Below are 72,089 nucleotides of genomic sequence, written 5' to 3' on the forward strand. Positions count from 1 at the left end.
TCCTGCCATCCCTCGTCACTCGCATCAGCGTTATTGGACTCACCTGAAATCACTTGTTCACATGTTCATTTCCTCCCCTATATTTGTCTGTTCCCTTGCTCTGTTCCCTGCTTCTGCATTGATTGTTTTTGTCTTTACTGTTAGTTCTTGACGCTGTTCCTGTCTCGTGTTATTTCAGTTATTATTAAATGTTTACTCCCCGTACCTGCTTCGTCTCTCCAGCGTCATGCCGCGTAACACATGAGGGCCACTGGTCTTGTGTAGACTGTTCCCTACAGAGATCTCCGCAGCTCTCTGGGCCACCGACCCTTGTGCTAGGGTTTTTTCCCCTTTTGATGGGATTGTAGTATGGGTTAGTACTCACGGATGAGTCTAAAACCTATCTGCCAGCACTTGACTGTGGTGCCATCTCCGCCTCCTCATGGTGTTAGGGGCATAGGCAACTTGAGGCAGGGGTGTATCGCGCTTCCCCTCAAGACCAGGTTAGGGGTCACTAGGTCCAGTGGGCAATCCCAGTGGAGTGAGACAGAGGGCAGAGGATCCTGAGGCAAACTTGTGAAAGGTCAGCCGAAGGTCACTGGCTGCTCAGAGGGACAGGTTTTTTGTGCTGTTAGAGAAGTGATATCTTCTGAAAAGCTAGTAGCCTGGCAGTGTCTTAGGAGAGTCAATTCAGCATCTCTGTGAGAAGGCTTAGGAAGAATGGGATCCTGCAGTTTTGCCCCATGGAGGTCTTGGTAATTTGCCTCTACTAGCTTCTTCCAAGATGCATTACTCATCAGTGTCTGGGATATGGCTCTTTACCTCGTTGACAGTGAAGTTGCAGAAGGTAATGCCAGTTTCAAAACAATTGGCAACTCGGTACTCAGAAATCTCTGACTTCCGACTTCAGTGTGTTCAAGACAACTGGGAACTCGGAAGAAACGCACCATGGTAGATGTTGGGGGTCTGACTCTTGGACCTGGGGGTCTGCCTTTCTCTGCAGATGCTCTGCAATTGTTCATGATGGTAGCGCTGGACTAGCCTAGTTGAGAGTCTCAGTTGCTGAGCCTCTTCTTGCAGCCCTCCTGACAAATCCTGCACATTTTAGGGATTGAGGCTTGCTGAAACTCTATGAAACTGTCTCTGAGATACTTACCTGTCGACATGGGAAACCGCAGGTAGCAGGTAGCCTAGTGGTTAGAGCGTTGGGCCAATAACCGAAAGGTTGCTGGATAGAATCCCTGAGCTGACAAGGAAAACTCTGTCATTCTGCCCCTGAGCAAGGCAGTTAACCCACTGTTCCCCGGGCACTGAAGACGGGGAAGTCGATTAAGGCAGCCCCCTGCACCTCTCTGATTCAGAGGGTTTGGGTTAAATGCGGAAGACACATTTCAGTTGAAGTCATTCAGTTGTACAACTGACTAGGGATCCCGCTTTCCCTTCAACTCATATCCATTAGCACCTTCCAAGGATAGCAGCATGCTCACCAGCAGAATGACATGTAGATAGCAGCTCTGAAACCCCTGAAAGTCACAAACTTTCAATTCTGGGGCAGTGAGGATGGTGCCAATCTCACTGAGTGGCTGATGAGATTGGCCATACTGGAGCTGGAGTGCCTGATTCGTAGCTGTGTAGGGTGATGACGGCAGGACTGGTTCTTCATCTGTGCTTCAGGGAGTTTGAGATTTTCCAGTAGGACATGATACTTTCTCAGTCAGCTGTGTAAGTGAGTCAAGGAGATTGTCCAGTGGTAGTTTTAGGTGAGCGGTCCTTCTCAACGTCAGTGGTAAAATCAGGTAAGCTGGGTTCAGGGGGGTGACTTACATGGAAGGCTGAACCCATCTGCTGAGCGGGACACCAGGAGGGGGGTGGACCTTGCTTTGGGTAAGCTGGGTAGTCAGGCAGTGGAGCAGGGTATGGAACTTGCTTTGGGTCAACCAGTGAGCTCTCATTGGGTCTCTACCCAGCTCACCCTCAGAAAGTTCCATACCCTGCTCCAGAGCCAGAGTACCCTGCTTACCTGCACACTTTACATGTTGCATTTATATTTTTGTTCTGTGTATATAATCATACAATCAACTTGACTTTGTTTTTACCAATCTAACTGTAGAACAACATAATGGTAATCATTTATTTGAAAGGTAAATCTCTTGATAATATGGGTAAATCAAGTACCCTAGGTCTAGTCACATATTCAGTTAGGAGTGTGCTCATGCATTGAGTTATGGAGCTTGTTTTAGCTGATTTCAGGGCCTAGAGATGACAAACAATCACTTCCGTTAATTATTGGCAACTGCGAGGAGAAGATATCATTTCATTGTACTGATCAACAACATTTGCATAGAAGACGTTTTTTCTTTTATGAAAGTGTGTGCCATTTGCAAGGCATACTGTGGCTGTGGAATCTGACTTTGTGGCTATGGAATCTAGTGATAGGAGGCGAGGGAGATGAAGAAGTAAATTTGTTTTTGGTGGCGACGGAGACAAAGTGATTTCTTAACTTGGAACTTAGCTTGGAAATCAGCATATTTTGCGTTATGATTTAATATTATCACAAACAAAGTACTAGGGTAGTGAATTCAGCTGTAAGCTAGCAAGGAAAGTTAGCCTACAATTAAAGCTACAAGCTACCGGTATCGTCTTGCATTGTAAAAGTGTTGTATGACCATTATTTTAGCAAACAGTAACATTTCTACATGACGTGTTGCATTACTCAAGTGTGTTAACTTCCGTGCAGCGTGAGTGGGGAGCTAATGCAGCCTAGACAGCTCTAGCAATGAATGAGTAAGTGGAACAGGCACTTTGCTCTTCACCCTATAAAGGGGCTGCGCTGATAGACAGACTTGATCCTCTCAATCACGTGAGACACATTTGACAGAAGTATCGGACGTAACAAAAATTCTAGTACCAAACTATATACCGTGCAACACAAACGCTGTGTGATTGGTTCTTCCTGAAGTGAATCCACTTAAGGGACTTCCCATAACTGATACACATCTCACCTATATTATCAGAGAACTGAGGTTACAAAAGTAACCTTGAGTTTCCTCATGCCTCTGTGTGACGTGTTTGTGTGTGCACATCTGTCCACAGTGTATGTGCATGTTTGAGAAATGTCAAAACAAACAGTTGCTAAAGTAATGGTGGTTCTACAAAAGTTTTGATGTGATTGCCTCATTACAATTCTTGAGGAATCTTAAAGGTTGATCACATAAATATTAGCAGGAGGTGTTTTCTTCCTTCATCTTCATTTCCAGTGACATTTTTGGGGACACCTCTAAATTGTCAAACTCATATTGACAGATTCAACAGAAGAAAGATGACTAGAAAAGTCATGGGTTGTACGTAGTCTTCCCAACTCTAGTGGTGGTTGTAGTTGTATGGCGTGCAGCTCTCGGATTTACTTCATTCCAAATGGATGGGAGTTGAGACTGGGAGTGCGAGTGTCATTCTCCACAGCAGGCTGCGCAGTGGGCTACCTCCCTGCCTTCCTTCCTGTCTGATGGCAGCAAGGTCATTCATTCCTCCACTCAAGAAGATGAATTACGTCTTGACACAGCTTAGACATTGACAGTATGGGGAGGCAATGGCAACAGCATTGGAGTGCAGTGAAACATTTCCCTGTGGTCTTTCATTAGATTGAAGTGTGAGTGATTGGACTGTTGTGTAAGTGAGAATAGCAGGCTTTTGGGTGGAGTAAAGGTACAGTATATATTTCCACAGACGAGTGTATTTGTAAATAAGAGTCAGAGTGTTTAATGATTAGCGGCAGAGATGCAGTCTAAAGAGTTTAAAATCGTTTGATCTATTCAAGTAATAAGATAAGGCTACAGTTATTTCACAAGAACAGTATTGAGAGCATAGTCTCGTCCTTTGATGTATAGAATCAAAGATATTCAACTTCTACAGTCTGACACAGTTATATTGACTTATGTCATTAGCCTCAATCTAATCTTATACATACAATACATTCGGAAAGTACTCACTTTTTTTAACGTTGCAGCCTTATTCTAAAATGGATTAAATACTTTTTCTTCCTCATCAATATACGCACAATACCCCATAATGACAAAGCAAAAACAGGTTTTTAGAAATGTTTGCAAATGTATTAAAAATGAAAAACCAAAATACCTTAATTACATAAGTATTCAGACACTTTGCTTTGAGAATCGAAATTGAGCTCAGGTGCATCATGTTTCCATTTATCATGCTTGAGAAGTTTCTACCACTTGATTGGAATCCACCTGTGGTAAATTCAGTTGATTGGACATGATTTGGAAAGGCACACACCTGTCTATTTAAGGTCCCACAGCTGACAGTGCATGGTCAGAGCCAAAACCAAGCCATGATGTTGAGGAATTGTGTCGAGGCAGGATTGTGTTGAGGCACAGATCTGGGGAAGGGTACCAAAAATGTCTGAAGCATTGAAGGTCCCCAAAAACACAGTGGCCTCCATCATTCTTAAATGGAAGAAGTTTGGAACCACCAATATTCTTCCTAGAGCTGGCTGGCCGGCCAAACTGAGCAAGAACCCGACAACCACTCTGAAAGAGCTTCAGAGTTTCTCTGTGGAGATGGGAGAATCTTCCAGAAGGACAACCATCTTTGCAGCACTCCACCAATCAGGCCTTTATGGTAGAGTGGCCAGACAGAAGCCACTCCTCAGTAAAGGAACATGACAGCCCGAATAGAGTTCGTCAAAAGGCACCTAAAGGATCTCTGGTCTGGTCTGATGAAACCAAGATTGAACTCTTTGGCCTGAATGCCAAGTGTCACATCTGGAGGAAACCTGGCACCATCCCTACGGTGAATCATGGTGGTGACAACATCATGCTGTGGAGATGTTTTTCAGCGGCAGGGACTGTGAGACTAGTCAGGATAGAGGGAAAGATGAACGGAGTAAAGTACAGAGATCCTTGATGAAAACCTGCTCCAGAACGCTCAGGACTTCAGACTGGGGCGAAGGTTCATCTTCCAACAGGACAACAACCCTAAGCACACAGCCAAGAGAATGTAGGAGTGGCTTCGGGACAAGTTTCTGAATGTCCTTGAGTGGCCTTGAGAGGCTGTAATCACTGCCAAAGGTGCTTGAACAAAGTGCTGAGCAAAGGGTCTGAATACTTATGTAAATGTAATATTTCAGTTTTTTGTTTTTAATACATTTGCAAAAATGTCTACAAATCTGTTTTTCCTTTGTCATTATAGGATTTTGTGTGTAGATTGATGAGGGAAGAAAACCCAATTTAATCCATTTTAGAATAGGGCTGTAATTGAACAAAATGTGGAAAAAGTCAAGGGTTCTTAATACTTTCTGAATGCACTGTATGTTCTATTATATTATAGCAAACACTTGTCTATCTTTTTTTCAAATATGTAACAGCTAAGCACAACAAGGGCATGTTTTTCCCCATGCCATAGTGATAGGTATGGAACATTGTCTCATGTCACCCTATTCTCCCCTTTAATGTTATCCAACTCTCCATGTCTGAGTCAATGTGTAATATTGTTAGTTAATGGCCCCCATTATAATGTACTGTGTTTCATTTCTGTTATTGATTGACCAAATGTAAAGTACCTGCTGTACTCATTTGCCCTGAACAGGAAATAGAATAGGAGGAAAGGTTATATTTCCGCTGTTGAATGTGTAACTGTCTCCTAGAGATGGATACATGGTACGCGTCACATTCCATTACTCTCATCATCAGTGTTATTCTCTTATGTTCTTATTTTCTTATGTTGATTGGAGTCGATAGGCTGTTGGGAGCAGCAACATATTTGCCTTATTTTCCCTCTTAACCCTTAACCCTTAACTCCCCAAAAGGAAGCTGTAGATGATATATCTGAGTGAATAATCCTTTAGGGCCAAATTCTAATTTGTGATCTGCACACATAACTCAGATGTTTTGTTATCAATGGGAGATTTGTGTAAACATGTAATATAAGAACCTTGATTAGTCAAGGTGAGAAAGTCTATCCACAGCATTCTACATTCTACACCCCATCGGGCAATACAATAAATTACCAAACACATTAATCCATGTTGTATATTATTATTAGCAATTATGATGCCAATTTCATTTTACACAGTTGGTCATACTGTTAATGAGGTGTTTCCTAGAGATGATCATGGGGAGAGCTTTAAGTTTTAAGTGTCCATCAGTGCACATAGTGACGAATGTAATCTCGGTCTGCCAGTTAATTATTTACTATATGTGTCAGTAAATGTTACTGGCTCTAAGTGGTCACATACAGCATCACTCATAGAAGCTATCATCCAGGCAGCATCTGTATGAAGATAGTTATGTTTAGTGGAGGATGGAAGGCTGAAAATGGAGGTGCATTATGTCATTACTGTTTCAATACCAGGCGTGTGGATTGATTTAGTTTACGTTGATAAAAAATATTTTACTATACTATTACTATAGTACTACTACTACTGTACAGTATTTGGGGCTAACTACCAATGTCATTGGATTGGTTGCAGTGTTGGAGGAACAGAGAGAGTCCTCAGCTACTGTGTTGCATCGTTGATGCCTTTCCTATTCTCTTTTCACTGGTCCATGTTACAGTAACTTCCTTTACTCTCTGTCTCTGCCTCCTGCTATCTGATATTGAAGTCTGTCAGCACTGGTGCATCAATCACACAAGGCCAAGCAGAACACGGCTGGGGAACACAGTGATAGTTCACATCGGTCGCATTTCACATCACAATGCTTGGAGAGAGTGGCAAGAGGCTGTGGATGTATTCAGACTGATGTGGAGAAAAGCTAGGATAATAGATCACCGCTGACATGATGTGCCAATACGTTTTCTCAGCTTCAATACTTCTGGGTAGAGAATGTAGCAGGAAATGATAGCTGCCGTTTTAGGGGCTCCTGACCAATTCTGCTTTTTTGTGTATTTTTTTGCATTTTGCACTGACCATAACTTTTTTTGTACATAATGTTTCCACCATCGTTTCCTATGACCGAAAAGAGCTTCTGTACATCAGAACAGCGATCACTAACCTTGGATGAAGATTTCTACTTCAACAAGTCGGCGGTGCAGAACATACCGCTCACCCCGGACCAGGCCATGATCGCCGAGATTCAGAAAAGGAAAAGACGCCGTAAAGAGACTGATGTGCGAGCACCCCGACAAATCTACGCTGGCGAATAAATAATCCACCACTAACCTTTGTTCTAATAGCGAAGTACAATCACTGGAGAACAAACTGGACGAGCTCCGTTCGAGACTATTCTATCAACGGGACCGGAAGAACTGTAATATCATATATTTCTCAGAGTCCTGGCTGAACAAGGACATAGATAATACACTGTACCTCTTGCTGGTTTGTCTATGCATTGGCAGTATCAAACAGCAGCATTGGTTAAGCTTAAGGGGCAGGTGTGTGTCTCTTCGTTAACAACAGCTGGTGCTCGACCTCTAATATTTAGGAAGTCTCGAGGTTCTGCTCACCTGAGATAGAATAACTAATGATTAGCTGTAGACTATACTATTTCCCTAGAGAGTTTATCTATATTTTTGTAGCTGTCAATTTACCAAAAACTGGTTCCACCATTGGGGTGATAGGAAAGAGAAGAGCTTGGACTGGGCTGAGCTGAAGCTGCCCTCCTGTTGGGGTGGGAGGGCCAAGAGACCTGAGGTGGCAGAACGTAGTGCTCAGGTTGGGGTGTAGGGTTTGAGCATAGCCTGAAGGTAGGGAGGGGCAGTTCCTCTTGCTGTTCTGTAGGTAATCCCCATGGTCTTGTAGTGGATGTGAGTTTCGATTGGAAGCCAGTGGAGTGTGTGGAGGAGCGGGGCAACATGAGAGAACTTGGGAAGGTTGAAAACCAGGCCGGCTGCTGCGTTCTGCATAAGTTGATGGCACAAGTGAGAAGTCCAGCCAACAGCGAGTTGGAGTAGTCCAGACGAGAGAGGACAAGTGCCAGGATTAGGACCTGCACCGCTTCCTGTGAGAGGTGAGGTCATACTCTACAGATGAGCAGGTCACTGCTATGATGTTTGCAGAGAATGACAGGGTGTTGTCCAGGGTCATTCCAAGGTTCTTTGCACTCTGGGAGTGGGACACTGTTGAGTTGTCAACCAGGATGGAGAAGTCTTTGAGCAGGCAGGCCTTCCCCCGGAAGGAAGAGCAGTGCCGTCTTGTTGAGGTTGAGCTTGAGGTGGTGGGCTGACATTCAAGTTGAGATATCTGCCAGGCATGCAGAGATGTGTGACCCCACCTTGGTGTCAGAAGGAGAAGGAGAAATCAGTTGAGTGTCATCTGCATAGCAATGATAGGAGAGGCCATGTGAGGGTATGACAGAGCCGAGTGACTTGTTGTAAAGAAATCAAAGGAGAGGGCCTAGAACCAAGCCCCGTGAGACACCAGTAGTGCGAGTATGAGGCGCAGACACAGATCCTCTCCACGTCACCTGGTAGGAGCAGCCTGCCAGGTAGGATGCTATCCAAGAGTGTGCAGAGCCTGCGACGCCCAGCCCTCAGAGGGTGGAAAGGAGGATCTGATGGTTCACGGTGTCAAAGGCATCGGATAGATCTAGGAGGATGAGAACAGAGTCAGCTTTGGCAGTGCGGAGAGCCTCCGTAACACAGAGAAGAGCAGTCTCAGTTGAGTGACCCTTCCTAACTAGTTAGGGTTAAGAAGATCGTTCTGAGAGCGATAACAAGAAAGTTGATCAGAGACAGCACACTCAAGTGTTTTGGAAAGAAAATAAAGAAGGATACAGGTCTATAGTTTTTGACATCAGATGAGTTCAGTGTTGTTTTCCCCAGATACCTTGGACCCACTCCAATTCGCATACCGCCCCAACAGATCCACAGATGACACAATCTCTATTGGACTCCACACTGCCCACTCCCACTTGGACAAAAGGAACATCTATGTAAGAATGCTGTTCATTGACTAAGCTCATCATTGACTAAGCCATCCAAGCTCATCACTAACTAAGCACACTGGGACTGAACATCTCCCTCTGCAACTGTATCCTGGACTTCCTGACGGGCTGACCCCAGGTGGTGAGGGTAGGCAACAACACATCCGCCACATTGACCTTCAACATGGGAGCCGCTCAGAGTGTGTGCTTAGTCCCCTCCTTTTTTGGCATGGGCCCTCAGAGCCTCAAAAACCTCTACAGATGCACCATTAGAGCATCTTGACTGGCTGCAACACCGGTATGGTAGCTGCTTAGCATATGAACATAAGGCGCTACAGAGGGTAGTGCTTACGTCCCAGTACATCACTGGGGCCGAGCTCCCTGCCATCCAAGACCTCTATACCAGGCGGTGTCAGGAAGGCCCCAAAATTTGCCAAGGACTCCAGCCACCCGAGTCATAGATTGTTCTCTCTGCTACCACACGGCAAGCTGTACCGGAGCACCAAGTCTGGAACCAACAAGACCCTGAACAGCTTCTATCCCCAAGACATAAGATTGTTAAATAGTTAATTAAACAGTTAACTAACTTTTTGCTGCTGCTGCTATTGTTTATTATACTGAACAAAAATATAAACGCAACATGTAAAGTGTTGGTCCCATGTTTCATGAGATGTTTTGGAATGGGTGGCCAGTAATAAACTAGTCCTAAACATCTCTAAAACTAAGAGCATTGGATTTGGTACAAATAATTCCCTAAATTCTAGACCACAGCTGATTCTGGTAATGAATGGTGTGGCTGTTTAACAAGTTGAGGAGACTAAATTACTTGGTGTTACCTTAGATTGTAAACTGTCATGGTCAAAACAAAGATTAAATGGTTCTAAAGTTTGGGAGAGGCCTGTCCGTAATAAAGAGATGCTCTGCTTTTTCGACACCACACTCCAAAAAGCAATTCCTGCAGGCTCTAGTTTTGTCTTATCTTGTTTATTGTCAAGTCGTGTGGTCGAGTGCTGCAAGGAAAGCCCTAGTTAAGACCTAGTCTCTCTTTGTTAAGAGTTTTTTTTAAATGTATTTTACCTTTATTTAACCAGGCAAGACAGTTAAGAACAAATTCTTATTTTCAATGACAGCCTAGGAACAGTGGGTTAACTGCCTGTTCAGGGGCAGAACAACAGAATGACCTTGTCAGCTTGGGGGTTTGAACTTGCAGCCTTCCAACACCTGGCAGATATGCCACCTAGTCCAACACTCTAACCACTAGGCTACCCTGCCACCCCAGTTGAGGAGAGACTGACTGCATCACTTCTTCTTTTTATAAGAAACATTAATGTGTTGATAATTCCAAATTGTTTGCATAGTCAATTTACACACAGCTCTGACACACACACTTACCCCACCAGACATGCCACCTCGGGTCTTTTCACAGTCCCCAAATCCAGAACAAATTCAAGAAAGTGTACAGTATTATATAGAGCCATTATTGCTCCGTTCCATCTCATATTACTCATGTGAACAGCAAACCTGGTTTCAAAAAAACAGATAAAGCAACACCTCACGGCACAACGCCTCTCCACTATTTGACCTAGATAGTTTGTATTGATATTGTAGGCTACGTGGGCCTTTTGTAATAATTTTTTAAAATGTAGATCTGTCCTTGAGCTGTTGTCTATTAATATTCTGTATTATTTCATGTTTCACATTTTGTGTGGATCCCAGGAAGAGTAGCTGCTGCTTCTGCAACAGCTAATGGAGATCCTAATAAAATACCAAATACCAAATAACAGATCCCAGGAATGTTCAATAGGCACAAAAAGCTTATTTCTCTGAAATGTTGTGCACAAATTTGTTTACATCCCTGTTACTGAGCATTTCCCCATTGCCAAGATAATCCATCCACCTGACAGGTGTGGCATATCAAGAAGCTGATTAAGCAGCATTATCATTACACAGGTGCACCTTGTGCTAGGGACAATAAAAGGCACTCTAAAATGGGGTTACTGAGGAGCATTTCCTTTCTCTTTTGTTGTATTTTACCCCCCAATTCCGTGATAATCCATTGCGATCTTGTCTCCTTGCTGCAACTCCCCAACGGGGTCAGGAGAGGCGAAACATGACCCGCCTGACCACGCTCCTTAACACCCACCCGCTTAACCCAGAAGCACCAATGTGTCGGCGGAAACACAGTTCAACTGACAATCAAAGTCATCCTGCAGGTGGCCGGTCTGCCACAAGGAGTCACTACAGTGACCATCCTACCGATCCTCGACTTCGGTGATGTCATCTATAAAATAGCCTCCAACACTCTACTCAACAAACTGGATGCAGTCTATCACAGTGCCATCCGTTTTGTCACCAAAGCCCCATACAATACCCACCATTGCTACCTGTACACTCTCGTTGGTTGGCCCTCGCTTCATACTCGTCGCCAAACCCACTGGCCCCAGGTTATCTACAAGTCTCTGCTAGGTAAAGCCCCGCCTTAGCTCACTGGTCACCATAGCAGCACCCACTCGTAGCTCGCGCTCCAGCAGGTATATCTCACTGGTCACCCCCAAAGCCAATTCCTCCTTTGGTCGTCTTTCCTTCCAGTTCTCTGCTGCCCATGACTGGAACGAATTGCAAAAATCTCTGAAGCTGGAGACTCACATCTCCCTCAGTAGCTTTAAGCACTAGCTGTCACAGCAATTTACAGATCACTGCACCTGTACTTAGCCCATCTGTAAACAGCCCATCTATCTACCTACCTCATCCCCATACTGGTATTTATTTATTTATTTTGCTCCTTTGCACCCCAGTATCTCTACCTGCACATTCATCTTCTGCCGATCTACCATTCCAGTGTTTAATTGCTATATTGTAATTACTTCACCACCATGGCCTATTTATTTCCTTAACTTACCTCATTTGCACTCACTGTATATAGACTTTTTGTTTTCTTTTGTTCTACTGTATTATTGACTGTATGTTTTGTTTATTCCATGTGTAACTCTGTGTTGTTGTATGTGTCGAATTGCTATGCTTTATCTTGGCCAGGTCGCAGTTGCAAATGAGAACTTGTTCTCAACTAGCCTACCTGGTTAAATAAAGGTGAAAAAGAAAGCATGATGAGCCAAGGAAAGACCCTGTTCCAACTCTCCCCTAACCCGGAAGACACTGTGCGCCGTCCTATGGGACTAACATTCAAGGCTGGTTATGACACAGCCTGGGATCGAACCCGGGTCTGTAGTGATACCTCACCTTAGACCACTGTGCCACTCGGGAGGCCACTAAGGAGTTTTTCTGTCGGTAATAATTAGCTGGGCCTGGCTCCCCAGTGGGTGGGCCTGGCTCCCAAGTGCCCTGGGGCCTAATGAATGTATTTCAATTGATTGATTTCCTTATATGAACTGTAACTCTGCAAAATCTTTGAAATTGTTGCATGTTGCATTTATATTTTTGTTCAGTATATAAATCCTGTTACCTAGTCACTCTATTCCTAGTTATATGTACTTATCTACCGAAATTACCTTGTACCCCTGCACATCGACTCATTGTGTATTTATTTATTATTACGTGTTATTACTTCTCTTATTATTTCTCTATTTTCCTTCTCTGCATTGTTAGGGAGGGCTGGTATGTAATCATTTCACTGTTAGTCTACACCTGTGGTTTACAAAGCATACGACAACTTAGATTTAATTTGATTTCTCATTGTTAGACGGAGTGGAGTATTATTTATTTAACCTTTATTTAACAAGGCAAGTCAGTTAAGAACAAATTGTTATTTTCAATAACAGCCTACAAAAAATGTGTGGCTGTTTCCCTCTGCTTTATAGAGATTGATTCCATCAATTGGAGAGAGGACAGAGAAAGGGGAGAGCAGAGGAGAAGAGTGAATTGGAAGATACAGTACCAGACTAGTGCTTTTTCTGCCCTCAGAGCTCTTCTTTATTGAAAGGTTTACTTGTGGCGCCAGGTGGCTTCAAAGAGCATCCCCATCTAGCATCCACAAATAGCAAATTTAAAGGAGAATTTTAAATGTAAATTGATTAATATTTCACCTCGGTATTGATTCATGCTGGCACTGTAGACATTTTCATCTTCCAGTGAGTCACTTATGCAAAGAGGAGTGGTGACATTACTGCCTTCTTGATCTGCTGCATTTTCTTATTTCCACTGTGCATGAAAAATGTCATTTTTCAAAAAGCTAATTATTTCCCAATCAGGGTCGGACATGGACAAGAATTCATCCCTGGCATTTCATCCACTCCAGCCCACATCACTGCGCGCGTCGCCAACCCACCCCCTCTTTTTATACATTATAAAAGCCAAGCTAATGACTTAAGCTATATTGCAAATGAGTGCCTGTCATATGTCTTCTCCTGAATCAACACCTACCACAAGTTTTAATTACTGGTGCCACTAACTTTCACAGTTGGTTTCACCAGCCTATAATTATTTTCGGACCAAAATTATGTGTAATCATATTATGAAGTCATTCATAGTGCTTTATTAAGAAGTACACAAAAATGGGCTTCTGAAGTATTCAATAAATAAGTTGTTTTATATAACATGTCCAAGCAGGAATGCGTGATTCAATATATTTTTATGTGCAACCTGATCCAGTGAGGTCATGAATTTTGCGTTAACTTGGACAAAAAGGACAACAACCACCCGAGCCACTGCCTGTTCACCCCACTACCATCCAGAAGGCGAGGTCAGTACAGGTGCATCAAAGCTGAGACTGAGAGAGTGAAAAATAGCTTCTATCTCAAGGCCATCATTGTCACGAATCCCGCTTCCTGAGTTTGTGTTTGCCTGTGTTTCTGTCCTGGAGTGTGTTTCCGGTGTCCTGGAACGCACCCTGTCTGGTTGCCAGGCGAATTAGCTTGTTGGGAGATCGCTGTTCACCCGCACCTGTATCCCATCAGTAATCTGCACACCTGTCCTGATCATCACCTCTCCCCTTCAAAAGCTCTGACCTGACATCCATTCCCTGCCGGATCGTTAGCCATGAACAGTATGTTGTGCCCACGAACCAGCCTCCAGTTTATAGAGTTTGTTTTGGTTTATTGTTTTGTACGTTAACTTTAACTTACCGCTGTTTGTTTTGTCTCTTGATTTCCTTTACAGCCATTCACCCGGAACCCATACCCCATCCCTGTCTGCTCATCGCCAGTGTGTTGTTATCCATTGGATCTGCCTATCCACTCCCATCAACCCACCTCCGCTGCCCGCTCCTCCACCCGGAACTATCTACCTCCACGTTCTCATTGATTAATAAATACTCACCATCTTTATACTCACCTTGTCCTGGTCTGCTTCTGGGTCCAATTCTGGTAAACCCTGACAATCATACTGTTTAACAGCCATCACTAACACAGAGTGGCTGCTGCCTTCATACCGACTTGAAATAATTGGCCACTGTAACAAATGCTCATTAACATTTGAGAGAAATAAGCTTTTTGTGCATATGAAAAATGTCAGGCATCTTTTATTTCAGATCAGGAAACATGGGATCAACACTTTACATGTTGTGTTCATATTTTTGTTCAGTGTAGTTTGCAGCTATCACTGTCTAGTTGGCTAAGTTTAGGATATTTACTACCCCATACCAGTGCCAAATTTAGCTATGTTATCGACATGGCAGAACACAAAAACAATCTAGCTCACTTATTTTGCCAGCAAGAAAGAAACAGCCACAAATTCATTCAAATTATAGGGAGAGGATAGCTAGCTAGAACAATAGCTAACACTACCTGCTGCCTCTTCAAGCAGCATTGCAACCAACATTATTCAGCATTGCAAATACAGACATTTAACAATATAACAAAATTGCATTTTTTTATACAATGTTGAAATAACCAATTTAATAACTTTCTTACCTCAACTGAAATCACCTGGTTTTCCACTTTGAAGTTGATTGGCTGACAGGTGTGGTATATCAGACCGTATGACAAAACATTTATTTTGAATTGACTAATTACATTGGTAACCAGTTTATGATAGCAATTAGGCACCTCAGGGTTTGTGGTATATTGCCAATATACCACAGCCAATGGCTGTATCCAGGCACTCTGCGTTGCGTTGTGCTTAAGAAAAGCCATTAGTCATGGTATATTGGACATATACCACACCCCCTCGTGCCTTATTGCTTATTTAGACAACGGGTGGGTCTAATCCTAAATGCTGATGAGTTAAAACCGCATTCCAGCCAGTGTTTTTTCCACAAGTTACCACAGGCTAAATCTATGACGTTAAAATGCCTATTTACTCTGTTCCATCTGACTGCGCAATCCACTTTCTCATCAGCTTACCCAAGCAATTTATCATCTTGCTCTCCACTGTAAAAAGCATCTAGACATTATCTCACATTTCTTTTAGACTAACATTTTGTTTTTAACTAGAGATTTGTATAAACTTTGCTGTCTGTCTCTCCGACATTTCAACGCCGACACTGATTATTGGAGGACCAAAAAAAGCTGATACCGATTAATCGGCTGATTTTTTAAAAATGTTATTTGTAATAATGACAATTACAACAATACTGAATGAACACTTATTTTAACTTAATATAATACATCAATAAAATCAATTTAGCCTCAAATAAATAATGGAACATGTTCAATTTGGTTTAAATAAAGTGTTGGAGAAGAAAGTAAAAGTGCCATGTAAGAAAGCTAACGTTTAAGTTCCTTGCTCAGAACATGAGGACATATGAAAGCTGGTGAGTCTTCAATATTCCCAGGTAAGAAGTTTTAGGTTGTAGTTATTATAGATATTATTAGAGAGACTATTTCTCTCTATACGATTTGTATTTCATTTACCTTTGACTATTGGATGTTCTAATAGGCACTTTAGTATTGCCAGTGTAACAGTATAGCTTCCATCCCTCTCCTCGCTGCTACCTGGGCTCCAACCCGGGAACACATAGAGCCTAATGATTTGCATGATATTGATAAAGATTAAGCATGTTTTTTTGCAATATTGTAAAGTAGGCTTACTGTACTTTTATATTCGTATAAAAAGTACAGTAAGGGGTAAACGTTCATTTTTGGAAGGAATGCTTAGGAACGCTTTTTGGAAGGAATGCATTTTGGAATGCTTAGCCTCCTGGCTAGTGGATACTGTGTAGAGGTCGACATACAGTGCCTTGCGAAAGTATTCGGCCCCCTTGAACTTTGCGACCTTTTGCCACATTTCAGGCTTCAAACATAAAGATATAAAACTGTATTTTTGTGTGAAGAATCAACAACAAGTGGGACACAATCATGAAGTGGAACGACATTTATTGGATATTTCAAACTTTTTTAACAAATCAAAAACTGAAAAATTGGGCGTGCAAAATTATTCAGCCCCGTTAAGTTAATACTTTGTAGCACCACCTTTTGCTGCGATTACAGCTGTAAGTCGCTTGGGGTATGTCTCTATCAGTTTTGCACATCGAGAGACTGAAAATTTTTCCCATTCCTCCTTACAAAACAGCTCGAGCTCAGTGAGGTTGAATGGAGAGCATTTGTGAACAGCAGTTTTCAGTTCTTTCCACAGATTCTCGATTGGATTCAGGTCTGGACTTTGACTTGGCCATTCTAACACCTGGATATGTTTATTCTTGAACCATTCCATTGTAGATTTTGCTTTATGTTTTGGATCATTGTCTTGTTGGAAGACAAATCTCCGTCCCAGTCTCAGGTCTTTTGCAGACTCCATCAGGTTTTCTTCCAGAATGGTCCTGTATTTGGCTCCATCCATCTTCCCATCAATTTTAACCATCTTCCCTGTCCCCGCTGAAGAAAAGCAGGCCCAAACCATGATGCTGCCACCACCATGTTTGACAGTGGAGATGGTGTGTTCAGGGTGATGAGCTGTGTTGCTTTTATGCCAAACATAACGTTTTGCATTGTTGCCAAAAAGTTCAATTTTGGTTTCATCTGACCAGAGCACCTTCTTCCACATGTTTGGTGTGTCTCGCAGGTGGCTTGTGGCAAACTTTAAACAACACTTTTTATGGATATCTTTAAGAAATGGCTTTCTTCTTGCCACTCTTCCATAAACGCCAGATTTGAGCAATATACGACTGATTGTTGTCCTATGGACAGAGTCTCCCACCTCAGCTGTAGATCTCTGCAGTTCATCCAGAGTGATCATGGGCCTCTTGGCTGCATCTCTGATCAGTCTTCTCCTTGTATGAGCTGAAAGTTTAGAGGGACGGCCAGGTCTTGGTAGATTTGCAGTGGTCTGATACTCCTTCCATTTCAATATTATCGCTTGCACAGTGCTCCTTGGCATGTTTAAAGCTTGGGAAATCTTTTTGTATCCAAATCCAGCTTTAAACTTCTTCACAACAGTATCTCGGACCTGCCTGGTGTGTTCCTTGTTCTTCATGATGCTCTCTGCGCTTTTAACGGACCTCTGAGACTATCACAGTGCAGGTGCATTTATACGGAGACTTGATTACACACAGGTGGATTGTATTTATCATCATTAGTCATTTAGGTCAACATTGGATCATTCAGAGATCCTCACTGAACTTCTGGAGAGAGTTTGCTGCACTGAAAGTAAAGGGGCTGAATAATTTTGCACGCCCAATTTTTCAGTTTTTGATTTGTTAAAAAAGTTTGCAATATCCAATAAATGTCGTTCCACTTCATGATTGTGTCCCACTTGTTGTTGATTCTTCACAAAAAAATACAGTTTTATATCTTTATGTTTGAAGCCTGAAATGTGGCAAAAGGTCGCAAAGTTCAAGGGGGCCGAATACTTTCGCAAGGCACTGTATACCCTGTTGCATATACCCTGACTCTGCGTGCAATGAAAGCAAGAGAAGTGACACAATTTCACCTGGTTAATATTGCCTGCTAACCTTTCGTTTAGCTAAATATGCAGGTTTAAAGATAGATAGTCCTTTTTCGCAAATGCGCACCGTATCGATTATATGCAACGCAGGACACGCTAGATAAACTAGTAATATCATCAACCATGTGTAGTTCACTAGTCATTATGATTGATTGATTGTTTTTTATAAGATAAGTTTAATGCTAGCTAGCAACTTACCTTGGCTTCTTACTGCATTCACGTAACAGGCAGGCTCCTTGTGGAGTGCAATGAGAGGCAGGTGGTTAGAGTGTTGGAATAGTTAACCGTAAGGTTGCAAGATTGAATCCCTGAGCTGACAAGGTAAAAATATGTCGTTCTGCCCCTGAACAACCGTTCCTAGGCAGTCATTGAAAATAAGAATGTGTTCTTAACTGACTTGCCTCATTAAATAAAGTGGTAAAAATCGGCGTCCAAAAACACCGATTTCCGATTGTTATGAAAACTTGAAATCGGCCATAATTAATCGGGTATTCCGATTAATCGGTCGACCTCTACACAGTATCCACTAGCCAAGCAGTGGATAGTGCATTCCTTCCAAAAAGCGTTCCTAAGCATTCCTTCCAAAAATGAACGTTTACCCCTTACTGTACTTTTTATACGAATATAAAAGTACAGTAAGCCTACTTTACAATATTGCAAAAAAACATGCTTAATCTTTATCAATATCATGCAAATCATTAGGCTGTATGTGGTAAAACAACCTGGACTCAGGGGTAGATGTAACAAAGTAAATGAAAATTTGGGACACCCAACTTAGTTTATGTTACGTTTGGTATGGTATGTATTCATTTGTGGACATTATCCATTTCGTATGATATGTTGTGAATTACAATTTGTAAGATATGTTAAGAATCGCAATTCATACAATATGTTACAAATTTCTAAATGTATAATATGTCACAAATTCCAATTTGTTGTGGCTAACTTTAGCTAGTTAGCTAATGCTAATGTTAGCTAGGTTTCTAACATTAGCTAGGCTAGGGGTTAGGGTTATTATTAGGTGATGGCTTAGCTAAAATGCAAAGTTGCAAAGTAGCTAAAAAAGTAGTAAGTAGTTTTCAAAGTTGCTAATTGGCTAAGATGCTAAAGTTGTTTGTGATGAAATTCAAACACTCAACCTTTTTAGTTGCTAGATGTTTGTGTTTATATGCCCGCCTGCCAACCAACCAACCATCCACCCTCCTTTAGTTTTTAGCCTTAAGTAAACTTTGGTCTTATGTAACCATACCAAATGTAACACATCGTACTAATTTTAGCATCCTTGATTTTAGTTTACTATGTTACGTCTACTCTATGAGACCAGACTGGGTAAAAGCAAATTGAGTCTGAAAATGTGGGCATAATTAACCTGGGAGTTGAGATGTTGAGCTGTTTTATATGGATTTCCATAGACGGGTTAGCTGACAACATCACGATAAAGATGCACACGCTTCAATGGTGCAGAAGTCGGCGTGTTGTGTGACTCTGGATGGCCAGATAGCTAGCAACAAGAACAAGAAGCTGCCATGTGGGGAATCATAGGTGGCTCGTTTCAGCTAGTTTTGTTCTTGACACAATGTCTTGTTTTGAGGTGTTTTGACTGATGCTAATATGGCTAAAATTTGCTAGCTAGCTAACCAACAACCGTAATGATGTATTTGAGAGACAAGAAGTGCTCATAGGGCATATGTATTTATGTTTTCAATTAACATTGTGCTCAAAATATAGTTTACATGTTGTCAACAATCTAAGCCAACCCAGTCTGTTTTGCCCCATAGTTGTGCACACGTTGATTTTGTTGCTAAACAACCAATCTGTCTATTCCCGCCACCCAAAAATAAAATACATATAGATCATACATATAGGTTATGTTTCTTAATTTGTAGCATTGTGTGGCAATTTCCAACTATCCACGTTGGAGAGATCAGCATAGCAAGGCTGCTGGCAAATGTGTTGCTAGCTGGAATTTGCCCCAGCACTTTTGATTTGGTTTAATACAAAATATTGACATGAAAGTGTTTAAAAGAGTGACAAAGTACTGTTGTTTAGACTGATTCACTGCATTATTTGTTTGACAGGATTTTAATGTTTTCATCCTCGCTAGGGCTTCCATAGTTTTATGTGACTCAGCGCATTCAGCACAGACTGTTACTGCAATTTCAGATAAAAACTCAATATGTATATTTTTTTAAGTCTAAAATATAAGGTAAATGTCTATACATTTCAGCTGTACCATTTATGCTGTAGGAGTGTTGAACTCAACAAGACAAATTATACCCTGCTCGTAGGGGGGCAACTGTCAGGCGAGTGTCGTGCGTGACCTCCGGAGGTAGCACTCGAGACGTGATAATTTAGATTAGGACTTCAGAATCGATACCTCTCGAGAGACTCTCGAAAATGTACCTTTGCTATGGTCACTGTGAAAACAGTCATAGAATGTTCACCTTAAATGGTGTGAAGAGGAAGCATTTTTTTATTTTAAGCCAGTAAGGCTTATTGGTTTTAACTCATCCCTGACCACTGGCTGCTCTTCAAAATGGCCCGAGTTGCTCCCCTCCTCAAGAAACCAACACTCGACTCATCTGACATCAAAGAATATAGACCTTTATCCTTTATTTTCTTTCCAAAACACTTGAGCGTGCTGTCTCTGATCAACGTTCTCTAACGATCTTCTTTACCCTAACCAGTCAGGCTTCAAGACGGGTCACTCAATCCGAGACTGCTCTTCTCTGTGTCAACGTTGACTATCTCTTCTGTTCTCATCCTCCTAGGTCTATCCTCTGCCTTCGACACCATGAACCATCAGATCCTCCTCCCCAACCTCTCAGGGCTGGGAGTCTCAGGCTCTGCACACTCTTGGATTGCATCCTACCTAGCAGGCCACTCTTTTCAGGGGACATGGAGAAGACTTGTGTCTGTACCACGTACTTTCACTACTGGTGTCCTCAATGGCTCGGTTCTAGGCCCTCTCCTCTTCTCTATACACCTAGTCACTTGGCTCCGTCATATCCTCACGTTGTCGTCTATCATTGTGATGGGGAAGACACTCAACTACTTTTCTCCTTCCCCCTTTTGATAAACAAGGTGGGGTCACGCATCTCTGCGTACCTGGCAGATATCTCAACTTGGATGTCGGCCCACCACCTCAAGCTCAACCTCGACAAGATGGAACTGCTCTTCCTCCCGGAGAAGGCCTGCTCGCTCAAAGACTTCTCCATCCTGGTTGACAACTCCACAGTGTTGCCCTCCCAGAGTGCAAATAACCTTTGCGTAACCCTGGACAGCACCCTGTCATTCTCTGCAAACATCATAGCAGTGACCTGCTCCTGCATGTTCATGCTCTACAACATCCGTAGAGTACGGCCTTACCTCACACAGGAAGCGGTGCAGGTCTTAATCCAGGCACTTGTCATCTCCCGTCTGGACTATTGCAACTCGCTGTTGGCTGGGCTCCCTGCTTATGCCATCAAACGCTGCAATTTATCCAGAACGCTGCAGTCCGCATGGTTTTCAACCTTCCCAAATTCTATCATGGCACCCTGCTCCTCCGCACTGGCTTCCAGTCGAAGCTCGCATCCACTACAAGATGGTGCTTACTTACGGAACAGCAAGAGGAACTGCCACTCTCTACCTTCTGGCTATACTCAAACCCTACACCCCAACCTGAGCACTCTGTTCTGCCACCTCAGGTCTCTTGGCCCTCCCACCCCTATGGGAAGGCAGCTCCTGCTCTGCTCAGCCCAGTCCAAGCTATTCTGTGTCCTGTCACACGAATGGTGGAACCAGCTTCCCCCTGAAGCAAGGACAGCAGAGTTCCTGGTCGTTTTCGGAAAACATCTAAAACTTGTGATGCACCGATTTGACAATTTTGGTCGATACCGATACCCGATAATTACAATTTTAGTGGCCTTTTAAGCATTCTAGTACAGTTAAATAGTTAACACACACATATGGACACCGCGGTCTAAGGCACTGCATCTCAGTGCAAGAGGCGTCACTACAGTTCCTGGTTTGAATACAGGCTGTATCACATCCGGCCGTGATTGGGAGTCCCATAGTGCGGCGCATCGGGGTGTTGAAACTAGACATTGGCCAATACCGATGTTGGCATTTTTAGCTAATATCGTCCAATTCTGATATGTTCACCGATATACCGTGCATCCCAATCTGAAACCCTACCTTTTGATACAGTATCTTAAATAATCCTCCTTCTCACCTGGACCCCCTCCTGTCTTCAGCTGTAGACAGTGCTTAGGAACAAACTAGTAGATTTTAAGGCAGGAAGGAGCTGTACAGACTAGATCTTTGCCCTCAGGATCATCATTGAGCAATGTAGTGTGTGGCAACGGCAGCTATACATCAACTTTATTAACTTCTAGAAGGCTTTCGACAGCATCTACTGCAAAAACCTATGGAAACTCTTAAGAATTCATAGAATCCCCACCCATGTTGTTAACACCAAGAAACAGTTTTACAGCAACTTTTCATGCACTCTGAGAACAAACAACACACACTTTGCTGTGAAGTCTGGAGTTCATCAAGGTTGTGTGATGTCAGCCTTACTCTTCAACCTGGCAATAGACTGGGTCATGCAGTGAACAACAGAAGATCAGGCAAGAGGAATACGATGGACCTTGTATTCTATTCCAGAAAACCTTGACTTCTTTTATTACACACACACACACCATCATCTAAAAGACAAAACTGACAGACTCCAGTCCTTTGGCCAGCAAGTCGGCTGGTAATCAACTGCAGCAAAACAAAGATCATGCCCATCTACATCAACAGCAAAAGCAGTCAAAATCAAGGAACAAGACCTGGGCCTGGTTACATAAAAACTCAAAAGAATAATTATCCCTTACCTAAGGGAATTGTTTATTAAGGGTGTTGCATATAGCCCCTTAAACATTTCCGTAGGTAAGGGAATAATTTATTGGTATTACGGTAGTCTGAGGGTATGTATGGCAGAAATAGTCACTGGCTAATATGGAGATGACCTGATTCACTGAATGAACGTCTCGTCAAAGAGATCCCATTTATTTTGCGAGTTCGCAAAATAAAACATCTACATTGAAGACAGGAGAATTGTTTTTGATTCAGAAGATAATAAAACATGTTTATTCTACATAGAAACAAGTTGAGAAAAAGTAACTATTACTTTCCAGCACATCAATATAATTTACATAGTAGGTAGCTAGCTTGCCAGCAAGCTTTATAGCCATGGATTGTGCACTTTCCATTGTTTATCTAAGTAGCTAACTAGCTAGCTAGTGGATGTTTTTCTTTTGAAAAAAGGGCAAAACCAGGGTTTTTTGCAACTGGGTTCCTGGAGTTGGCCTGCACCAAATGCCATGATTGAGGCACCAGAAAATCTGCACCAGAATCAATAAAGCAAGATCAACCTTTACGAAGTTCAATAAAATCTGGAAATACGGAAAATATAGCACAAACACAAAACCAGCACTCTGTCCTGGCAGCTCTCCTTTATGGTTCGGAATGCTGGAAAAAGACCTGAAAAACGATCTTCCTTCCACAAAACTTGTCTCCGGAGAATAATACACATCTTCTGGCCTAACACAATATCAAACAACAACTTCCTCAGACTGACGAAAGAGGCATTTCTGGATGCCATACTCAAGAGACGTCGCTGGAGCTGGATTGGACACAACCTGAGAAAGAGCACAGACACCATCCCAACAGTGGTGGGCTGTCAGGGCCAGCAAGGCCTTCTCTGCTGGCCTAAACATCATCAGAATATATATATTTTTTAAATATATTTTCCCACAAATATGTATTAAATTATTCCCCACAGTAAGAGTTACACTTCATTTCATAGCTTTCCTCTTGGTTGCACTGCTTCCAGCCCCAGGTTGAGATTTGGAGGGCTGGTCTTTATGTTAGATATTTTATCCAATCATAATCATCCATCATGTGTTGCCAGGGGTCTAAAATCATCTGCCCTCAGGCCTTTAGAATCAACAGTGCGGGCGCTTGTAGCTTAAAGTGAATGGAAATTAAAATTTAGTGTCAACCAATCAGCTTTAGAGTTGGCTATTGTACGCCTGCTGGCTGGCTCCAGTGTTACACAGGAGCCAGCTAGCAGGCGTAGTGCCTGCACGTCTTTTGATTGGATTACCAACTACGAAACTAGGAAACTGAAATTGATCAACGATTGATCAACAAATTAATTTGCGTACTACTAAACTGTTTTCAACCCACAATGGCGGGAAGGAGAAGATATCGATTTGGTCGAGGATATAATTATAACGCCATTCTCAAGACAAACTTTTCAAGAAAAGTTAGACATTGTCAGGAGAGGAAGACGCCGACGCTACAAAGACAGGCTCAAAGAAGTACTGCAAACTGTACTGCTGGGAATGCCTATTATTTGCAAGTGATCGATTTGGTGTTTGGAGCCACACTGGCTTTGCAAACCTGAGTTGTCTAACCAAGGCAGCAACGAGACACCAAAGTACGGCTGGGCACTTACAAACAATGGTGCTTTTGAAAACTATTGGGGACACCCGAGTGGATCTACAGCTCAACGAACAAGCACGCAGGGCAACGAAGCTGCACAATGAAAAGGTATTGTATTCTTCCCCTGCAATTCTCTGAATAAAAATGTCAATTTCAAGGTGACGCAACGCCTGGTTATACTGCGTTTCTGTCTAAATGTATAGTGTCTAGAGCCATGGCATCATAATGATGGTAATAAGAGGTGGATTAATTCGGGTGGGACTGTGTAGGACTTCACTGAAGGCCCAGGTCCCAGAACCACGGCACGCTACTGCATCCCAAGAATAGCTGTCCATTGGAATCCAGAGGGCAAACGTAAGAGGGGGAGGCCCTAGACAATGTGTCAAAGAACACTCGAGACAGAGCTCCAACAACATCAGCAGAGCTGGGGCACGGCGGAGAAGATTGCCAGAGACAGACAGAAATAGAGAGCCATTGTAACAGTAATCTGTAACGTTACCAGAAAACATTTTGTAATTTAATTTCAGATACTTTTGAAAACTAGATCATTGCTTTTAGGATTACTCTTTAAATTCAGAAAGGATGTTTGCGAAAAAAAATGTTGGGCACTTTTCTGTTTTTTCAATGACATTCAAATCAGCATTGAAAAAAGGCACAATTTTAATTTTTTTCCCACCAGAGCGAGTCTGACCGCAGGTCAGAGACCAATCACTATGCTGATACACCAAATGCGTTTGATGGATCCCGGGTAAAGAGCCAGAATAGGCTTTTGTAGGCAACAGTCCAAGCTATGTCTTCCAATGGAGCGAAGGCTGTCAGCATCCAAAGATTATCCAACTTGAATCAACACATGGTGGAAAGGACGACAGCAGTGGGGTAGCCAATGGGTGATACGGATATCACTTATTATTGATATCTACATAGTGTATTGATGTGTATCACACTGCTGCTATCTCATTTAGCTACAGTATTTGCAGCTTACTGATTGTGGTTGTTGTGGCTGGCTGTTCACAAATGTATATGTGTATTTTAACCCAATAATGGTTCAATTGAAGAATTTTAAGCTGCCTGGTGGCAAAAAAATCTTTGTTTTTGCAACCAGTGTTCTGCCAGTGACAAATACACTCTTGCAACTGCTGCATTTTGCGTTTTCGGCCTATGGAATAAAAGTTTTTGGGATTTCCTCCCAACTCCTCCATAGTATTGTTCTCCATACTGGCCAAAACTAATTTAATTTAAGAAAAACACAAGTGGGGGTTTTATTGCTCAATCTAATTTGTGCTAATTAATTGTTTTTCATGGGCCTAATGGACACATGCTCAAGCTCGTGCACTTTTGATAAAGTTAAACAGCAGGAAATTATCGAGATATCAAAGTGTCAACAATAAATAAATAAATAAATAAATGCATTATATAGCAGTAATTTTTCACATGCAAATAGCACTTTTTAGTTGGTAGTCCTTAAAGCATGCCATTCCATGAGAGCAGCATTTATTTTTCAAATCTGAGCAATGAGCCCAATCAGTCCTCCATGACAACAAAATAATAAACAACAGAGTAGGCTCCTGAGTTTTTGGGTTATGCTCAGGAAAAATTATTTATTCATACCCAATGATTTATTCCACATTTTGTTGTGTTACTGCCTGAATTCAAAATTGATTAAATATATTTTTTCTACACACAATACCCCATAATGGCAAAGTTGAAACATGTTTTTAAAAATGTTAGCAAATTTATTGATGATGAAATAAAGAAATATCTAGTTTACATACATATTCAAACCTCTGAGTAAATACGTGTTAGAATCACCTTTGGCAGTGTTTACAGCTGTGAGTCTTTCTGGGTAAATCTCCAAGAGCGTTGCACAGCTGGATTGTACAGCATTTGCACATTTTTCTTTTTAACATTCTTAAAGCCATGTCAAGTTGGTTGCTGATAATTTCTAGACTTCCATTTTCAAATTTTGCCATAGATTTTCAAGCCGATTTAAGTCAAAACTATAACTAAGTGACATATGAACATTCAATGTTGTCTTGGTAAGCAACTCCAGTGTATATTTGATTGTGGACTTCAGGAAACAGCAGAGGGAACACCCCCCTATCCACATCGATGGAACAGTAGTGGAGAGGGTAGTAAGTTTTAAGTTCCTCGGCATACACATCACAGACAAACTGAATTGGTCCACCCACACAGACAGCATCGTGAAGAAGGCGCAGCAGCGCCTCTTCAACCTCAGGAGGCTGAAGAAATTTGGCTTGTCACCAAAAGCACTCAAAAACTTCTACAGATGCACAATCGAGAGCATCCTGGCTGGCTGTATCACCGCCTGGTACGACAACTGCTCCGCCCACAACCGTAAGGCTCTCCAGAGGGTACTGAGGACTGGACAACGCATCACCGGGGGAAACTACCTGCTCTCCAGGACACCTACACCACCCGATGTTACAGGAAGGCCATAATGATCATCAAGGACAACAACCACCGAGCCACTGCCTGTTCACCCCGCTACCATCCAGAAGGCGAGGTCAGTACAGGTGCATCAAAGCTGGGACCGAGAGACTGAAAAACAGCTTCTATCTCAAGGCCATCAGACTGTTAAACAGCAACCACTAACATTGAGTGGCTGCTGCCAACACACTGACTCAACTCCAGCCACTTTTATTAATGGGAATTGATGGGAAATGATGGGAAATATATCACTAGCCACTTTAAACAATGCTACCTAATATAATGTTTACATACCCTACATTATTCATCTCATATGTATACGTATATACTGTACTCTATAACATCTACTGCATCTTTATGTAATACATGTATCACTAGCCACTTTGTTTACATACTCATCTCATATGTATATACTGTACTCAATACCATCTACTGTATCTAGCCTATGCTGCTCTGTACCATCATTCATTCATATATCTTTATGTACATATTCTTTATCCCCTTACACTTGTGTGTATAAGACAGTAGTTTTGGAATTGTTAGTTAGATTACTTGTTGGTTATTACTGCATTGTCGGAACTAGAAGCACAAGCATTTCACTACACTCGCATTAACATCTGCTAACCATGTGTATGTGACAAATAAAATTTGATTTGATTTGATATTTGGTCTTGTGTTTTAGGTTATTGTCCCGCTGAAATATTAATTTGTCTCCCAGTGTCTGTTGGAAAGCAGACAACCAAGTTTTCCTCCATGATTTTGACTGTGTTTAGCTATATTCCATTTCTTTTTATCCCAAAAACTTACAAGACCTTGCCGATGACAAGCATACCGATAACATGATGCAGCCACCACCATGCTTGAAAATATGTGACCGATTGGCTTTGGTCTTATGTAGCAAAATTGGAAATTGTGTTTTTTACGTTGGATAAAAGTAGTGACTCAGAGCTAGAAAATTATATATCATACACTACAGTTGAGGAACAATGGGAAAGGAATTGTGGTTTGAAAGTGAATAAACTGGTAACCTCACTTTTGAGAAAATGGCCCTTGAATGTTTGGGAAACCTACTGGAGAGCTCTTCTTTGTCTACACCCATTCAGCATTGTTCACACCCTCTTAAGCCGTAGCCCCACCCATCTCTTTAAAGATTCATATGTGAGGCCATGTACTAAACAACCAAAGATTTCAAGACTAAAGGCTGGTTTATACTACAGGTGTATTCGTAAATTCAATCTGGAGTGCCAGAGTGTGTTCTGGGTGTTCGTAAACTCATTGTCAGATTGTTCGGTTGTAAATTCCGAGTGTTTCACTTTTGGAGTGTTCAGAGCGCAGCTCTGGCTGAGCAGTAGGGTTGATCTGAGTGTTCTGCCCTAACAGCAGTCAAGCTCCCAAGCTAACTGGCTAATGTTGGCTAGCTTGCTAGCTACTTCCAGACACATAAGATAACAGCTCACTCTGACCATTTTACTCACTTTAGCAGAGCTGGTTATGCTGTTTTTATGTTTCCAGAGCATTGGTGACTGTAACTGTGCTGCTGGCAACAATTTAATTACCCTTTGTTGCCGACGTTTACTGACACCGGCCATATTCAACGGGTATTGAGTGTTCGTAAATTTGTCAGTTGTTTGGCGCTCTGGTACCCTCAGATGATAGTGCTCTTAAATCGGAGTAGAAAGTCAGAGCGAATTTGCCATCTACGTCTATTGACATTAGTCGCAGTGACATCATGAACATTCTATTGAAATGGTTACTTGCATAGTGGAGTCTTTTGTTTAGACTTGTAGCTAGATTGCTAAACAATAAACCACAATCCCAACTCATAACATTACTAAGCTAAATTAATCTGCAGGTAGCTAACCAACTAGGTTCAATATTAGCTAGCTGTCATTAGGTTATAACTAGCAATGCAAATGGCTCTGAGATATGAATAATATTACCACACATATCATACACGTAACGTTAGCTAGCAAGCCAGCCAGCTAACATTAGCCAGCTACTTAACAGTACGCTGTAACTTGAAATGAAAATTAGAAATGTGTAATGTCTGAAAATGTAGCTAGCTAGACTATCTTACCCGTATATGTATGGACACTTTTCCCTCTCTGTTTGAAGATGTAATCCAGACACTGGTGTTTTATACAGCCTTTTGTGTGTTCTCTTTTCGACTCTCTGCATATTTGTAATCAAATGCCAGAATTTCTCCATCCACTGATTTCAAAACTCGGTCCTCCAGAAAGTGGAGTGCAACACTTTGATATCTTTAAAAAAAGCCACGTTAGAATGGATTACATACAAATACTGATCAGCTCATGTTATAGACAGAAGCGCGCTAAATGGCAGACCAATCCGAACTCATCTCTCGGCATGTCCAGCCCATCCATTATCTCAGCCAATCATGGCTAGTGGGAAGGTTCCTAACCTTTTCCATGGCTAAACCAACTAGGCTCGTAATTTAACAATTGTATTCATATTTACAGATGGCAAACACATTTGTTATTAAGGCACATGAAAGTTCACATGTTCGAGAAGGCATTCCTGCCAAAAAAATGCATTTTGATCCCCCAAAAATGTTACATTCAAATGGCGCTCCTGTGAAGTAGTGACGTGCGACATACTCCTAGTTTCCTGAAACGAGCCACGTGAAGATTGTTACTCAGTGATGTGGTGTGTTGGATTTGCCCCAAACATAAAGCGTTGTATTCATTACATAAAGTTGATTTCTTTGCCACAATTTTGCAGTTTTATTTTAGTGCCTAATGGCAATCAGGATGCTTGTTTTGGAATATTTTTATTCTGTACAGGATTCCTTCTTTTCACTCTGTCATTTACCTTAGTATTGTGGAGTAACTGCAATGTTATTGATCCATCCTTACTTTTCTCATATCACAGCCAATAAACTCTGTAACTGTTTCAAATTGACCATTGGAGTCATGGTGAAATCCCTGAGCGGTTTCCTTCCTCTCCGGCAACTGAGTTAGGATGGACGCCTGTATTTTTTTACTGATACACCATCCAAAGTGTAATTAATAACTTCACCATGTTTAAAGGGATATTCAATGTCTGCCTCTTTTTCCCCCACCTATCAACCAATAGGTGCCTTAGCGAGGCATTGGAAAACCTTCCCTGGTATTTGTGGTTGAATCTGTGTTTGAAATTCATTGCTCAACTGAGGGACCTTACAGATTATTGTATGTGTAGGGTATAGAGATGAGGTAGTCATTCAAAAATCATGGTAAACACTATTACTGCACACATAGTGAGTCCATGCAACTTGTTCTGTGACTTGTTAAGCAACTGTTTACCCATGAACTTACAGTGCCTTGCGAAAGTATTCGGCCCCCTTGAACTTTGCGACCTTTTGCCACATTTCAGGCTTCAAACATAAAGATATAAAACTGTATTTTTTTGTGAAGAATCAACAACAAGTGGGACACAATCATGAAGTGGAACGACATTTATTGGATATTTCAAACTTTTTTAACAAATCAAAAACTGAAAAATTGGGCGTGCAAAATTATTCAGCCCCTTTACTTTCAGTGCAACAAACTCTCTCCAGAAGTTCAGTGAGGATCTCTGAATGATCCAATGTTGACCTAAATGACTAATGATGATAAATACAATCCACCTGTATGTAATCAAGTCTCCGTATAAATGCACCTGCACTGTGATAGTCTCAGAGGTCCGTTAAAAGCGCATAAAGCATCATGAAGAACAAGGAACACACCAGGCAGGTCCGAGATACTGTTGTGAAGAAGTTTAAAGCCGGATTTGGATACAAAAAGATTTCTCAAGCTTTAAACATCCCAAGGAGCACTGTGCAAGCGATAATATTGAAATGGAAGGAGTATCAGACCACTGCCAATCTACCAAGATCTGGCCGTCCCTCTAAACTTTCAGCTCATACAAGGAGAAGACTGATCAGAGATGCAGCCAAGAGGCCCATGATCACACTGGATGAACTGCAGAGATCTACAGCTGAGGTGGGAGATACTGTCCATAGGACAACAATCAGTCGTATATTGCACAAATCTGGCCTTTATGGAAGAGTGGCAAGAAGAAAGCCATTTCTTAAAGATATATATAAAAAGTGTTGTTTAAAGTTTGCCACAAGCCACCGGGGAGACACACCAAACATGTGGAAGAAGGTGTTCTGTTCAGATGAAACCAAAATTGAACTTTTTGGCAACAATGCAAAACGTTATGTTTGGCGTAAAAGCAACATACATCATTTACATTACATTTAAGTCATTTGGCAGACGCTCTTATCCAGAGCGACTTACAAATTGGTGAATTCACCTTATGACATCCAGTGGAACAGCCACTTTACAATAGTGCATCTAAATCATTTAAGGGGGGGGGTGAGAAGGATTACTTTATCCTATCCTAGGTATTCCTTAAAGAGGTGGGGTTTCAGGTGTCTCCGGAAGGTGGTGATTGACTCCGCTGTCCTGGCGTCATGAGGGAGTTTGTTCCACCATTGGGGGGCCAGAGCAGCGAACAGTTTTGACTGGGCTGGGCGGGAACTGTACTTCCTCAGTGGTAGGGAGGCGAGCAGGCCAGCCAGAGGTGGATGAACGCAGTGCCCTTGTTTGGGTGTAGGGCCTGATCAGAGCCTGGAGGTACTGCGGTGCAGCAACACAGCTCATCACCCTGAACACACCATTCCCACTGTCAAACATGGTGGTGGCAGCATCATGGTTTGGGCCTGCTTTTCTTCAGCAGGGACAGGGAAAATGCTTAAAATTGATGTGAAGATGGATGGAGCCAATTACAGGACCATTCTGAAAGAAAACCTGATGGAGTCTGCAAAAGACCTGAGACTGGGACGGAGATTTGTCTTCCAGCAAGACAATGATCCAAAACATAAAGCAAAATCTACAATGGAATGGTTCAAAAATAAACATATCCAGGTGTTAGAATGGCCAAGTCAAAGTCCAGACCTGAATCCAAGCGAGAATCTGTGGAAAGAACTGAAAACTGCTGTTCACAAATGCTCTCCATCCAACCTCACTGAGCTCGAGCTGTTTTGCAAGGAGGAATGGGAAAAATGTCAGTCTCTCGATGTGCAAAACTGATAGAGACATACCCCAAGGGACTTACAGCTGTAATCGCAGCAAAAGGTGGTGCTACAAAGTATTAACTTAAGGGGGCTGAATAATTTTCACGCCCAATTTTTCAGTTTTTGTTTGTTAAAAAAGTTAAAAATATCCAATAAATGTCGTTCCACTTCATGATTGTGTCCCACTTGTTGTTGATTCTTCACCAAAAAATACAGTTTTATATCTTTATGTTTGAAGCCTGAAATGTGGGGGTGTCATTTCTAATTAATTTGTAAAAATTCTGAAAAACATAACTCCACTTTGACATTAAGGGGTATTGTATGTAGGCTAGTGACACTCAATGTCAATTGAATCCATTTAAAATGCATGCTGGAACAACTAAATTAGGACAAAGTCAATGGGTGTGAATATTTTCTGAAAGCACTGCACTGTACATATCCCTATTTACAAGTCCTATTCTTGATGATCAAGGGGTATTGAATTAATTGGAATGATATAGATTTTTTACTTAAAGATATAGCCTAATCATACTATTATCTGTAGTAGAAAGTCAATGGGTTAGAAGAAGCCAACATAAGGGGAAAGTAATCCAAAAGATAGGTTACTGATGAAAATTTTGGACAGGTAACTAGTAACTGTAATCGATTACATTTAGAAAGGAACCTACCGGCCTCCCTAGTGGCGTCACTACAGACCTGGGTTCGATCCCAAGCTGTGTCACAACCGTCCGTGACCGGGAGTCCTATAGGGCGGCGCACAATTGGCCCAGCATCATCCGGGTTAGGGGAGGGTTTGGCCGAGGGGGCTTTGGCTCATCGCGCTCTAGCAACTCTTTGTGGCGGGCCGGCCGCCTGCAGGCTGAACCCAGTTGTCGGTTGAACGGTGTTTCCTCCGAACAAATTAGTGCAGCTGGCTTCTGGGTTGAGCGGGCGGGTGTTAAGAAACATGGTTTGGTGACTCAACCTTCGCCTCTCCCGAGCCCGTTGGGAAGTTGCAGCGATGAGACAAGATCGAAATTATGGAGAAAAATTTGGTAAAATACACAACAACAACAAATAAGTAAGAAGAAAGTAACTTACCCAACCCTGCATCTCACCACATCCTCCTGACCCCTGTCACATGCTATGAGTCACCTTCCTCTGACTGCCTGTTCCCTGTGTGTTACGTGAGCCTCTCTCTCAGCGCGAGGCTCCAAACGCTTAGGGCCCCTGTCCCTTTTAGGAACTCAGTCGTGATCTCAACTTACTGTTAGAGTTAGAATAGTAGAATACACTAGAGTTAGAATAGTAGAATACACAAGGTACACTTTCAATTTTATTTTGTGCATAAGTAGTTTTTCTCTTATTTTTTCAGTCACTGACAGTCACTCAATATAGCATGTCAGCTAACATTTTTTTGTTTGGTGAGTTCGTCTAGCCACATATCTAAACTTGTATTAATCATGCCCGACCGGGCACACGGGGCAGGTGCCCAGGGGCCCTGACCTCCATGGGACCCCCATTGATTTTGTTAGTCATTCTCACTCAATTATTATTAACATGGTATACGTCTTGGCAAAGTGTGTAGAATTGCAAGCAATTTGCTTTAAACTACACAATTTTAACTCTACCTCATGGCAAAAATCTGCAAAAATGTTTTCTCTCCCCCTCGGCAAAATGAGTGGAATTGCATGAAATCTGTTATAAAACCCAAAAGGCTAGGGCCGACCATACAATCACTGCTCTGCACTGAGCAGCGATACAGTACCCAGAGAGGATTAATTGTATCAGTGCCTCTAGACTGTACGAATCACAAAGGATATATTTTTAGATTCAGACTGCTACAATTGACTGGAGAAGGGCCCCAGATGTGTGCTTTGTCATCCACGTAGGAGTAAGGAAGCAAAGTTGCAGCTTTATGGAGGATAGAAGGTTTTGTAGTGCAATGCCAGTGAGGCTGCTCTCCCAGCACCATTAACATACACTGTATAGGGCAAGCCTGGCAGAACACTGACCCATGGGCTTTCATTTCCCTGGCCCCAATTCTCTCAGCTCACATTTGTACTGTACCCCTTTTCTGCTGAATTTTGAAATGAGCCTGACTCAGTTTTCAATCTGCTGAATCTATTGTGCCTGCATTGCCAGTTGTAGTCTACTTCAAGTTACAGTGTAAACATGCTGAATGTTTATGTAATAGCGGATTTTTGGCTGCAGTGTGGATCTTATAAGCATCACTGACCGGATCATACCCTTTCGGAAATAGCCGACAAAGACACATTTATTCTTTACTGCTCTAAACTACTGTCACCCAGGGGAGGATGGCCCATCCGCAACATTCAAGTTAAACATTAAAGCCTGAGCTTGGTGCAGGGATGAAGACACACTTCAGCAACCATCCCAGTGTAGAGTGCACAATAAACTGCCTTGGTCTGAGGGGGAGAAAAAAAGGCAGCATAGAGGCAGGAGGGGGAGGCTGGCTGCTGGTTGGGCCAAACCATCTTAGACCTTGGTGCATATCTAGGGACAGAACAAATGTGATCTCACTGTGTGTGTGAGACATGCATCAGTGCCCATAACGATTTACATTTTGGGTTGTGTGTCAAACACAATGACGTACGGTGTGTGTGTGTCCCTAAGTGTATTAGTCAGAAAGTGCGCTCAGCATGAGGACAGGGTTTGGTTGGCTCTGGAGGGAAACTGGTGAGCAGGGGGTAACATGATTTATCCAGGACTCTGAGCCATATGCAGAGCAGCTCTCAACCCCTTCTTGTGTCTTTCCCCTGGCCCTGAGCTCAACACATACACCATCCACCATCCAGCTCTGTTGCCTTACTTCCCTTGGTATCACGTGTTTTTCATATAAATACTAAGTGATGTGTTTATACAATACACCCTTTTGATCAATATGGTTCAGGCCATAATGTACGTACCATTAGCATACACTATAGTCCTACAGTGCAATAACTTTGCCTCATGTTTTAATGCCTTTATCTGGTTTTATATACCCTTTGGATTGTCCCTGCCTTTGTTCAATGCTTTATGTCCTTTGTCAGCCCTAGATACAGATTTAAGAGGGACAAAGATGAACGTAATTAGAATCTTGGAACGTGTTACAATGGCCATATTAACCCCACGCCACCTGAAATCATCAGGGGAGGAAAATGTTTCAAATCTCTGGATGTATATTAATACCGTTTAGCTTTCTTAGCATTTGGCAATGATCCACCAAGCTGTGCCCAATCCAATGAACAACTCTCCACCAGTTCAGTAAAGGATCCTTTGCACATAGCTTGGCTATTTAAGGGAACAGGTCATTTTAAGGGAAACTAGTAATTTAAAGGTGCTTTTTTACTTATCGTTCAACCAACCAGCAGCAACAGATTCAGCAGCAGAGAGTCTCTTGGACTGTTATATTGTGGTTCTGTGCTTACCTTGTAGTTATGAAGCCTAGATTTAGGGATGAAGGACACTACAATGCAGCATTTCAGCTTGTGCTGTAAGGAGATTGCTTTTTCAGCTCCCAAAGCTGACAAAACATCCCACTAAGTCTCTTTATTATTTTTGCTTTGGATAGAAAAACTCCTCTCCTATCGTAAGAGTATCTGAAAAAACGCTTTCCTCATCCAGCTAATACTACCACTGATGTGTGGGGTGAACGGGAGTGCGCAGTGAGCAGATATTTAAGAGATAAAGGTAGAGCAGTATGAATGTAATTAACCCCCAGTGGTCCATGTGTTAATGTGTAGTAACCTAAAGTATAACTTGTAAACACTTTACTTTGACACCCTGCGTCATAACACGTTATGCCATGGTCATAACCATGTCATAATATGTCATAACAGCTGACATAACTTGTCATAACCTGTCATAATATAGTCCTAACACTGTCATGACCAATATATTTACACCTTTTGTGACGTATATTGTGTTATTTTATGACACTGTCATGAAGCATTATGACCATCCTGTGTCACATTACTTGGACTAAGAAAATACACTATGATACTGTCTAGAAGCATTATGACCATCAGAATAATATAAACAAGATAGGCCTATCAGGTACAGTTGAAGTCGGAGGTTTACATACACCTTTGCCAAATACATTTAAACTCAGTTTTTCACAATTACTGACATTTAATCCTAGAAAAATTCCATGTCCTTAGGTCAGTTAGGATCACCACTTTATTTTAAGAATGTGAAATGTCAGAATAATATTAGATAATTATTTATTTCAGCTTTTATTTCTTTCATCACATTCCCAGTGGGTCAGAAGTTTACATACACTCAATTAGTATTTGGTAGTATTGCCTTTAAATTGTTTAACTTGGGTTAAACATTTCAGATAGCCTTCCACAAGCTTCCCACAATAAGTTGGGTAAATTTTGGCCCATTTCTCCTGACAGAGCTGATGTCACTGAGTCAGTTTTGTAGGCCTCCTTGCTCGCACACGCTTTTTCAGTTCTGCCCACAAATGTTCTATGGGGTTGAGGTCAGGGCTTTGTGATGGCCACTCCAATACCTTGACTTTGTTGTCCTTAAGCTATTTTGCCACAACTTTGGAAGTGTGACGGCTGCGTGGTCCCAAGGTGTTTATACTTGCGTACTATTGTTTGTACAGCTGAACGTGGTACCTTCAGGCATTTGAAAATTGCTCCCAAGGATGAACCAGACTTGTGGAGGTCTACAAATTTTTTTCTTGAGGTCTTGGCTGATTTTATTTAGATTTTCCCATGATTTCAAGCAAAGAGGCACTGAGTTTGAAGGTAGACCTTGAAATACATTCACAGGTACTCCTCCAATTGACTCAAATTATGTCAATTATACTATCAGAAGCTTCTAAAGCCATACCATCATTTTCTAAGCTGTTTAAAAGCACAGTAAACTTAGTGTATGTAAACTTCTGACCCAATGGAATTGTGATACAGTGAATTGTAAATAAAAAAATCTGTCTGTAAACAATTGTTGACAAATTACTTGTGTTATGCACAAGGTAGATGTCCTAACCGACTTGCCAAAACTATAGTTTGTCAACAAGACATTTGTGGAGTGGACTCCAACCTAAGTGTATGTAAACTTCCCGACTTCAACTGTACATGCCCTTATGTCAGTCATCAGTCAAAAAGACGGTGTCTTGTCCTGCTCCTGAAATTTTCTCCTACTTTAACTTGGGCTTTAACTGGCGCAGTGGTCTAATGCACTATATCTCAGTGCTAGAGGCATCACAACATATCCTGGTTCTATTCCCAGCTGTATCACAACTGGCCGTGATTTGGAGTCCCACAGGGCAGCCCACAGTTGGCCTAACATCGTTAGGGTTTGGCCAAGGTAGGCGGTCATTGTAAATTAGAATTTGTTCATAACTGACTTTCCTAGTTAAATAAAAAAATATATTTAAAAATTCATCCCAGTTATCAGAAACAGAGCATTGGGATAGGTGCATTTGTGACATCAATGTGTGCACAATTACAATGATAGTTTAATATGGTACATGTCAGAGAATGTTATATAACAACAACACACTGGTGACAAGTAGGCTATGGTGTAATGGAAGGTTTTGCCTTGTGTGGTAGGTTTTGTGGGTTTTGACACTCTTATGTTTCAAGATTCTAGTTTTATGTCACATGCACAAGTACAGTGAAATGCCTTTCTTGCAAACTCAAAACTCAGCAATGCAATAATCAATAACAATGTATTACTAGAATAAACAGACACGAGAAATAGGTGTCATAACCAGCCATAAAATAACTACTGTGGTAGGTTTTGTGGGTTTTGACACTCTTATGTAGGTGTCATAACCAGCCATAAAGTAAAGCAAAATATGTCACAACAGGTCTAAATATATGTGTCAGGACAACGTCATGACCATATAATGACAGGTTAGGACAAGTTCTGACAGCTGTTATGACATGGTTTTGACCGTGTCGTAATGTGTTATGACGCTGGGTGTCAAATCAAGTGTTACCTTTTAACTCTTACTCTCTGGGTCAGATCTCTTCATATTCGTGGGATTGTTGTTTTTCATAGGAGGTGGGTAAACAAGTGAAAGCAGTGTCACTCCCAGTATAATTTCCAGTTATCTAACTCAACAAGTGAGTCGAGCTACTTGTAGAGTGATGTAGTAATTCTCAATTGTCCCAATCTTATGGGTCTCATCCATAGTATGTTCAGAATCATGCATTACATGGAATCATTGGAATCGTTATTCCAGTTGTTGGAAGAAAAATACACTGAGAAAACCTGGGAGGCAGAATTGGAATGAGTTGCTCCATTTTCGTGGCTTGTCCATTCTCAGAAGAACTCAACAACGTTAAGAATGTTCACTTTGATTTCATGCTGAGGCCCCTACAAAACAACAGTGGCTCCATGACACTTTAGATCCACCAGCGTCTATCTCCCCTGAAATCCAGTGCAACACTCTTAATGAGTCTCTCCAAGGTGCTCCTGCCCTGTCCTCACATGTAGTGTAGAAGAGCACTGATCTTGCCAATTGAAAGAGAATCCAAATGAACACTGCAAGGCTTTCAAGATTAAACTGTGGAAATGGACCAGATGGCCCTTTGATTTTCTTTTTGAACAGGGGAAGACAAAAAAACAACTTAATTAGGATAATTCACAGGAAATGAGTCCTTACTAGCCTTCTGACAATGTTTGACCAATAGGTGGCACCGCTGATCAAAACAAATGACCGCTGGCCATACACACACTATTTATGAATATTGGGCTATAGCGATCTTAATTCACATAGATTTATATGTTACTTTGTGTTCAATCCATGCACACATCAATAGTTTGGGAGTCGCTCTTTGCCTTTATGCTAGGCCTTATCGTGTACAGGTCATGTGTGTATGATTCCACTGCAGTAATTCTACAGTACTCCCTCTTGCTGGCTCACTATTATGCACTTTATCCTCTACAACACTTCTGCACTACTATAATATGCTCCTCATGAACTGCAGCAGCCGCATGACAGGAGATCCAAGCAAGTTCAATGAGTTAAACACTGAAGTGTTGTGTCCTTATTTGGTTTTGATCTCAGAAATGCATATTGAGGTCTTTATTGGCTTAACCTGCATTCATAAATGGGTTAGAAGGTGGTATTTCCCATACGACTGGGAAAAATCCACTTGAAAACTCCTCCAACTGTCAATTACTAGTGGGAAGCATGCATATCATCCCTTAGCTCCGTCTTCTTCCCCATGCTGACCTCTGACGTCACCTACCTTGATTTCAGCAACAACCAAACATTCTTTATAAAAAGCAATCTATTCATATTTTTTTAACAATATAATTTGTTTACAAGCATGATAGCAGTCCTTTTAGTTTATGGTTGGCACAGCTTGTTGGCCATTAGCCAATCAACATTTCTCGACAAGTTCAAATGCGTTCAATGGTATACAGTGCCTTGCGAAAGTATTCGGCCCCCTTGAACTTTGCGACCTTTTGCCACATTTCAGGCTTCAAACATAAAGATATAAAACTGTATTTTTTTGTGAAGAATCAACAACAAGTGGGACACAATCATGAAGTGGAACGACATTTATTGGATATTTCAAACTTTTTTAACAAATCAAAAACGAACTATTATCGCTTGCACAGTGCTCCGTGGGATGTTTAAAGCTTGGGAAATCTTTTTGTATCCAAATCCGGCTTTAAACTTCTTCACAACAGTATCTCGGACCTGCCTGGTGTGTTCCTTGTTCTTCATGATGCTCTCTGCGCTTTTAACGGACCTCTGAGACTATCACAGCGCAGGTGTATTTATACGGAGACTTGATTACACACAGGTGGATTGTATTTATCATCATTAATCATTTAGGTAAACATTGGATCATTCAGAGATCCTCACTGAACTTCTGGAGAGAGTTTGCTGCACTGAAAGTAAAGGGGCTGAATAATTTTGCACGTCCAATTTTTCAGTTTTTGATTTGTTAAAAAAGTTTGAAATATCCAATAAATGTCGTTCCACTTCATGATTGTGTCCCACTTGTTGTTGATTCTTCACAAAAAAAGACAGTTTTATATCTTTATGTTTGAAGCCTGAAATGTGGCAAAAGGTCGCAAAGTTCAAGGGGGCCGAATACTTTCGCAAGGCACTGTATATGACTTCACAGCTGGAAATGTCCACTTTACCATGTCGTTATGTACGCAGCATAAGAAACAACACACCTTTGCAATCAACAGCTCTGTTGCCTTTTTAACATATTCATTAAAGTATCCTCCCTTTTGGATTTTGGGTTATTCAGGATAAGGATATCACAGCCAAACAATATAATGCTATGACCATTTATATTCATGCCACATCTATAGCTTTGAGCAATTTATTTATCATATTCAATTAATGTCTTGGCCATCTTGAAGTTTAGACTAAACCCTGCAGGTTTTCTTTGATTAAACATCAGTCTTTGGGCAGAGTTCTGTTTTTTTCCACCTCCTCTGGCATGTTTCACACTCTGCACTTCTCTTTTCCAGTTCAGTGGAGGGATGTAGTTGACTCATAACCCGCAGTCCCTGTGGTTATATCCGCAGGGAGGGTGGGTTTTAGATTTAAGGTTATGAAATATTGTGTGGATGAAGGGTGGCTGGTTGTGTTGAATAAAGAGAAACAATACATGAAAAAAAGTCATAAATGTATCATTCTTGTGTAATTTATATCTATAGGCTACATTGACATTTTCCTTTTGTTATTTGTAGGCTATCAGTGCATAAGCCTTAGCTTTAGGGCCTAATTTTACACGTGCCAAATAGCCTACATGGAAATCACCGAAAGCTTTTTTGAAATGGGCAGAAAAAGTTAACTTTGAACCACTGAGGCAAAAAAGGACAATGTCTGACTTTAATTCAATAAGAGAAAAGCTGCGAAATGAAAAGTTGAAAATAAAGAGAAGGGTCAGAAAAGTAATGTTTGGGAAGGATTTGGTGAAGTGGTCAAATAATCTGATAGTTTATGTTATGTGAGATGATTGTGAAGCGCTTTACAAATTCGACAGTCAGAAGACAGGGACTTCAAATAGGCCTATGGCACGGTCAAGGGAACTGTAACCTACTGTTCAGATGGGTTAAATGGACACTGACTGTACAGTACCAGTCAAAAGTTTGGATACACCAGGTTTTTTCTTTATTTTTAGAATTTTAAGCTAAATATGATGCGACTGTCCATGGTTTTGATTTCTGTGTGCGTGTTCGTGCATGTAGAAAAACATGTTGACTCACCCTGCCATCCTCTCTTTCATGTTGATTAAACAGTCTTATCACTCAGTCATACAGCACACATTTTTATTTTTTGTTGTCTTAGGCTACCTGGCTAAAATGCTTCCTCGTTAGCCTAACTTTCATTCATGGGCAACGTTAGCTAGTTAACATTAGCCTTCTACATTTAGCTACGTATTGAGCTTCCATCCTCTCAGGCCAGGTTCATAACAGTGTATGAATTAATGGTTGGATCAGAATCACTGTTAAAATCATTGGTCAGTAAGGATAACTAAGTCAAACTACAAGTCCAAATCCCTATCTCCATCCATGGCTAATTTAGAAAAGGGACAATTTTAGCTAGCTGGTTAGCCAGCCACCGGAGGACAACAAAACAACGAGATGCAACAATTCAAGTTTTTCTGTCAATGATGTATGCTCTCAATGGTATTTGATAGGAGTGATGCCATATCCAAGCTGATTTCCATTGACACTTTGTTTTGGTGTGCCAGGACCAATCACAGCTCAACACTGATTGGCAATTTTTTAAAACTTTTTGTCAAGGGAGGCCAGATGCTCACAGGCTTCACTTGTCTTCAATGCTATGGACGACAACAATGTCATACTTGTTTGGACCAGATAGCATCAGATAAATGGCCTACACGTAGAGAGACAGGGGGCACTGTTTCGCTCACCCAGAGAAATTACAGTAATGAGACCTTGGCTATAGTTTCGACTGCACTTTCTCTTTGATCCAAAACAGTGACAGTGTAGTGAGCAGATGGATAGCAGAAACACTTTTTTTTACTTGGTTCAAATAATTTGTTTCCAGCATTACATTCTTGAAAGGGGGGAGGTTATATATTTAATTGTGGAACCTTGAGATACAAGATGGAGACTGGATTGAACCTGTAACATCTGGACTAAATAGGCACCTGTAACATCTGAACTAAACAGGCACCTGTAACATCTGAACTAAATAGGCATAGACGAGTGCCAGTCTGGGTGCCAGTCTGACTGCTTTGGCTAATTGTTTTGCAGAACATTGACACATCTTCCAACACATTGAAATATCAATGAATTCTAGAATTGAATCGTAATTGTATTGCAGAACTATTTCTAGTAATGTTACTCTTTTCCCCGTGGTATAAGATGGGTAGCAGTGACGGGACTTGTCACACCCTGACCATAGTTTGCTTTGTATGTTTGTTTAGTCAGGGTGTGATCTGAGTGGGCATTCTATGTTACATGTCTAGTTTGTCTATTTCTATGTTTGGCCTGATCTCAATCAGAGGCAGGTGTTAGTCATTGTCTCTGATTGGAAAACATATTTAGGTAGCCTGTTTGGTGTTGGGTTTTGTGGGTGATTGTTCCTGTCTCTGTGTTTGCACCAGATAGGACTGTTTTGGGTTTTCACGGTTCTTGTTTTTGTTAGTTTGTTCATGTGAAGTGCTTTATTAAACATGAATCAAAATAACCATGCTGCGCTTTGGTCCGCCTCTCCTTCAAGTCAAGAAAACCGTTACAGAATCACCCACCAAAACAGGACCAAGCGGCGTGGTAATGGGCAGCAGCAGGAGCAGCGCGATAAAGACTTCTGGACTTGGGAAGAAATCCTCGACGGGAGAGGACCCTGGGCAGTGTCGCCGCCCCAAGGTGCAGCAGGAGAAGCGGCAGCAGGAGCAGCGCGAGGAGGAATGGACATGGGAGGGCGAATTGGATGGAAAAGGACCCTGGGCACAGCCTGGAGAATAGCGCCGCCCCAAAGAAGAGCTGGAGGCGGAGAAGGCAGAGAGGCGCTGGTATGAGGAGGCAGCACGGCGGCGTGGATGGAAGCCAGAGAGTCAGCCCCAAAAATTTCTTGGGGGGGCACACAGGAAGTGTGGCGAAGCCGGGGGGCGAGAGAGACCAGGCAGGCACCGTGTTATGCGGTGGAGCGCACAGTGTCCCCAGTGCGGGTGCATAGCCCGGTGCGGTACATACCTGCTCCGCGTATCGGCCGGGCTAGAGTGAGCATCGAGCCAAGTGCCATAAAGCCGGCTTTACGCGTCTGGTCCCCAGTGCGTCTCCTTGGGCCGGCTTACATGGCACCAGCCTTGCGCACGGTGTCCCCGGTTCGCCTGCATAGCCCAGTGCGGGCTATTCCACCTCACCGCACTGGCAGGGCGACCAGGAGCATTCAACCGGGTAAGGTTGGGCAGGCTCGGTGCTCAAGAGCTCCAGTGCGCCTGCACGGTCCGGTCTATCCGGTACCACCTCCACGTATCAGCCCTCCGGTGGCAGCCCCCCGCACCAGGCTGTCTCTCCGTCTCATCCCTACAGGTGCTCCTGCCTGTCCAGTGCTGCCGGAAGCCTTCCTCCACTCCAGCTCTGCCTGAGTCTCCCGCCTGTCCAGCGCTGCTAGAGCCTTCCTCCTCTCCAGCGCTGCCAGAGTCTCCCGCCCATTCAGCGCTGCCGGAGTCTTCCTCTCCAGCGTTGCCGGAGCTTCCCGTCTGCCCAGCGTCATCTGAGCTACCTGTCTGCCCAGCGCCATCTGAGCTACCCGTCTGCCCAGTGCCGCCAGTCTGCCCATCGCCGCCAGTGCCGCCAGTCTGCCCAGCGCCGCCAGTGCCGCCAGTCTGCCCAGCGCCGCCAGTGCCGCCAGTCTGCAAGGAGCTGCCAGTCTGCAAGGAGCCGCCAGTCTGCAAAGAGCCGCCAGTCTGCAAGGAGCCGCCAGTGCCGCCAGTCTGCAAGGAGCCGCCAGTGCCGCCAGTCAGCCAGGATCCACCAGTGCCGCCAGTCAGGCAGGATCTGCCAGTGCGGCCAGTCAGCCAGGATCTGCCAGTCAGCCAGGATCTGCCAGTGCTGCCAGTCAGCCAGGATCTGCCAGTGCCGCCAGTCAGCCAGGATCTGCCAGTGCCGCCAGTCAGCCAGGATCTGCCAGTGCCGCCAGTCAGCCCAGAGGCACCAGAGCCCCTGCCCATCTGTCCCGGGCTGCCCATCTGTCCCGAGCTGCCCCTCTGTCCCGAGCTGCCCCTCTGTCCAGTGGGGTCATTTAGTAGGGTCGCCGTGGTTAGGAGGCCATGGAAGCGGACAAGGTGGCGGACTAAGACTATGGTGAAGTGGGGGCCACGTCCAGCACCAGAGCCGCCACCGTGGACAGATGCCCACCTAGACCCCACCAATAGGTTCAGGTTTTGCGTCCGGAGTCCGCACCTGTCACACCCTGACCATAGTTTGCTTTGTTTGGTCAGGGTGTGATCTGAGTGGGCATTCTATGTTACATGTCTAGTTGCACCAGCTAGGGCCGTTTCGGGTTTTCACGTTTCTTGGTTTTGTTAGTTTGTTCATGTGAAGTGCTTTATTAAACATGAATCTAAATAACCACGCTGCGCTTTGGTCCGCCTCTCGTTCAAGTCAAGAACCGTTACAGGACTGTGTTTTGTGACAGTTGTCTTAAGAGCTCAGCTATATGTTATCTGTTCCCAGAATCATCTTGAGATGCAGAGCAACAGGCTGTGAAGAGAGTCTAGTGTCAGAGAAAGGACTGGGTGTCTGTTGGGTTCACACTTACTGTGCTCTGATGTAACACTGCCCCAGAACTAAATAGGTGCTGATGGAGGACTACCTTACTTGCAAATCCTGTTGAAGTGTGAAACATGGGGGAAACTGTGGGGAAAACTGTACATATTAAATTGATTATGTAGTAGGGCTGTCAAAGTGAATGTATTACTAACACGTTAACGCGTAACATATGTTTAGCGGAAAAAAATGTGATGCCCTTAATTGCATCTCCATTTCTTCAACGCACAGAACCTTATAAGCACACGTTTCCGCACAGTCATTTTTAACCGCAGGGCACAACACAGAACAAAGCTACAGTCAATGCTTGCGCCTTAACATTTCTGAAGACCGTGTGCCTCTAGCCAAAATCCTATCTTTCATATCGGCGAGAAAGAATATTTAAAATAAAGATACACTTAGGCCACTGTAACAGTTTTGCACAGATCCACAAGCAGCGTGCCTCTAGTTACGATGACACTGCTAGGTAAAGCCCCATCCTATCTCAGCTCGCTGGTCACCATAGCAGCACCCACTCGTAGCACGCGCTCCAGCAGGTATATCTCACTGGTCACCCCCAAAGCCAATTCCTCCTTTGGTCGCCTTTCCTTAAAGTTCTCTGCTGCCACTGACTGGAACGAACTGCAAAAATCAATGAAGCTGGAGATTCCCATCTCCCTCACTAGCTTTAAGAACCAGCTGTCAGAGCAGCTCACAGATCACTGCACCTGTTCATAGCCCATCTGTATACAGCCCATCTATCTACCTCATTCCCATACTGTATTTATTTATTTTGCTCCTTTTGCACCACAGTATCTCTACTTGCACATCCATCTTTTGCACATCTACCATTCCAGTGTTTAATTGCCATATTGTAATTACTTTGCCACCATGGCCTATTTATTGCCTTAACTCCCTTATTTGACCTTATTTGCACTCACTGTATATAGACTTTTTTTTTTTTTTTCTACTGCATTATTGACTGTATGTTTTGTTCATTCCATGTGTAACTCTGTGTTGTTGTATGTGTCAAACTGCTATGCTTTATCTTGGCCAGGTCGCAGTTGCAAATGAGAACTTGTTCTCAACTAGCCTACCTGGTTAAATAAAAAAATGAAAAATGAAAATGCAATTAATTTTGTGTTTCTGTCCCTTACAATCAAGGCATAGTATGACTAACTCAATGCACTGCTTTGTAAATGGAAAAATATTTATTTAGGGACACATTTTAGTAAATTCAAAAACTGCGATTCCAGTAGGTTCAACAACAGTAGAGTATTTATTTTACCAGGCAAGTCAGTTAAGAACAAATTCTTATTTTCAATTACTTTTCAGGGGCAGAACAACAGATTCACACCTTGTCAGCTCAGGGCTTTGAACTTGCAACCTTCCAGTTACTAGTCCAATGCTCTAACCATTAGGCTACCCTGCCGCCTATTACCATCAGTTCAGCAATAGCGGTTCATCCCTACCACCTCAATGGGAAGCATCCTTCCTCACTTGGCATCTTTTTTTCATAATGTGCTTTCTTGAATTTACTGCACTAAATGTGTCTCTATTTTGCACTCTCACCACTGTAGTCAGCACTTTGAAGGACCTTCAATTAGTGTGGAGCCCACATTTAAACTGAGTCTGCTATTATTTATCTGTGGCATGAGACATGTAATGTCAAATTTATGTGAGACAATTAAAGTGTGTAGCTGAAGCAGCATTGAGGAATAGCAATCTAATGAGTTTAGATGTGCAAGTGGCTCTGTTTGGAGGGGGAGAGAGGAGGGGGTCCAACCAATGAATGCACTTGTCTCCCAAAAACTAGAGACATACACTACATGGCCAAAAGTATGTGGACACCTGCATTAATATGGAGTTGGTCTTCCCTTCGCCGCTATAACAGCCTCCACTCTTCTGGGAAGGCTTTCCACTCGATGTTGGAATGTTTAGAGTAAGCCACAAGAGCATTAGTGAGTTCGGGCACTGATGTTGGGCTAGTGAGTTCTGGCACTGATGAATGCAATCAGCGTTCCAATCAGTGGAGGCTGCTGAGGGGAGTATGGCTCATAATAATGGCTGGAATGGAGTATAATGGCTGGAATAGAGTGAGTGGAATGCTATCAAACAAATGAAAAACATTTGCGATACCATTCCATTTACTCCCTTCCGGCCATTATTATGAGCCGTCTTCCCCTCAGCAACCCCCTCCAATTCATCCCAAAGGTGTTCGATGGGGTTGAGGTCAGGGCTCTCTGTGCAGGCCAGTCAAGTTCTTCCACACGATCTCGACAAACCATTTCTGTATTGGCCTGGCTTTTTGCACGGGAGCATTGTCATGCTGAAACTTGAAAGGGCCTTCCCCAAACTGTTGCCACGAAGTTGGAAGCACAGAATTGTCTACAACAGGGGCTCCTAAACTTTTTCAGCCTGGGACCCAAATTAGAAATGCTGTGTTTTCCTGGGACCCAAGCTTAGGAAAATATGCAACTATACGTGAATATCGATACATTTCATTTCAAAGCTATATAGACAAAAACAAATGACAATTCGACAGTGGAATACCCATAAATATATTTTCATATTTATTTTTCCCCATTAAAAACAGCAACTGTTGCTGTTAAAATACAATATATAATTTCATTATGAACTGGAATAAATGGATTGATCACATCATACTGATGTATAACAGAACACACACACATACACACAGTCCTAATGAGGAGTGAGGCTGGTTGAAGTTTTCAACAAGCATGTCTATTCTGGGCTCAGTTTTTAACAGTGCTCAGCACTAACACTGTTCCTGTACTTTTTTCAGTTCTTTCCACAGATTCTCGATTGGATTCAGGTCTGGACTTTGACTTGGCCATTCTAACACCTGGATATGTTTATTTTTGAACCATTCCATTGTAGATTTTGCTTTATGTTTTGGATCATTGTCTTGTTGGAAGACAAATCTCCGTCCCAGTCTCAGGTCTTTTGCAGACTCCATCAGGTTTTCTTCCAGAGTGGTCCTGTATTTGGCTCCATCCATCTTCCCATCAATTTTAACCATCTTCCCTGTCCCTGCTGAAGAAAAGCAGGCCCAAACCATGATGCTGCCACCACCATGTTTGACAGTGGGGATGGTGTGATGAGCTGTGTTGCTTTTACGCCAAACATAAAGTTTTGCATTGTTGCCAAAAAGTTCAATTTTGGTTTCATCTGACCAGAGCACCTTCTTCCACATGTTTGGTGTGTCTCCCAGGTGGCTTGAAGCAAACTTTAAACAACACTTTTTATGGATATCTTTAAGAAATGGCTTTCTTCTTGCCACTCTTCCATAAAGGCCAGATTGGTGCAATATACGACTGATTGTTGTCCTATGGACAGAGTCTCCCACCTCAGCTGTAGATCTCTGCAGTTCATCCAGAGTGATCATGGGCCTCTTGGCTGCATCTCTGATCAGTCTTCTCCTTGTATGAGCTGAAAGTTTAGAGGGACGGCCAGGTCTTGGTAGATTTGCAGTGGTCTGATACTCCTTCCATTTCAATATTATCGCTTGCACAGTGCTCCTTGGGATGTTTAAAGCTTGGGACATCTTTTTGTATCCAAATCCGGCTTTAAACTTCTTCACAATAGTATCTCGGACCTGCCTGGTGTGTTCCTTGTTCTTCATGATGCTCTCTGCGCTTTTAACGGACCTCTGAGACTATCACAGTGCAGTTGCATTTACACGGAGACTTGATTACACACAGGTGGATTGTATTTATCATCATTAGTCATTTAGGTCAACATTGGATCATTCAGAGATCCTCACTGAACTTCTGGAGAGAGTTTGCTGCACTGAAAGTAAAGGGGCTGAATAATTTTGCACGCCCAATATTTCAGTTTTTGATTTGTTAAAAAAGTTTGAAATATCCAATAAATGTCATTCCACTTCATGATTGTGTCCCACTTGTTGTTGATTCTTCACAAAAAAATACAGTTTTATATATTTATGTTTGAAGCCTGAAATGTGGCAAAAGGTCGCAAAGTTCAAGGGGGCCGAATACTTTCGCAAGGCACTGTAACTTGCATAGGTATGTGGTGCCAAACTGGATCAGAACATCTACTGCTTTCTCAGTCAGGCAGGAGACTGCTTCCTGCTGAAGATGAGCAACCCAGAACTGTTAAAGTGTTTGCCTCAAAAAGCATCTTGCTTCAATCAGTTTATTCCAGTTCAGAATAAAAAATATGACTTGTAACAGTAACAGTTCTAACCTAGACTTGTTTTCAACAGTAAAATGTACATTAGCCCTCAATTTTTCATCTTCATCTGTACTGTTTCTTAGGGTTGCTCTATCAGTAGCTAGCTAGGTTGCTTGGGCTAACGTTACAAGGCCAGGGGATTGTTTCAAAGAGAAACTCACATCTACTCCTATGAGATAGTACACCCTTACTTCTGCATATCATCACCTGTTATAAAATGACAATGCCTTGCTAGTTGACATACTGTTCCACTGTCGAAGCACTGTTTCCTGAAGCATTCTGCCCTGTTCTGAAAGAACTCCCTGTGTTACCGTCCTGTTGTGCCTGGATGTTTGATCAGGACGTGTCGTTTTATTAATTTGTCGTTTTGAGAGGCTCATTACTAAGCGCTTCCCCACACAAAACACATTGTGGGCGCTCCTCATTATTTCTCAAAGTTTGTAAGAAAGAGACAAAGAAGTCATCGCTGTATTTGCGTTTCATGACGATTGAGCTCAGTCAGAACTAGTGGCTGGTAAGAGTCCATTTCATGACAGCGGTGAGTGACGGCTAGTGGGAATAACAAGTCAGTGGTTTGAACGACATTGCTGCAGTGTGTGGGTCGCGGAGTGATCTTCAAGAAAACTGCAGAAAATAGATCCGATAAACGGCGAAGCACACAGGCATCTCTACCCCTCCCACTCGCACAGCTGCCAAACTGAGCAGGGACCGCTGCTAAGCAGAGAGTGCACTGAACCGAGTTAGCAGTTGTACTTAGCCAAATCAATTCCAGTAATTGATTATAAATGTACGTCTTTGGGTCGCGACTTTAAGGAACGCTGGTCTACAATGCCATTGAATGCTGTTGCGTTAACATTTCCCTTCACTGGAACTAAGGGGCCTAGCCCGAACCATGAAAAACAGCCCCAGATCGTTATTCCTCCTCTAAACTTTACAGTTGGCATTATGCATTGGGGCAGGTAGCGTTCTCCTGGCACCCGCCAAACCCGTATTAGTCCGTCAGACTGCCAAATGGTGAGGCGTGATTCATCACTCCGCAGAACGCGTTTCCACGGCTTCAGAGACCAATGGCGGCGAGCTTTACACCACTCCAGTTGACGCTTTGCATTACAAATGGTAATCTTAGGCATGTGTGCGGCTGCTCGGTCAAGGAAACCCAATTTATGAAGCTCACAACGAACAGTTATTATACTGACGTTTCCACTTCTAGGGGTAGTTCTAGCAGGAAAGCAATTTGACGAACTGAGTTGTTGAAATTCACTGAGCTCATCAGTACTGACATTCTACTTCCGATGTTTGTTTATGGAGATTGCATGGCTGTGTGTTTGATTTTATACACCTGTCACTAACGGGTGTGGCTGAAATAGCCGAACCCACAAGTTTGAAGGGGAAGTCCACATACTTTTGTATAGTGTATATTGTAGTGTAGTGTAATTGCTGCCATTTCAGAATGTCTCCCCAGAAGCCACTACACACACTACTGCTAACATCCTGTGTAAATTAATTTGATTATGTTTCTGATTAATCATTGTAAACTTCAAAGAAAGAAGAAAATAGTTACAAGTTTGCAAGCAAAAAGCTTTTGTGTGGGTGTGTGTGTGAAGATGTGTGTGTGTGTGCATACAATGTGCATGTGTGTGCATACGTGTGAATGTACACTTCCTCCAAGTTTGTCAGGCGTAGTAAAAACGTAGCCACAGGAGAGCAGTATATCTGTTTTTTTTGCTGGAGAGTCAGATATCTCTGTCGGGGCCTGAGTTATACCAGTCATGCTCGTTTATCGCTCAGCCTCCATGGGCCACCCTTCATCATGAATAATTTGCTGTGATATTGAGCTCCTTCAGAAGAGAGCTGTGATTTTTAATGTAATTAGGTGTCCAAAATGCACTACCATCACCTCACATTGATATCTACACACACCCACACCCTTTCATCTTCCACTGCACTGTAGAGTTGACACAGTACTACTAAATAACCTCGGACAGACACAGGTGCAGCTAAATTTAGACAAGGTATTAGTTTCCTATGCAGATCTGAAAAGACACATACACGTGCAGGATACACTTCACACTTAAATGCACATGTGCATGCATGCACTCACTCAGGCATACTGTTCCTTAGGAAGTATTGTCTCGAACTGTAGTATCATCAAAACAGACAGATCTTCATTGTACTCTATTTAATTAATAATACACTGGGGGTGTGGTATATGGCCAATATACCACAGCTAAGGGCTGTTCTTAAGCACGATGCTATGCGGAGTGTCTGTATATTGATATATTGCCAAAATACAACAAACCCCAGAGCTGCCTTATTGCTATTATAAACTGGTTACCAACGTAATTAGAGCAGTAAAAATGAATGTTTTGTCATACTGTACCTGTGGTATGTGGTCTGATATATCACGGCTTTCAGACAATCAGCATTCAGGGCACAAACCACTCAGTTTATAATTACGCAAAAAGGCACGAGGGGGTGTGGTATATGGTCAATAAACCATGGCTAAGGGGTGTTCTCTTATGCACGACGCAACACAGACTGCCTGGATACAGTCCTTAGCCGTGGTATATTGGCCATATACCACAAACCTCCGAGGTGCCTTATTGCTGTTATAAACTGGTTACCAACATAGCAGTGAAAAAAATTTTTTGTCATACCCGTGGTGTACGATCTGATATACCACCCAGTTTATAATGTCTAGCATCTCTCATCGTGACAAGGGTTGAGTACAGTCTAGATTACCTGAGGTATAACCTACAACCTTTGCTACCAACTAATACAATGTTATGATCTATACTAGTGATGTACCGATATGACATTTTTGGCCGATACCGATATCCGATATTTTCCGATATTTTCCTTACCAAAAAAAAACAATATTTAAAATTTTAGCAGCCTTTTAAGCATTCCAGTACAGTTAAATAGTTAACACACGCACATGGACGCAGCGGTCTAAGACACTGCATCTCAGTGCAAGAGGAGTCACTACAGTCCCTGGTTCGAATCCAAGGTGTATCACAGCTAGGTGACATCATCTAAAATAACCCTAATTTATAAGACTGTTCTTATTTGATTAACGGTAGTCAGACCCATCTATGTGAAGCTAGCCACAATAAGGATTAACCACAATAGTGGCCTTTGTGGTTAGCCTTCAAAATAAAAGTATGGCATAATTCTACTATTTGTATTCATTTGCATCACTGTCGATGAAATACTTTTATTTTGAAGGCAAACCGCAAAGTCCACTATTGCCTAATCCTTATTGTGGCGAGCTTCACAACACATAACCCGGTCCGGTCGAGCCTCAATAGCCAGAGGAAGCTAGCTGGCTCTTTATAACGTTAGCTTTGGGCAACAGAGTTAAGTAGCTGGCTAGCTATTTATTCTCATGAACAGAAGTTGAATTTCAATGGGTGAACAACAAATGGCAACCTAGCTAATACTTACTCACAAGGATTCCTAAATCATTGCTAAGAATAATGAAAATGACTGCAGTTTCTACTGGTCATTGATTTCAGGCTGGTTGTATTGGTGCTAGCTAGGTACCTAGCTAAAGCTAGCTACCCCAGAAGTTGCAGTCAAACAAATGATGCTTTATTACCAACGCGGTATTGTAAACACATTGTTTGTGGCCGGTGTTTGCTTGTTTGCAGACTTTTTTTGTACAACTTTCACAGTGCTACTGTATCTTTTTTTGACAAGCAAAGACCCAAATGGCGTTCTGTAGTATGTATGTTGTGAAGCTAATAGCAGTGACGCTATTACTCCGGTAGGACAACATCTGAAAAATAGCGCACTTGGTAGGGTGTACCGGTGCTTGACCAGTCGGCGAAGCCAACATCACCCACGACAGAGAACGGTTGAGTGTCAATGAATTCCATTATCTTGCCTTTGAGTTGTCTCGCTGAAATGTTCTTTCTCTTTCAAATGACTTGTTGACTCCTCGATCCACACAACAGACATTGTGTGGGCTAGGAGAGGAATGCTGTGCCGTCATTACGTCATGTATCTACGTTATATAGGTATGCATGGTAGCTTTGACATCGGTTTTTAACATCGGCATTAAGCTCGATTTCTGGTCGATGCTGATGTTGGCATTTTTAGCTAATATCGGCCGATTCCAATATGTTCACCGATATATCGTGCATCCCTAATCTGTACATGTTTTGCAGGAATTAATTGCATGTACATTTTACATTTCTGATATCATGATCATTGTGAGTTTGAATCATATATAGACTATCTATACAAATGTATGTGGACACCCCTTCAAATTAGTGAATTTGGCTACTGCAGCCACACTCATTGTTGACAGGGGTATAAAATCGAGCACACAGCCATGCAATCTCCATAAACAAACTTTGGCAGTAGAATGGCCTTAATGAAGAGCTCAGTGACTTTCAACATGGCACCTTTCCAACAAGTCAGTTTGTCATATTTCTTCCCTGTTAGAGGTGACAGAGTTAACAGTAAGTGCTGTTATTGTAAAATAGAAACGTTTAAGAGCAACAATGGCTCAGCCACGAAGTGGTAGGCCAAACAAGATCGCAGAATGGGACAGCTGTGTGCTGAAGCATGCAGAACGTAGAAATCATCTGTCCTCGGTTGCAACACTCACCACTGAGTTTCAAACTTCCTCAGGAAACAATGTCAGCACAATAACTGTTTGTCAGGAATTCCATGAAAGGCGTTGCCATGGCCAATCAGCCACACACAAGCCTAACTAACATGCTGACCAAACCGGAGACGTGGCGTGCGCGAGCATCGCAAAATAAATGTAGAAATCCATGTTATTCAATTATTGCACCCACACTGCTCGCGCGCGCCAACGAGCATCTGCAATGCCAAGGGCTAAAATAAAAGTCATTCCTATTTCTGACGCAGATCGTGCTGAAAGTCTCTTCCATCTCCTCATTGAAACTCTGGGGGCGCTATATCATTTTTGGATAAAAAGACGTGCCCGTTTTAAGCGCAATAATTTGTCACAAAAAGATGCTCGACTATGCATATAATTGGTAGCTTTGGAAAGAAAACACTCTGACGTTTCCAGAACTGCAAAGATATTTTCTGCGCATGCCCTAGAACGTGAGCTACAGGCAAAACCAAGATGAAACGGCATCCAGGAAATGAGCAGGATTTTTGAGGCTCCGTTTTCCATTGTCTCCTTATATGGCTGTGAATGCGAGAGGAATGAGTCTGCCCTTTCTGTCGTTTCCCCAAGGTGTCTGCAGCATTGTGACGTATTTGTAGGCATATCATTGGAAGATTGACCATAAGAGACCACATTTACCAGGTGTCCGCCCGGTGTCCTGCGCCGAAATTGGTGCGCAAACCTCAGCTGCAAGTATTTTTCCATGGAATTCAGAGAAGAAAGCAGGCTTCCACGAACGATATATCAATGAAGAGATATGTGAAAAAACACCTTGAGGATTGATTCCAAACAACGTTTGCCATGTTTCGGTCGATATTATGGAGTTAATTCGGAAAAAGTTTGACGTTGTTGGTGACTGAATTTTCGGTTCGTTTCGGTAGCCAAATGTGATGTACAAAACGGAGCGATTTCTCCTACACAAAGATGCTTTCAGGAAAAACTGAACATTTGCTATGTAACTGAGAGTCTCCTCATTGAAAACATCCGAAGCTCTTCAAAGGTAAATGATTTTATTTATTTGGTTATCTGGTTTTTGTGAAAATGTTGCGTGCTAAATGCTACTCAAAATGCTAAGCTAGCTTAGCATACTCTTACACAAATTAGTGAATAGCTATGGTTCAAAAGCATATTTTGAAAATCTGAGATGACAGTGTTGTTAAGAAAAGGCTAAGCTTTAGAGCAGGCGCATTATTTTCATTTTATTCAGAAATCGTTAACATTGCATTATGCTAATGAGCCTGAGGCTTTATTCACGATCCCGGATCCGGGATGGGGAGTTTCAAGAGGTGTAGAAGCAGGTACCCACGTGCCATCTCCTCATTGGTTATACCCACGTGGGTGATTGAAAGACAAACTTTCTTGCCGGTTGTCGTGGTAATACTATGAAAGTTTACATTTACATTTAAGTCATTTAGCAGACGCTCGTTTAGATGCGATCACCATATAAGTTCAAAGATGAAAAGGCCTGGAAGGAGGAGAGATGACTAGAAACAATTCAGTTGGCTGTTTTATGTGTGGATTCATTGTCGGAGTAGAGGTCCTTGTGCATTTCAGGTTAAATAACAACTCAATGTTTATAACCCAGGACAAATTAGCTAGCAACAGCAAGCTAGCTAAATTGCCATAAATGTTTAATGCTTTTCGACCTGTCTCCAAAATAATGTCATTGGTTCAGAGTTTGTTTTGATATTTTAACCTGCGTGTCGTGATCACGTTTGGTGTAGGGGGACAAAATACATTTATGATAGCGCACAACTGCGCACGCAGTGATGAATCATGCTTCACCAACTGGCAGTCCTACAGACAAATCTGGGTTTGGTGGATGCCAGGAGAACTCTACCTGCCCAAATGAAAGGAAGCAAGTCCCCGCAGCAATGTCCCAACATCTTATGGAAAGCCTTTCCAGAAGAGTGGATGCTGTTATAGCAGCAAAGGGGGGACCAATTCCATATTAATGCCCATGATTTTGGAATGAGATGTTAGACAGGCAAGTGTCCACATACTTTTGGTCATGTAATGAATATATAGGTTAAAACATATTGATGGATCAACTACCAACACTGAATATAACACTCCCGTAGTGTCTCACATTCACTGTCTCTCTGTGACTGTATTACCAAGGCTCTGCCATGGTTAAAAAGGAGAGGGTGGCAAAAAGGGATTTCTTCTGTTCACCCTGGCAGCTTACAGGATGCAGAGAGGAGCTGCTGGCATACATAGATCTCTGGTTATCTCTGTTATGAAACAAGAATAGTCAGATTAATGCCTCTTGCTTTGACTGTAACAAATGACAATTCATATGATATGTTACAAATTCAATGTTTTTGGGGGGTGGGGGCTAACATTAGCTGGGTAGCTAACATTATTTACGCTAGGGGTTAAGGTAATAGGAAGTTTATATTTAACCTTTATTTAACTAGGCAAGTCAGTTAAGAACAATTTCTTATTTACAATGACAGCCTACCTGGGAACCTGGTTAACTGCCTTGTTCAGAGGCAGAACAACAGATATTTACCTTGTCAGCTCGGGGATTCGATCCAGCAACCTTTCGGTTACTGGCCCAACACTCGAACCACTAGCTTACCTGCTGCCCCAAAGTGTTAGCTGACATGCTATGTAGCAAAAAAAATTGTAAGTCGTTGCAAAGATGCTAATTAACTAAAATGCTCAAGTTGTCTGTGATGAGATTATAACATGCAACCTTTCGGTCGCTAGACATTCACATTTTATGCCCAGCCACCCTCCTTCTTTTAGTTTAGCCTTAAATAATCTTCTGTCTTATGTAACCATATCAAACACAACATATCATACTAATTTGAGTGTCCTGGATTTTTGTATGTTACGTCTAGTCTATGAGACCAGCCTCGACAGTTGGGAAGGTTGAGAAGGCAGCACAGCTCAGAGGGAATGACTGACAATGCTGCTGTGGCAAAACTGCATTGGAGAAACTGTAAGAAGCAGCAGTTCCAAAGGCTGTATAATGCACACAGGCTTCGAGGAGCTGTCAGTGATAGTGCCGGGAAGTTCGTCTCTTTTTACTGAATCTGATCTTTTCTACTTGTTCAGTGAAAATAACAAATCTTTTGACTCATTTCGTTAATTTGTGTGTAGGGTTGCAAAGGGTCAGAAACTTTCACGTACATTTCCTGACATTTTTAGGAAATTTTACATGGGAAGATAAACCCGGGAATTTAGGGAATTTTGCTTAAATTCATTAAAAAAAGTTAGCTTATAACAGTGAACCTTTTTTGGTGGGATACACATAAGGCAATTCTAGGTCTTGCGGCATATTTTGGTTGAACTACCCTCAATTCAATGGAATTGCAACTCTCTGCATGCACAGTGCACTCTTCTATCACTTGTGCAGCTGATTCTCAAGATCTTGCACACTAATGAGATGCTATTGAGCCCACACTACTACACTGTTGAGCCAAGGACTACATGCTGTCTGGTAAGTTTTGATTACAATACTGGGTGGGGTGAATATATTTTATATAACATACATTATTTTTTGTTAACTAGTATATAGTAGCCTACAGAAAAGTTGTTAACAATTTCTGCTAGTTAGTTTTTGCCACCATGTGGGTTTTAGCTTGCTTGAGCCTGCTAACTGAAGTGTTAATTCACCTGTTTCCATTTCCATACATGTTCCATTTTAAAACATTGTTGTTTAATCTAACTAACTATTAACTATTTATCTGTACATGGAATTTTATTCTGTTTTTTTTAAACATTTTTTTTTCTAATTGTGTGGAGACATTTCACTGCAGGTAATGTAGAAGGAAAAGCTGTGTAAATTTGCAAATACTGTGCCAAATCATATATGAAGAATGCAACAAAGATGCAGAATCATCTAGCCAAGTGCTTAAAGTTCCCTCAGCGTTCACGACAAGCAACCTCTGACAAAAGTCCCTTTACTTCTATTCGAGGTGAAAATTATGAATCAGACACCTTATCCATAGCAACAGCTCATGGTCCTCCTGTATTCAGAAGTTTTTTTGACTCAATGAGGAACGTAGTCAGAGAAATGCTGATGAATGTCTTGCTCAAGCCTTTGTATGCAACTGATTCACCTCTGATGCTCACGGGCAATGTGTATTGGAAGAGATTTCTGAATGTTCTTCACCCAGCTTACACTCCTCCAACCAGACATGCTATATCTACTCATTTGCTCAATGTAGAGTTCAAGTGAAGGTCAAGCAAATCATAGAGAAAGCAGTCTGTATTGCAATAATCTCTGATGGGTGGTTGAATGTTCATGGGCAAGTAATAATTAACTACATCATCTCCACCTCTCAACCAGTATTATACAAGAGCACAGACACAAGGGACAACAGACACAACAGTCACTACATTGCAGATGAGCTGAAGGCAGTCATCCATGACCTTGGACCACAGAAGGTATTTGCGCTGGTGACAGGCAATGCTACGAACATGAAGGCTGCTTGGTCTAAAGTGGAGGAGTCCTACCCTCACATCACACCCATTGGCTGTGCTGCTAATGCATTGAATCTTCTCCTCAAGGACATCATGGCACTGAAAACAATGGATACACTCTACAAGAGAGCCAAGGAAATGGTAGGTATGTGAAGGGTCATCAAGTTATAGCAGCAATCTACCTTACGAAGCAAAGTGAGAAGAATAAGAGCGCTACATTGAAGCTGCCCAGCAACACCCGTTTGGGTGGTGTTTTTATCATGTTGTACAGTCTCCTGGAGGCGAAGGAGTCTCTCCAACAAATGGCCATATCACAGTCTGCCGACATGGACAGCCCCATCAAGAGGATGCTCCTGGATGATGTATTTTGGGAGAGAGTGGTAAGCAGCCTGACACTCCTGAAACCTATAGCAGTAGCCATTGCACAGATTGAGGGAGACAATGCCATCCTGTCTGATGTTCAGACTCTGCTTGCAGATGTAAGAGAATAAATCTGTACTGCCCTGCCCACTTCACTGTTGCTCCAAGCAGAGGAAACTTCCATTCTGAAATACATCAAAAAGCGTGAAGACTTCTGCCTGAAGCCCATACACGCCGAAGTGTACATGCAAGTGTACATGCATGTATGCTGGCATGAGCATCTTGTCTGGTGCAGAGATCATCAAGGTCTATGGTGTCATCACTACCATGTCTTGCCACCTTGGTCTGGATGAGGGCAAGGTTCTTGGCAGTCCGGCGAAGTACACTTCCAAGCAAGGGCTTTGAGATGGAGACTCAATATGGCAGTCGTGCTAACATATCTCATCAGCCAACTGGTAGATCTGAGGCTCTTTCCTCTGTTGCATCCATCATCCTCCAAATCCCTCCAACATCAGCCGCCTCAGAGCGCAACTTGTCCTTGTTTGAGAACACACACAGCACAGCACGCAACAGGCTGACCAATGCAAAGGTTGAAAAATTGATGGCCATCCGGGGAAATTAGAGGCTTTTTGAGCCTAACAATGAGCCATCCTCAACCAGGTTGGAAAGTGACAGTGAATATGAGGCCTCAGAGGTGGACATTGAGGAGGTCCAGGGAGAAGACATGGAAGCTTGAGAGGAAGACAACCGATGCGATGGATCATTGGGGATCATTCAATATTCCCTTTTGTTGTTTAGTGAAATCATCCCATGTGAAGTGGCAACTCGTTTAATTAAAGTTAAATTCGTAACTAAATATTTTTTTATTTCTATTGGAAAGATTTAATCATTTGCAATTATGTCTACTTAAAAGGTTTATGTAAAATGTTTATGGTAAATACACTGTATATCCAATGCAAAAAACATCTACATTTAAATGGTATTAATATTAATTTGTACATATTCCCGTTAATTCCCATATATTCCCGTTAATTCCCATATATTCCCGTTAATTCCCACAAAGTTTCCACGTCTGAATATTCCCCAAAATGTGCATCCCTATTTGTGTGGATCTTTTGGTTCTACAAAGCTGTGTACATCTTAATATTCAATAATCAGTTAATTACATTCATTCTTGCACTATGCGATCAATTATCATGCCTCCAGCATGATCCATTTTTTCTGCGTGCATATATGACAGACAGCTGTTGGCCGGAGCACGTCTCCGGAGCCGCTCTGAGCGTATTAACGCTGCTGTAGAATTATAGCAGCCAGCCAGCAGGTCAAACTAGCGACTAAAATGAACGATTCTCTCAGAAAAACAAATGATGACTCTCGAGTCACTAAAAAGAGTTGTTCAAAAAGAAAGAATCGTTCACGACCTGCTCATAACTAGTCAGCAAGCTGCATTTGAGAGAAACGGGAATAATTGATAGAGAAGCCCTCTTATTTTACCCTCTAATTTTTTCTCTCTGTCTTCCCCCCGACATGCAAAGGCACAGAGGAGCATCAGCATCAGTGGCAGTCTCTCAGACCTGAGAAGGTTTGACGTGGTTTGGAATATACGTCATGATGGGCTTTGATGTCATTCAGACACTGTAGCACTAGCAAAGTGAAGTTGAAGTCGGAAGTTTACATACATCTTAACATTTAAACTCAGTTTTTCACAATTCCTGACATTTAATCTTAGTAAGAATTTTCTGTCTTAGGTCAGTTAGTATCACCACTTTATTTTAAGAATGTGAAATGTCAGAATAATAGTAGAGAGATTTTTTTATTTCAGCTTTTATTTCTGTCATCACATTCCCAGTGGGTCAGAAGTTTACATACACTCAATTAGTATTTGGTAGCAATGCCTTGAAATTGTTTAACTTGGGTCAAACGTTTCGATTAGCCTTCCACAAGATTCCCACAATAAGTTGGGTGAATTTTGGCCCATTCCTCCTGACAGAGCTGGTGTAACTAAGTCAGGTTTGTAGGCCTCCTTGCTCGCACATGCCTTTTCAGTTCTGCCCACAACCTTTCTATAGGATTGAGGTCAGGGCTTTGTGATGGCCACTCCAATGCATTGACTTTCTTGTCCTTCAGCCATTTTGCCACAACTTTGGAAGTGTGCTTGGGGTCATTGTCCATTTGGAAGACCCATTTGTGACCAAGCTTTAACTTCCTAAATGATGTCTTGAGATGCTGTTTCAATATATCCACATAATTTTCCTACCTCATGATGCCATCTATTTTGTGAAGTGAACTAGTCCCCCCTGCAGCAATCACCGCCACAACATGATGCTGCAACCCCCGTGCTTCACGGTTGGGATGGTGTTCTTCGGCTTGCAAGCCTCCCCCTTTTTTCTCCAAACATAACGATGGTCATTATGGCCAAACAGTTCTATTTTTGTTTCATCAGACCAGAGGACATTTCTCCAAAATGTACGATCTTTGTCCCCATGTGCAGTTGCAAACTGTAGTCTGGCTTTTTTATGGCGGTTTTGGAGCAGTGTCTTTTTCCTTGCTGAGCGTCCTTTCAGGTTATGTCGAGATAGGACTTGTTTTACTGTGGATATAGATACTTTTGTACCTGTTTCCTCCAGCATCTTCACAAGGTCTTTGGCTATTGTTCTGGGATTGATTTGCACTTTTCGCACCAAAGTACGTTCATCCCTAGGAGACAGAACGCATCTCCTTCCTGAGTGGTATGATGGCTGCGTGGTCCCACGGTGTTGATACTTGCGTACTATTGTTTGTACAGATATACGTGGTACCTTCAGGCGTATGGAAATTGCTCCCAAGGATGAACCAGACTTGTGGAGGTCTACAAATATTTTTCTGAGCTCTAGGCTGATTTCTTTTGATTTTCCCATGATGTCAAGCAAAGAGGCACTGAGGTTGAAGGTAGGCCATTAAATACATCCACAGGTACACCACCAATTGACTCAAATGATGTCAATTAGCCTATCAGAATCTTCTAAAGCCATGACATCATTTTCTGGAATTTTCCAAGCTGTTTAAAGGCACCGTAAACTTAGTGTATGTAAACTTCTGACCCACTGGAATTGTGATACAGTGAATTATAAGTGAACTAATGTCTGTAAATAATTATTGGGAAAATTACTTGTGTCATGCACAAAGTAGATGTCCTACCCGACTTGCCAAAACTATAGTTTGTTTACAAGAAATTTGTGGAGTGGTTGAAAATCGAGTTTTAATGACTCCAACCTAAGTGTATGTAAACTTCCGACTTCAACTGTTACTGCTGTTTGTTGAGATATTGCTTTTATTGTGTTGCAGCAAAAGGCCTGGTCGCCCGTAGTGTATGTAAACTTCCGACTTCAACTGTATACTGTATTCCACACAAAAAGATGAAGCCCTTGCATTGCTGTAGTAGCCTCTTCATGTAATCTATTGGTCAGGCCCAGATGGTCAGGGGACCAGAACATAATTACAAATCACTTGTGGACTGTAAATTGACTGCAAGATGCCCAAACAGATTTATTTTTTGACTAAAACATAGTAATTTAAAACCTTGCTTACATTTATTTACGATCACATATATCTCTATTAATCGTGGGAATATTTTGTAACAGATCTCCAAAATTAATATCACTTGGAGCTGATTTGCTGGTGTTATTACAGTCTTGTATGTCCAACATTTAAAATAGGATACAAAAAAGGTTGTATTTCTTTTGCTCAGAAATCTTGGGTGGGGGCAAATAAAATCACCCATAGACCAATGCAGGCAGCCAGTTGGGGAACCCTGCTGTAGTCTTCAGTTCACTGTAGATGAATAGTCATGGACTCCTAGCAGGACTAAAGTTACGGTAATAGAGGTGACACAGGATGAGTGAAGTAAGTGATGAGGGTGTACATAGGAGGTATATAGGAGGAATGGCTGCAGGAGACATCTTCTACTAATGAAATTGGAGATTCACTGAAAACTAGTCACACAGATATAGAACTCTATGAATTGGAAGAATCTCTGAAAATATATGACTACAGCGTAGCTGTGACATGTTTGTCTGACCGGATACAAAACAGCTGTACGGGGAAAAGCAGAACATTGGGTCATGGCCTTTGAATCAGCTCCAGGAATTAAAGTATATTTGGCTGCTTTGCAAAACCGTCAGTCACCAATGGTCCTTGACAGGCACTGTCTGGTGAGCAAATGAAGATGTAATGTATTCATCAGAGAGGTCGTCTGTGTGAGGTGCAGACAGACAGACAGTGGGCAGAAAGACGCACAATCTGAGCTAGGAGTGGATAGAGAGAGAGAGAGAGAGAGAGCGAGGGATGGTAATTATGACACAGAGCGAGAGAGGGAGAGGACTGCCTGCCTTCTTGAGCCGACTATTGAGCAAATGCCGCGGGACACATCGATTCTCATATACAAGAGACATCAACCACTACAGGCCCAGACCGGCAGACATCAATAATTAATCTGACTGTCCCTCTCTCCTCTCTCTCCACCTCTCCCTCAGTCTTCATTCTAATCCTCCTTCCTTTACACTGATGATTGATGCCTATTCCCTTCAACCCATTTATTCCCAATCCGGGGTTGTTATCCTGCTCCTTTTTCCTTGTTATACTCTTTTTCTCTCTCAACTCAACATCCCTCCCTGGAATGCAATGGTTGAAACAGCAATTCTAATATGCTGCATTGCAACTTTCATTAGTAGGCTAAAAGCCAGCGGAACTGTGCAGTAAAAGTTTTTTCTTCTTCAAAATATACTGAACAAAAATATCAACGCAACATGCAAAAATGTCAAAGATTGTACTGAGTTAGTTCATATGCAGAATGTTGTTCTTTCCCAGCGAGCTTTTTCAAGGAAGCAATGTCTCAGTATTCACTACTTGATTAAAGTAATGTTTTGTACACACTAGGAAATAACCCCTAACCAATGTATAAGGGCTTGTTTTCCCACATAACCCATATAAAGGCTTCAATGTTTACCACTTTGCTTGCTTTGTTTTATAGTTATGTTCACTTTCATTCAAAACAATTATTCAGCAAACAATGATGGGATGGAGTTAAGTGCCAAAAACATTTGAGTAAATGAGGGATAGATAGTATATTGAAAGCAGGTGCTTCCACACAAGTGTGGTTCCTGAGTTAATTAAGCAATTAACATCCTATCATGCTTAAGGTCATGTATGAAAATTCCCAATTGGCCATTATTTTGGGCTACCATGGCTAGAAGAAGAGATCTCAGTGACTTTGAGGGACGTTAGAGTGGGTCTCAAAGGAGCTTAGGGTGTTTAAAGTGTGTGTGTGTCAGGGTTTCCGTTAGCTGGTAATAGCCGGCTTTTGGCCCCCCAAAAAACATGAAAAGCCGGTAAATAAAATTGACGCTGGCCAATTGTCAGGGAGGAGAAAATTAATCCAATTGCAAAATAAAGCATTTCAGCCTATTAATTGATTGAAATACCAGTCGATGTACTGTGAGGGCTGCTGATACAGCTCAAACAGCTGTTTGTTGCTGCTGGATGAAACATGTGCTTTAATCAGCCCAATCATTGCGTAACAATTCTAAAGGCACGCGTGTAAAAAACAAACAAAAAAACACACAAAAAACAATGGCTACGATTAAAAAGAGCTACAATTTTTATTTCTTAACTGGTAATTGAAGCGTGCTTCCCATTCACCATTCACACACCACTTTGAAATGAGCTGGAGGCAGGATGCATTTAGATTTTTTGAAATCGGAACGTTTTACTGCATATTATGAGGCATGTCTTTGCTTCAAAGTAGCCTAACCAAAATCATATGCCATTGAAACCAGTAGCATTTTTATTTTATGTTCTATTGTTCTATTTCATATCAACTTTCTTTCATTGTCGAGTAGCTATAGTCACAATCCTAGTCATATTAGCAACTCATGCTAGTTGTTGCATATTTGTAATGGATATTTTAATCTCTCACAGGAAACCGCTCACAATGGTGTTTTCCCGCTATTTGCATTATGGAACTAACATTAGCTCGAAGCCTACTGCCTCATTGCATTTTTATGTTTTTGACATGTAGCCTCGGTCTACTGGTTGTATGATTTTGGGATCTATCATCCTACAACTTTCCCAAAGTCTGTTTGTAATAGGCTATTTCTTTCTTGCACAGAACGGTAAGCTGACCAATAGAATATGTCAAAATTTCTACTATGGAGGATTGTAAATGTGGGCAATTATTCTTACATAGGCGGCGCGTGAGTTTCAAGTTCAGGGAAGCTCATATAGAACCATGAAAATGCACCTTTGTAATAACGTATTCCATGCATTTGCAGACTTATGTAAAATAACCTACTGTTCCTAATGTGATGATTAGATTGGATAATCATAATGTTATATGACTGGGGACATTAGCAGAATCTTTTTTAATACGACAAAAATGACAGGGTAGGTTACTCTGCTGACGCTGACAAACAGATCAATTAAAACGACGTTGTCTGATCCATATAATCGGCCTACGAAAAAGGGAGACACAAATACAATAGGATGTCCATCTAACCTGGAGGAGGAAATTGTTGTCCAAAAACAAACAAAAGTATCACTGACCCAATGATAAAGACAGTGAATATGCACACTCACTGGGGATATGTCCGATGTTCTCCACTGTTGAGAATCTTGATAACTAAAAGACAGATTGAGTCTTTTCATTGTCTTCTTTTTACAGCAATAGCTATTTGTTTTCCAAACTGTTTTTCAGCCATTGTATGTTTAAATATTGCAATTATGGGTTGCTCTGCTTTTCACTGACACTCGCAACTCAACAATCATCTATTTGGTATTTGCAGCGTGCTCTGCCCAACTATGCAATTTAAGACAATCCACTTTTTTTAAAGAAGTTAATGATCAAACCTCTGTGGCCAATAAAGAGATGCTTTGCTTTTTTGACACCACACTCTAAAAAGCAAGTTCTGCAGGCTCTAGTTTAGTCTAATCTTGATTATTACCTAATCGTGTGGCCCAGTGCTACAAGGAAAGACCTAGTTAAGCTGCAGCTGGCCCAGAACAGAGCAGCACGTCTTGCTCTTCATTGTAATCAGAGGGATGATATAAATACTATGCATGCCAGTCTCTCTTGGTTAGTAGTTAAGGAGAGACTGACAGCATCACTTCTTTTTATAAGAAACGTTAATGTGTTGAAAATTCCAAAATGTCTGCATAGGCTACTTACACACAGCTCTGACACACACACTTACCTCACCAGACATGCCACCAGGGGTCTTTTCACAGTCCCCAAATCCAGATCAAATTCAAGAAAGCGTACAGTATTATATAGAGCCATTATTGCATTGAACTTGGTTCCATCTCATATTGCTCAAATAATCAGCAAACCTGGTTTCAAAAAACAGACAATGCAACACCTGACTGCACAGCACCTCTCCCCTATGTGACCTAGATAGTTTGTGTTTATGCGTTGATATGTAACTTAACAAATGTATGTAGTTCTGTCCTTGGGCTGTTCTTTTCTATTCATGTTCTGTATTATCTCATGTTTTGTGTTAACCACCAGGAAGAGTAGCTGCTGCTTTTGCAACAGCTAATGGGGATCCTAATAAAATACCTAAAAATGTAATGGTGGGATTAGGCAGGAAGGCTGTACTCTACCATCTTCAAATTGCTCATCTTAATTCAGTAAAAATGATGCACGCCGTTGCATCCGAGTTGCATGTTCTTTTAAGATGAATTACCATATACAAAATGTGATTTCTGTCATTCTGAGAACCGTGGGTGGATGCCCTAATCAGGTTACACAACCAATGGATATGGTTCCGGTAAATGTCTTAAATGTCTTGTGAATTAAAATGCTGCCGGTCAAATGTCCGGTGCCACATTTTACTAACGGAAACTGTGTGTGTGTGTGTGTGTGTGTGTGTGTGTGTGTGTGTGTGTGTGTGTGTGTGCGTGTGCGTGTGTGTGTGTGTGCGTGTGTATGTGTATCAGTCACCAGATCTCAACCCAATTGAACACTTAAGGGAGATTCTAGAGCGGCGCCTGAGACAGTATTTTTACACCACCATCAACATAACACTAAATTATAGAATTTCTCGTGGAAGAATGGTTTTGCATTCCTCCAATAGAGTTCCAGAATGTATGGCAAGGTGCATTGAAGCTGTTCAATGCTGATTCAAAGTTCACCTTGAATCTGAGACATCCTTAACCTTTTTAGGACTTTTTTCTGTTATACATCCAGGATGGATAACGTTCATTATCATATCTGCATGCAAGGCAGCTTTACCTTTCACAGTGTAATGGTTGCAAATGCAATAATTCACTTTTGTATTGCCTTTGGTTAAAATAAATTTGATTTCACCGAATTGGATGGGCAACTTTTATTTAGTTTAGACATTGTGATAGGAATTAGAAAGTGTTTAAGAAACACTTGCATTTTTCTCCAGTAAGGTTGCAGGGAAGGTGGGCGAGGCCCCTACCTCATATGGTAGACATGGCTAGAGAAATAGACTCTGGAAAATATGTACTACTGTATGGAAAGATTGTACTTTATGGATATTGTCCACGATGTGTACTGTTGAAGTCCGTCAGAACTCTGTAATTGATTGTTTTGTTGCCATACTCTATTGCTAGCAGTGCACTTATTCAGGCCACAAGGATTATGACTAACACACAAAACATCTCAGAGAGCATAAAGAGCCATCCGGAAGATGTCGTAGATGTGAATCAGAAAATATGGTGCCCTTTTGGTTTACTTCTTTATGGCTAGATGCAGCATTTAATTTGTTTGCCAGGGGTGATCTTTGGCTGGGCCTGCATTGCCTCTGACAGCACTGACATTCAGCCCACACTTAACCAGCCAGCAAGCCAGCCAGCCCCTAGCCTTGTCCCCTCCCCTCTCCACTCCATCACACTCTCAAGCCTCACACTAAGAAAGCAACACACTATTCTCTAATCTGTCTCCACAGTGGCAATTTTCCTGCAATTATCACGTTACTCGTTAATCTAAAAGGCCAATTCAAGAGAATACAGTAGGCTCTCTTCAATTTGCGCTAGACTCCACTGCACTTAATGCTTGATTGGTTCTTTTCTGCCATCTTCATTGTATTTCAAGTTGCTAATACTGGAACAATCACATCAGTTTTGCTCCATATACGAATACTTTTCAAAGTCACTCACACCATCAGAGCATGTATTTCAATGTCATGTTTACAGGCTGACTACACGCGAGCATTGCAAAATACATTTAGAAATCTATATTATTCAATTATTGCACCCACACTGCTCGCGTACCAACGAGCATCTGCGTTGCCAAGGGCTAAAATAGAAGTCAGTTCTATTTGTGACGCAAATCTCACTGCAAGTCCTGCCTCTCCCATCTCCTCATTGGTTTATAGAAGCAGGTACCCACGATGGCGCACGATGGCACGCATGCGTGCAGCTGGTTTGGGTTCCATGTTAGGTTGAAGTGGAGTAATAACATATCCTCATAGGTTTTATTTTCGGTGACCCTCTCTCTTATCAGAGTGCGAGACAGTAAATGGCAAATATTAGAACATCAGCGACCTTCTGACACCAGTCTTTCTTTAGTCCATACGGTTGTTGTCCTGCCCCTCCATATTGACCGTATCATAGTCACTCAATTCCAGGGAGGGAAAGCAATATCTGAGTCGTCCTGAACCTACAGCAATCCCCAGGGTTCAGGACGGATGAAAAAATGAATGTCAAGAATGTTCGTCTTAGAATGGTGGGAATGTGTTGCAAGAAAGAGGGGGAAAGAGAGGGAGAGCACAGACAACACTGCACCAATTTCACACACTTTGTCCATTGCATGAGAGAAAAAGGAAAGGAAAGGGGGATACCCAGTTGGCATTCAACTGAGTGCCTTCAACTGAAATGTGTCTTCCGCATTGAACCCAACCCTTCTGAATCAGAGAGGTGCGGGGGGCTGCCTTAATCAACATCCACGTCTTCGGCGCCCAGGGAACAGTGGAGAGCTAGAGAAAGAAAGAAAAAAGTAGATAACAAAGGTATATTTCACTCAACATGTACTGCACTGACACAAATGACCGATGATTGGTTGAAAGAAAATTATATTAGGAAGATTGTGGGAGCTGTACTGTTAGATTTCATGCAGCCTTTGATATTATTGACCATAACCTGTTGTTGAAAAAAAAGTGTCTTTTCAACCTCTGCCATATCCTGGATTCAGAGCTATCTATCTAATAGTACTCAACGAGTTTTCTTTAATGTAAGCTTTTCTAGTGTCAAACATGTAAAGTGTGGTGTACAGCAGGGTAGCTCTCTAGGCCCTCTACTCTTTTCTATTTTTACCAATGACCTGCCACTTGCATTAAACAAAGCATATGTGTCCATGTTTGCGGATGATTCAACCATATACGCATCAGCAACCACAGCTAATGAAGTAACTGAAACCCTTAACAAAGAGTTGTCTGTTTTGGAATGGGTGGCCAGTAATAAACTGGTCATGAACATCTTTAAAACTAAAGGCATTGTATTCGGTACAAATCATTCCTTAATTTCTAGACCTCAGCTGAATTTGGTAATGAATGGTGTGGCTGTTGAACAAGTTGAGGAGACTAAATGACTTGGCGTTACCTTAGATTGTAAACTGTCATGGTCAAAACATATAGATTCAATGGTTGTGAAGTTTGGGAGAGGTCTGTCCGTAATAAAGAGATGCTCTGTTTTTTTGACACCACACTCCAAAAAGCAAGTTCTGCAGGCTCTAGTTTAGTCTAATCTTGATTATCGCCCAGTCGTGTGGTCCAGTGCTACAAGGAAAGACCTAGTTAAGCTGCAGCTGGCCCAGAACAGAGCAGCACTTCTTGCTCTTCCTCTTTGTAATCAGAGGGATGATATAAATACTATGCATGCCAGTCTCTCTTGGATAAGAGTTGAGGAGAGACTGACTGCATCACTTCTTTTTATAAGAAACATTATGTCGGGTTTCATGTTTTGTGTGAACCCCAGGAAGAGTAGCAATGCAAGTGTAGAAGCACGGTGGCTAGGAAAAACTCCCTAGAAAGGCCAAAACCTAGGAAGAAACCTAGAGAGGAACCAGGATATGTGGGGTGGCCAGTCCTCTTCTGGCTGTGCCGGGTGGAGATTATAACAGAACATGGCCAAGATGTTCAAATGTTCATAAATGACCAGCATGGTCTAATAATAATAAGGCAGAACAGTTGAAACTGGAGTAGCAGCACGGCCAGGTGGACTGGGGACAGCAAGGAGTCATCATGTCAGGTAGTCCTGAGGCATGGTCCTAGGGCTCAGGTCCTCCGAGAGAGAGAAAGAAAGAGAGAAAGAGAGAATTAGAGAGAGCACACTTAAATTCACACAGGACACCAAATAGGACAGGAGAAGTACTCCAGATATAACAAACTGACCCTAGCCCCCCGACACATGAACTACTGCAGCATAAATACTGGAGGCTGAGACAGGAGGGGTCAGGAGACACTGAGGCCCCATCCGAGGACACCCCAGGACAGGGCCAAACAGGAAGGAGATAACACCACCCACTCTGCCAAAGCACAGCCCCCACACCACTAGAGGGTTATCTTCAACCACCAACTTACCATCCTGAAACAAGGCTGAGTATAGCCCACAAAGATCTCCGCCACGGCACAACCCAAGGGGGGGGGGGCGCGCCAAGCCAGACAGGATGATCACATGAGTGACTCAACCCGCTCAGGTGACGCACCCCTCCCGGTATGAGAGAGCCCCAGTAAGCCAGTGACTCAGCCCCTGTAATAGGGTTAGAGGCAGAGAGTCCCAGTGGAAAGAGGGGAACCGGCCAGGCAGAGACAGCAAGGGCGGTTCGTTGCTCCAGAGCCTTTCCGTTCACCTTTCCACTCCTGGGCCAGACGACACTCAATCATATGACCCACTGAAGAGATGAGTCTTCAGTAAAGACTTAAAGGTTGAGGCCTAGTTTGCTTCTCTGACATGGGTAGGCAGACCGTTCCATAAAAATGGAGCTCTGTAGGAAAAAGCCCTGCCTCCAGCTGTTTGTGACCATAGCGTACGTGTAGGTATGTACGGCAGGATCAAATCAGAGAGATAGGTAGGAGCAAGCCCATGTAATGCTTTGTAGGTTAGCAGTAAAACCTTGAAATCAGCCCTTGCTTTGACAGGAAGCCAGTGTAGGGAGGCTAGCACTGGAGTAATATGATCACATTTTGTGGTTCTAGTCAGGATTCTAGCAGCCGTATTTAGCACTAACTGAAGTTTATTTAGTGCTTTATCCGGGTAGCCGGAAAGTAGAGCATTGCAGTAGTCTAACCTAGAAATGACAAAAGCAAGTTCTCTCCTGTAAGTAAAGTTTACCTACCCAGACAGATACCATTTGTCTGGGTTGTAAAGCAATCCCCTACTGCAGTACCGTGTGTTAAACTTAATTCAGCTTTATCCCGAAACATGAAGTAAGAGAGTTTCACATCGATTTCAATGGGCAGGAGAAAAAAATCTAATTTGCTCATCACCTTGCCTCATTGGAAAAGGCATGCTGTTTCTAACAACCCTTGCTCTTTATCGTTATCAATTTTCCTTCCCATAATTCTTTGCTGTGTCTGCAGAAAAACATCAGAGATATAGAAAGCCCCCCTTGCAGGGCTGCTGTCTGGGTGAGGGTCACACTGCAGAGTGCTGTAAAGTGTCTCACACAATCGATCGCTTCTCCCCGTTGGAAGATTAAGGTAGGAACACAGGAAGATAATGCTGATAATGCTGATGGTGGTCAATCCAAATGTGCTATTACATTGCGTCATTGCATATTTCATACCTCTGCTTTGTGCCTCTGGCTTCTATGTGAATTAATCAATATAAAAAGGAAGCAGCTTTGGGTGCTTTAGGTTCATTCTTAGCCTTTTTTCAGAGATTCTAAGAATAAGTACTATGTATTTTTTTCTCTAATGGAAATAGTTTTGCGTTTGCAGTTAGATATCAAAGAAAGAACACTCTGTGAACCTGTGTGTTGAGTGACTTCAGAGTGACTGAGAGTAAAAATCTTATCTGAAATCACTTCCATTTTTATTATTCATGTTTGATTGGATGTGTTACTTTAATGGACCTGAATTTGACCTTGGCAGCATCCAATAGAACTAATCAGAGCTATAAAAAAAGAACCGTAACAGACAGGCTTTTACTTAATCTCTCTCTTCTTTCTCTCTCTCTCTCTCTTGTCTGTCTATCTCATTCTTTCTCTACAATTTTCTCTGTCTCTGGCTGTTATTGCCACTTGGGGAATGAACATGTTCCTTTTATTGTCTTGTATGTGCATTAGTAGAATATATTTTTTCCTGATGCATTTGTTAATGGCGTGGCCTGCCAGACCAGTTCTGCTCTCATTTAAATGATGCTCCTGCAGGAGTCTCTTTCTCTAACAGAGTGAGAGATTGAGCTGAGAAAGGTCAACGCTTTGCCTCACCTGCACTACACAACACAGGCTCTCTCCTCAAATGAAAAACATATCTCAGAGAGAGCACCGTTTCCTCTCTGCATTTCAGATGTCTCTGATGGACTTTTCAGTCAGTTCACAGGGTTCTTTTGAACAGATTGCCCTCACTTGGCTGCTCTCCCTCTCTGCTCTCTCACTCTCTCTGATTTCCTCCATCCAATTTATTCTCACAGACAATAATTGATTCAGTAATAGCTCATAGTCAGCTATTGTGTGTGCATAGAGACATTCAATCCTGGTGTGCCATACAACCATGTCAGACAGATCAGGGAAATATAGGGATAGATTATCCAAGGTAATTGTATTCAAATTTTCCCTATTCAAAGGTATGAGATGTTATCTTTTGGGCCTTCTAACATCGAACACAATGTAATATATTTCAGACAATGGGAGATACTATAAATAGAGCTATTAAGTCATTCACTTATCCAGATTCTCTCCAAACTGACCACTTCATAGCTGGGATGACTGCAGAGGCTGCGGAGAAGAGTCACATTGGTCGAAAAGTTGCTGCATTGGAACTATGTCAAAATGTGTCCATACACTCCTTTCTTTTCATGACTGCATACTGTAGGATCACTA

Source organism: Oncorhynchus masou, chromosome 6 (assembly GCF_036934945.1).
Source record: "Oncorhynchus masou masou isolate Uvic2021 chromosome 6, UVic_Omas_1.1, whole genome shotgun sequence".
NCBI classification, from domain to species: domain Eukaryota; kingdom Metazoa; phylum Chordata; class Actinopteri; order Salmoniformes; family Salmonidae; genus Oncorhynchus; species Oncorhynchus masou.